The 67,851-nt window shown below is 49.1% G+C and overlaps 2 protein-coding genes across 2 annotated transcripts; both read right to left on the bottom strand.

Annotated features, from left to right (window-relative positions):
• Positions 1 to 2,255: 2,255 nt before the first annotated feature.
• On the bottom strand, positions 2,256 to 41,270 carry LOC115640042 (IgGFc-binding protein-like; the record flags this gene model as incomplete). The annotated part of the gene is made up of 10 exons (XM_030542916.1): positions 41,195 to 41,270; positions 39,889 to 39,942; positions 12,046 to 13,269; positions 11,446 to 11,786; positions 9,959 to 10,532; positions 7,671 to 8,269; positions 5,131 to 5,698; positions 3,806 to 4,395; positions 2,726 to 3,299; positions 2,256 to 2,455 (listed from the first exon to the last, which is right to left on the bottom strand). Coding segments are annotated over exons 1-10 (4,800 nt in total), but the record flags the coding sequence as incomplete, so codon positions are not given.
• A 6,633-nt stretch (positions 41,271 to 47,903) lies between these two features.
• Positions 47,904 to 67,398, bottom strand: LOC115640043 (IgGFc-binding protein-like). The gene is made up of 9 exons (XM_030542917.1): positions 67,284 to 67,398; positions 56,100 to 56,698; positions 54,719 to 55,283; positions 53,676 to 54,271; positions 52,585 to 53,155; positions 51,894 to 52,093; positions 49,314 to 49,694; positions 47,960 to 48,061; positions 47,904 to 47,918 (listed from the first exon to the last, which is right to left on the bottom strand). The coding sequence occupies exons 1-9, from the start codon at positions 67,396 to 67,398 to the stop codon at positions 47,904 to 47,906; spliced, it is 3,144 nt and encodes a 1,047-aa protein (XP_030398777.1).
• Between the last annotated feature and the right edge of the window lie 453 nt (positions 67,399 to 67,851).

Below are 67,851 nucleotides of genomic sequence, written 5' to 3' on the forward strand. Positions count from 1 at the left end.
TTGCTTCTTGTTCTATCATTGGAGGCTAAGGTGAACAAGTTTTCCTCCCTCCTCCTGATGACACCCTTTTAGATACCTGAAAACTGATATCAGGTCCCCTCTCAGTCTTCTCTTTTCCAACTAAATAACCCAGTTCCTTCAGCCTTCCTTCATAGTCATGTTCTCAAGACATTTAATCATTCTTGTTGCTCTTCTCTGGACCCTCTCCAATTTCTCCACATCTTTCTTGAAATGCGGGTGCCCAGACTGGACACAATACTCCAGTTGAGGCCTAACCAGCGCAGAGTAAAGCGGAAGAATGACTTCTCGTGTCTTGTTTACAACACACCTGTTAATGCATCCCAGAATCAGTTTGCTTTTTTTGCAACAGTATCACACTGTTGACTCATATTAAGCTTGTGGTCCACTATGACTCCTAGATCTCTTTCTGCCATACTCCGTCCTAGACAGTCTCTTCCCATTCTGTATGTGTGAAACTGATGTTCCTTCCTAAGTGGAGCACTTTGCATTTATCTTTATTGAACTTCATCCTGTTTACCTCAGACCATTTCTCCAATTTGTCCAGATCATTTTGAATTTTGACCCTGCCTCCAGAGCAGTTGCAATCCCTCCCAGTTTGGTATCATCCGCAAACTTAATAAGGTACTTTCTATGCCAACATCTAAATCGTTGATGAAGCTATTGAACAGAACCTGGTCCCAAAACAGACCCCTGCAGAACCCCACTTGTTATACCTTCCAGCAGGATTGGGAGCCATTAATAACTCACTCTCTGAGTACGGTTATCCAGCCAGTTATGCACCCACCTTATAGTAGCCGCATCTAAATTGTACTTTCCTAGCTTATCTATAAGAATATCATGCGAACTGTATCAATGCCTTACTAAAGTCTAGGTATATCACATCCACCGCTCTCCCTTATCCACAAGGCTCGTATCCTATCAAAGAACGTTATCAGATTAGTTTGACACGATTTGTTCTTTACAAATCCATGCTGGCTATTCCCTATCACCTTACCACCTTCCAGTGTTTGCAGATGATTTCTTGATTACCTGCTCCATTATCTTCCCTGGCACAGAAGTTAAACTAACTGGTCTGTAGTTTCCTGGGTTGTTTTATTTCCCTTTTTATAGATGGGCACTATATTGCCCCCTTCCAGTCTTCCGGAATCTCCCCGTCTCCCATGATTTCCAAAGATAATAGCTAGAGGCTCAGACACCTCCTCTATTAACTCCTTGAGTATTCTAGGATGCATTTCATCAGGCCCTGGTGACTTGCAGGCATCTAACTTTTCTAAGTGATTTTTTACTTGCTCTTTCCTTATTTTCTCTTCTAAACCTACCCTCTTCCATAAGCATTCACTATACTAGACATTCCTTCAGACTTCTCAGTGAAGACCGAAACAAAGAAGTCATTAAGCATCTCTGCCATTTCCAAGTCTCCCGTTACTGTTACCCCCTCCTCATTGAGCAGTGGGCCTACCCTGTCCTTAGTCTTCCTCTTGCTTCTAATGTATTGATAAAAAGTCTTCTTGTTTCCCTTTATTCCCATAGCTAGTTTGAGTTCATTTTGTGCCTTTGCTTTTCTAATCTTGCCTCTGCATTCCTGTGTTATTTGCCTATATTCATCCTTCGTGATCTGACCTAGTTTCCATTTTTTATATGCCGCCTTTTTATTTTGTAGGTCACGCAAGATCTCAAGGGTAAGCCAAGGTGGTCTTTTGCCACATTTTCTATCTTTCCTAACCATCGGAATAACTTGCTTCTGGGCCCTTAATAGCGTCCCTTTGAAAAACTGCCAACTTTCCTCAGTTGTTTTTCCCCTCAGTCTTAATTCCCATGGGACCTTGCCTATCAGCTCTCTGAGCTTACCAAAATTCGCCTTCCTGAAATCCATTGTCTCTATTCTGCTGTACTCCTTTCTACCCTTCCTTAGAATTGCAAATTCTATGATTTCATGATCACTTTCACCCAAGCTTCCTTCTACTTTCAAATTCTCAACAAGTTCCTCCCTATTTGTTAAAATCAAGTCTAGAACAGCTTCCCCCCAGTAGCTTTTTCAACTTTCTGAAATAAAAAGTTGTCTGCAATGCAGTCCAGGAACTTATTGGATAGTCTGTGCCCTGCGGTGTTATTTTCCCAACATATATCTGGGATGATATTGGCAAATGAGTACGGTCTGATCCAACATGGCCGATGAGAGCAGGGCGTGGAGGAAGCGAACGAATAGGAGTTAATACCCCAGCAGGGGGCGGTACCTTGTAATATAGCCCCTTGTTGAAGCACCCACAGCTCTGCAGAGGCACGCAGCCCTGGCCGTCGAAGAGGAAGCCATCGTCGCACTGGCAGCCTTCGGCGCAGGTGTCTGGGCACTTCCTGGCGTCAGTGATCCTGGCACAGGTGGTGGTGCAGAGGTCGGCGCACAGCTCGTAGTGACCGTTGGCCGGGCAGCGCAGAGCTAAAGCAGAGAGAGAAGTAATTGATGGCTGGAGGGATCTCACCCCACAGCTTAGAGGGACAGACATGAAGGAGAGGAGAATCTAACTGGGACGAGAGGGGCAGGTCACCTTTATAATAGAACAAGAACTTGTTGGTTCCCACCCAAAGGAGTCTCTGAAGAAGCCCAGAGGCCTGGTATGAGATACCTAGAATTGCTGTCCCCGCCCCCCCAAGGGAGGCGGAGCGACTGGGACAGGCCCTTGTGCTACACTAGCATCATGGCACTTACGGCAGAAGGAGGCGCTCCTCCAGGGCTGGATGGTGACCCGGGCCTCTTGGCAGGCTGTCACGTAGCTGTAGATGCTCTGGCACAGGACCTGAGAGTCTCCGTTGCCCAGGCACAGATCATACAGGCAGTTGTTGAAATACACAGTTGGGCTGACCGTGCTGTGGCAGGCAGCAAAAGGGCCATCTGGGGCCGTGAGCAGACCACAGTACTTGCGCTGTTTGAAGAAGTCCCTCTTTGTCTCCTTGCAGACCGGGCAGCTGTTCCAGGCGCATCCGTCCTCACAGGCCGCTCCCGGGATTGGGACTTTCCAGGCGGAACCGAACGCTGCCACATCAGGGGCCGCCCTGCCATCGGGGAGCAGGAACTCATCGTCCCGACGCCCGTTGTAGTTCCCACACAGGCCGCATGTCTGGCCCTGGTAGTTCCCTGGGACGGTGACTCTGGCGTGGTAAAGCAGGTCGTAGCTGACGGTGAGGCCGAAGTCCGTTTGCACCAGCACATTCCCGCCGTGCTGATATGCTTGGAGCTGCCCATCGGCCACGACCACAGGGAGGTTGTGAGACACCCCGTCCACCTGGAAGAGACAGATCATTCCCTGTGAGCCGCGGGAGTGGATGCTGTAGGGGTGGCCCATGGGCACAAGACAGGGTTTCGGTGACACCTGGGCAAATCTGTAGTGACTCCACTGAACTCAATTAAGTTATGGCCATTTCTGCTCTCACTGAGCCCAAGGCAAATCCAGGGTCACCTCGTTCAGTACAATGGCATCAGGGCCCGATTCTGATCTCAGTTCCCTGGGCTTACTCTGCAATCACCCTCTGAGCACAATGAGCTGAGGGCTGGATTCCGATCTCACTTGTCCCATAGAAAACCCAGAGCAATTCTGCTTTCTTCAGCGGGACGCCTGTGGATTGGCACTGGTGCCAATAAGGTCAGGATCAGATGCTGGGTATTTGACCCCTCCTGCCTACATGCTCCTAATGAGTGACCCAGGAGACAAGTGCCCCTTGGATTGGTACATTGGTGGGGCTGCCCCATTGCAGGGTTCAGCCCCATGGGAACATGTTGAGCAGGACTTACCATGACGAGCCCCTTCCTGTTCTGCAGCAGGGTGAGCGTGAGCCCGTAGACCTCCACAGACACCAGCTTGGTGACAGACACCTTGCCGTTGCCCCAGGGCTTGTTCTCCACCTTCACGGCAAAGGATGTCAGGTTCCCGGTGTTGGTGCAGCTCTTGGCCAGGATGTAGGTGCAGGTGCCTTGGAAATCGAAGGCGACCCCATCAAAGGAGAGGTAGTGTGGGTCCCCGGCAGCAGAACATATTGCGGATCCAACAGGCTGACATTTCCGGATGCCATTCACCAGCTTGCACTCCTCATTTGGGCGGCAGGACAACCCCTTACACAACACGTCTCCGCTGGCCTGGCACACACATTGCTCCTGACACGTTGGGTGGAAAGTCTCCCCAGCCTTATAATAAAATCCCAGGTAGACACATCCACATTGGGATATAGGGACGCACTCATCACCGCTGAGCACAAAGCCCTCATCACACACGCAGCCTTCCCAGCACTGGGCCGAGCACTGAATTGGTGCGTAGAGGCTGCTGCAGGTCAACTGGCAGCCCCGGGCACAGACCTCGTAGTGGCTGTTTTGGGCACACGAGAGACCTGCCATTTAAACAACAAGACGTTAGCATCCCATAAAAGAAAACTAGATGGATTCTGAACTATGTAACGATGTAAGGGCTGGAGAAGGGAGTCTGATGACAGCCCTGGAGAATGGAGTCTCTTAGGTGCAGTATAGAAAGCCGCCAGGAAAACTTCCGTCATATTGTGCCTTGCCAGTACGTCATTGTTGGACCCCTTTTCAGAGAGTTCAGTCTCCATGGTCTGTTCACCTCTTGACCCCTTCTGACATTGGCAACTCAGGAGTATTTAGTTCCAGTTATTACCATGAGCTCTGTGACAGGCTCATTTGTCCAGTAAGGACCTGCATGAGATTCACATGCTCATGAAATACAGGCCCCATATCCCATTCCCTGGACAACCCACACTGGGTCAACTTCTCCCCCCCAGGCAGTGGGAATTTGCATCCTTCAAGTGACAGGCTCTGAATTCCAATTCCCTTCCCCTGAGCCAGTCAGTTCCCATCTTGGTGTCAGATTAGAGCTTGTGCCCCCTAGAGGGGAAAATCCCCATATCATCTCCCATGCTCACCCTGAGCTGGCCAGTCCCCCAACTCTAGGGCTGGATCAGAGCCCGCACCCCCTAGGACAGAAACATCTCATATCCCCTTCCCTGAACACCAACCAACTTGTCTTTCCCTTGAGCAAACACCCTCTTTTCTTTCCCTCGTGCATTAACTTTTATCCCGGAAGCTGGTCCCAAGCTGCTTCCACTTACTGCAGAAGGAGTTGGTCCTCCAGGCATAGATAGTCACCCCAGCAGCATGGCAGGCTGTGGCATAGCTGGTGATAAGCTGGCATATCACAGCTTGTTGGCCTTTGAAGAAGCAATAGTCGTACACGCAGTCTTGGAAGTAGCCCTCGGGGTCGACTTTGCTGTGACACTCTCGGAAGGGGCCGCTCTTGTCTAGGAGGATCCCACACTCCCCATTCATTCCTCTTTGGCGTCTCTCAACAGCCTCTAGATCTGAGCACTCGTCCTTGATAATCTCCATACAGCCGGGGATTTCCTTCACCTTCCAGCTCTGCCCAAAGACTGTTGGGTTTGGGGCCAATGTACCGCCCCTCGTGGTCAACTCATCACCCTTGTCCCCGTTGAAGTTCCCACAGAGACCGCACACGGCCCCAGCATAGGTGCTTGGAGCAGTGACAGTGATCCGGCCCTGCCAGTCAAAGGCGACGGTGAGACCGAAGTCAGTCTGGACCACTGCTTCCTGTCCCCTCCGGTATATGGAGATCTTGCTGTTGTTGGTGCTGTAAGGTAGGTTGATCAGCACGCTGTTCACCTGGGATCAATGCCAAGGGATCAGTGAGAATGGTCTGACACTGAGCAAGCAACTCTGAACCTGCAGAACCCTGTCCCTAAATAACTTTACAGGTAGAGCTGGTTGAAATCAAAACCCAAATGGTGAATTTTGATTTCATTTTCATTCTCTTCGTTTTTTATTTTCCTTTTTAAAAAACATTTTAAAACTATTTTTCAGTTTCCCATTTGCAGGTTAAGTAGTTTTTGAAAATGAATTTTTATTGATTCCAAAACCAAACATTTTCAATTTGGGAACGTTTTTGAGTCAAAAAAAAATCCTACCCATTTTTTGTTCATGGTGACTCATTAAAATTGCCGATACAAACCTCCCAAATGAACCCAATGCACAATGACTGATGACTGGAGACAGACTGGAGAGAGAGGGGTACAAAGACAAAATGCCAAAGAAAGAAAGGAAATTATAGCAACTAAACACAAAAAGAAAAAAATACATAAGAAGAGTGACAAATGAACACAAAAAAGGAAGAAAGCTAATGAATCTGAGGAGAAATAACTTGCAATTAGAGCTAGTTGGGATTCTCCATCAGAATGATTTCTGCAGCAGAAAATGCAGTTTTTCTGAACATTTGAAATTTACTACCAGAGAAATTTGATTTTGCTGGAAATTTTCTATTTTCCTGACAGGAAAATTAAAATGAAATATTCACTTTGGGTCAATTCAACCTGAACTGGAATATTTCATTTTTTAACTGCACCACAATGTTTCATTTTCAGTCAGTTAAAAAGAAATAAAGCCTCTTTTCCCTATGGCACATTGCTTTATGGGAGTTGTAGTTCCAGTCCCCATTGTCACCAATGGGCTGGGCAGCTCCCTGTAAAAAATTTCTAATACTTAGAGCATCATGGGTATCACATGACTCTGGTTGTATTATGGGAGATATAGTTTCCCAGGAGAAAATGGTGTCAGGAACTACAGCTCCCATCAGGCAATAGGGAAATATGATTTAATCTTGCAATGTGGGTAAAGAAGCTGGATCAGAACATTCCTGGTTGAGTTGCTTGAAATATTTCATTCACTTGAACATATTAAAATGTAATATTTTGACATTTCAACTTTTTACCCCATTTTGGGATGAAAACAAAATTTGGAAAGATCTAAACTTCCTGTGAGGTTCACAGTCCACATTTCACTCAGCTCCACTTGCCATGTGGACATACACGGAGAAGCCTTATTTGTATAGCAACAATGCGGAAAGTAAGGTTCGGCTGATTATCTACATGAAATTACATCTGAGTTGGAGGAATTGAGAAAGAGGCACAAGCAAATGTGGATGCAATTCCAGGCAGTTCCAAAGTAGAGGTTGCTGAATAATGGGTTTTTCGGATCGCTGGCATGTGTGTGTGTACACACATATATATTGGGTGAAACTAAATTTGTCATCTGACCCAAAACAAAATGTTTTGGTTGAATTTTTAGCATTTTTTGTGTTTTGGATAGTTTTGAAAATAAAATTACAGCAAATTTTCAATTAAAAGTCATTTCAAACTGATTTTTTTTAAATGTCAAAATAGAACATTTGATTCTTTTGGATTTTTTTTAAAGGTTTCATTCAAATTGAAACAATGTGATGAAACGAACACAAATTTTCCACATATTTTGGTGTCGCTGAACCTGCATTTTTTTTTAACCAAAAAAGGTTTTGTGTGAAAACTGTCAGCCAGCTAAAGTCCAGTTTTGCATCAGAATTTTCAGTATATTAAGAGAACTGCCTAAGTGTGCTGAAAAGGTGGTTCAATTAAACATCTAGGCACAGAGTCCTGGAGAAAGGAAAGGAAAAAGAAAAGAAAAGGTAAAATGAGCGAGCTCAGGAGAGAGGAAAAGAATGATGATTGACCACAGGAAAGAAAGAAAGGTTCGGTGGCTAAACATGGCAAAGGAAGACAGATCTGTTGACTGACCAGGAAAGGGCAGAAAGGTTTGATAAACTCACCATGACTCTGCCGGGGTTTTCCCTGCTGATCACAACGTCAACCTCATAGACTTTGACCTGCACAACTTTGGTGAAGGACACAACTTGGCTGCCCCGATGGTCGTTCTGAACTAGGACCTGGAAATCCACCAGGTCCTGGCTTTTGATGCACAGCCCAGCGAACTGATACAGGCAGGTTCCCTGGAAGTCAAACTTCTTCCCATCAAAGCTGATGTAGTGAGGATCTCCCGAAGCTAAGCAGGTTCCGTAGCTGCTGGGATAGCAGTTCTGGATGCCATTCTCTACCCGGCACTGCTCCCCAGTCCTGCACCCTGAGGCCTGGCAGCTCACTTGCCTGGTTTGGGGGTCACAGAGGCACCGTCTGGTGCAGGTTCTGTCCCCCCAGAATTGCTCTCCAAGAGCATATAGATTCCCGTTGAACTTGCACCCACAGCTGGCTTTGGGGATGCATTTTCCAGCATCCAGCACGAAGCCCTCATTGCACTGGCAGGTCTCCACGCAGGGTAAGGAGCAGTTGTTAGGGGCCACTTGGTCATTGCAGGTGGCAGGACACGCGGGGCCACAGAGCTGGTACCGGCTATTCTCCGGGCAGGGCAGAGCTGTCAAAAGAACAGGACACTGGAAATATTGCTCCTCTGTAGCATTAAACAGTTTGGCACAGGTCTAAGGAGGCCCAGCTGGAAATTCTGCATAATAGCAGCCCCTAATGATACTCCTGAACCTACAGTGAGCTGTGACCCATAAAACTAGAGATATTGCAGCCCCCATCACCTTCAGTCCATGGCTTTGTCAGTCTAGCTTTAAATGACTGAAGCAATGAGGCTCCCACCCGTCCTAAGTCAGTAGGCTGATAGACCTCACCATTAGGACATTTTTTCCGTGCTCCATCTTGTCCCATTACTGATAGATATACCCACTGGTACTACCATGAACTGGGACTAACATAAACATTTTCCTTACCCACTTCCTCACCTCAGATCAACTTAGAGGGTTGTCTCGTCCACCACTTATGCCTAGTCCACATGAGAAAGGGTATGATGGAATAGTAATACCGCAAACTCCCCTAGTGGGGATACAACTTATACCAGCAAAAGAGTCCTTATGCTGATAGAGCTCACACCATTTCCCCAGGTGAATTAAACTATGATGGCAAAAGGACTTTGCTGGGTCCTGTGTTCAGTTTTGGTCACCCATGTTGAAGAAAGATCAAATCAGAGTGGGGTAGATGCAGAGAAGGGCTAGTAGGATGCTATAGGGAATGGAGGGCTATTTTAAGAGAGTAGACTAAAAGAGCTTCACTTATTTAACCTAGCAAAGAAGGGGATGTGATTTCTCTCCATAAATACATTGAGAGGAATATCAAGGAGGGAAAAGAGATGTTTAAACGAAAGGAAAACATTGGCACAAGAACAAAGGAAGCTAAACTGACCATGAGTCATGAAACAGATTTGCAATAGGAGCAGTTGAGGAAAGAACTTCATGATTTGAGGAGAGAGCCTGATAAAATTCTGAACGGGATTGTATGACAGGATGCATACTGGAGGGACTGGATGCAATGACCCTGGAGGTCCCTTCCAGTACTGTGTTCTTATGTTTGCCAGTATAATTGTGTCAACACGAGGGTTGTTTGCTGGTATAAAACTGTCACACAGAATCACAGCCCTAACTGCCATTCTTATGATGGCAAATGTTTCTAGCCTAGAGATGGCTTGAGTCATCAGTTATCTAAGCTATGCACAATGTTTCCTTCTTATTCAGTCCCCCCATCTCTTTAATTATTTGCATTGGCCATTTTTCAAATTCCCCCAACAGCCAAGGTTGAGGCCGGAACCTCTGCTGAAGTCAAAGAAGTCATGCCAAGTTCCACCAGAGATGGAACTGTCTCATTATTGTTAGTTATAGGTGCCTAACAAGTGTTAAAAGAAGACAGAGCTATTCAACAGAGCCAACGGGGGACCACTGCGGTGTGATACAGAGAGATCAATTCTCATTATGATGTTCCAAAGGCACTTAAACATTTATCTGTGCAGTCCTACCACATCTATGATATCTCAGAGCCTCCAAAATGCTTACATTCAGTTCTACAAATCTCTTTAGGCCTCTTGAGGACCTGTTCCCATTCACATTTCACCGTTAACTTCAAACTCTGATACTAAAACCTGCTGCCTTTAGTATGAGCCAGCATTTGGCTGGGATGATTAGGGGTGAACTAGATGACCTCCTGAGGTCTCTTCTAACCCTAATCTTCTATGATTCTATGATCTCTTTGTCACCCTGAATATACTCACAGCACCCTGTGGGTGTCCTCCAGTCGGAGATGGCCACCCCATCTCTCCGGCAGGCATCAGCGTAGCTTGCCAGTGCCTGGCACAGCATCTCCTTGAGGCCGTTGTTCATGCACAGATCGTACACACAGTTGTCCAGGTAGATTTTGGGGTCAATCATGGAGTGGCATCGGCTGAAGAGGCCACCCGCCTCTTTGGTGATCCAACCACAGAAGGGCTCAGCTTTGTACCTGCCAACCAGCTCTGGGGAGCAGCTCTTGCACACCCCGTGGCAGTCGTCCCAGCAGAACCTGTCCCCATCCTCCACCTTCCAGCTCCTCCCGAACTCCACGGGGCTAGCAGCCAGCGTCCCGGCTGGGGTGGCAAAGTCATCTCTGGCATCCCCATTGTAGTTGCCACATAGGCCGCACACACTCTCCCAGAAGCTGCTGGAGATCTTCACCACCAGGGAGCTGCCCCAGTTGTAGGAGACCCTCAGGGAGAAGTCAGTATCAATGACCACAGAGCCCCCACTCTGATACACCCTCAGCTTCCCCTCGAGCACAGAGATGGGGAGGCGGGAGCGCTGGTCATTCACCTAGAAATTGAGCCACAAGAAACTGTCATTGTTTTGGATGCATTACCCAGAGGAATCTGGCACAGTGAGGGATTGAGGCTGCTATGTGCCACTGATAAATAATAAATAATGATAAGCTGAGATTTGCAAGGTTAGCTAGGGGATTTAGCCACACAACTCCTACTAATTGCCGTGTAGTTATATACCCAAATCAGCCTTGGAAATCTCAGCCACAGATTTTTCTATACAAAGCCACCATTAGCTTGACATGCTCTGCTGAAGACAGAGGTAGAGAGTTACATGAGCAACTTGGGGTGCGGGGGAGGATTCCAGAGCTGGGATAGTAGAGCTATGTGTATGTGGGGACTGGACGGGGCAGCCTAGGGCTCGGATAGTTGTGGGGAGATGGTGGGTCTTGACTGATGGTCACCAGCAGATCTATAAAAGCAGCAAAGAATCCTGTGGCACCTTATAGACTAACAGATGTTTTGAAGCATGAGCTTTCGTGGGTGAATACCCACTTCGTCGGATATATGCATCCCTCTGATACTTAGCAGATCTATGTGTATGTGGGGAGCCCAGGGCTGGACTTGCAAGGGAACTGTCAGACTGAGAGGCACTGGCAGAGCTGGGTGTGAGGTGATCCCAGGTCAGGATTAAGGGGCATTGGCAGAGGTGAGGGGAAAGAGGGGAGCCCAGGGCTGGAATAGCAGGAGGCTGTGGGTTAGGATTAAAGGTCACTGACAGAGTTGAAGGAAGAGGAGGAACCCAGGGCTGGAACAGCAAGCGAGCTGTTGTTCAAATCTGAAGTAAAACTCTGTCGTAAAACTTTCCAGCAGCTGCCATACGTGACTTTATGTTAGTATCACCAAATCTACCCTTAAAACATAAGCAGAAAACAAAGTATCAGAATTTATTCACATTGCGCTCTTACCCTCACAAACCCAGTCTCATATCTGACCACTGAGACAGTGACATTATAGACTTCAACCGTCACATAACCAACATAGGAAACACGCGTGTTGCCCCTGTTGTCGTTCTTGGCCTTGACACTGAATGACGGGAGAGTTGAGTCTGAGCCACAGGTCTTGGCGATGGTGTAGGTGCAGGTGCCCATGAAGTCGAAATTCCGCCCATCGAAGGTGTGATAATGTGGGTCTCCCTGAGCCCAGCAGGTGGATTCTGACTCAGCCACACATTCCGGGCGGCCATCTACAATCTGACACGTCTCTTTCTTCCTGCATTGAACAGTGCTGCAGGACAGGGTTGGGTTACCTAGAAAGATTCAACCGGCCAGTTATACAAGAACTCACTTATGCCATGTAGTGGCAGGCATTGAAACAATCTGTTTGTTTGCTGTGCATTTTTCAGCCACTAGCAGTCTCAGTGCAGGATGAGGGGGCGGTAAACAAAGGTGACAAAGCTTGATTTCAAGCTGTGTGCAGTCTCTTTGTGTATATGTGTTGCCATATCCCATTCTGTGGAGGATTGGGGGAGGGAGGGTGGCTTTTATTTACACCCAAAATTAACTTACTCTGTGCACAAACGCCTGATGAGCCATATCCACTGTGATCGTTCCCTCCAAAGCTCAGCAGACCAAAGGGAGAGGTTGGGTGCTGTATGGAAAGGGCACTAATCCCTGTGCCGAAGCTGTACTCTCCCCAAGAATACTCCGTGCCGGGGATCTGCCTCCACTGGACATTTCTTATGGCTCTCTGATCAGAGGTGATCCTGCCGGACTCTGAGCTCTTGACTACAATCAGCACATGGTTCTCAAACTCCTTCACTCCGTCAATGTGGTAGGATTGGCAGTAGTTTGTGATGGGTGGGATGTTGATGAGGAACGGGTCATACGTGGATTTCCCATTTTTAGCACCAGTGAAGAAGAGAAGAACCTGGATGCCGGTTCTAGCAGAGATGTAAAGTGGGTGAGAGACTCGGACTTCAAATTCAACAACCTGCCCAGCCAATATGTTGCGGGAAGCTCGTGTGGGCCCTGACTGATAGTCAATGCGAGTGTTTTGGGAGGCGACGATGTACGCAATGTCATACTTGTTCTGGAAGGCCAGAGGAGGGATGATGTATGTGCTGCCCCAGCTGGAGACAGGCAGGAGCTGCTCGACAGCATGATCACAAGCGGTGTTTTTTTCAGCACAGCTGTGCCCAGTCAAGACGGCCACATGTTCCCGAGACTCGATCTTGGTGCCAGATAAATCCACAGAGCTTTGCAGTTGCAAGGCTTGGTAGGGAGCGAGGGTAACAGTGAGTTTACGCCCAGCACCATAGATCCACCGTTTGAACATCACAGCCCCTTTCAAATAAATATCAACTGTAGTGGGAGCCTGCCCTGCTACGACAGCAAACTCTTTGTAGCTTCCTAAATGGAAACCAGGTGGACTTACAATGTAATATACAGTACCCAACTTCTCAGTGGGATACACTACAGTGGTAGCAATGGAATTGGGCTTTGAGTTAACAGACAGGACAGAAATGTCTTTGTCAGCCTGAATCAGGATGGTGCTATCAAACATTTTGCTCCCAAACATCTCTACCGAGGCTGGGATCTGCACGGTCACCGTCTGTCCTTCTCCAACAGGCATCACTCTTCGGAACATACCCTTGTTCACCGTCACAGTAACCGTAGTGGAGGCATGGTAACCAGTGATGAACAGCTTGCAATCTGCTCTGATGCTTTCGACATGGTTTTGCATGAAGACCGTAATGAATTCTTTCCCACGGAAACTTGCTCTGCAAAGACCTGAAAGTAACAGATTGTGGGTTAAGAAAGAGGATCAGAAACCCCACACCAAATCACAGCTGGGAAAAGAACCCAAGTGTCCCAACTTCCAGATTCACTGCTCTAACCAAGAGCTACTAGTCACCCACCCATGTAGGGAATAGAATGCTGGAGTCCTGACTCCTAGGCTGTCTTAGTTCAACCCAAAACCCCACTTTCCTTCTGGACTTAAAAATAGAAACCAGAAGTCTTGACTTCCAGACCCCACTGCTCTAACCGTTAGACTGGCATTGTCCTCCCGGAGAAGGGAGAACATGCAAAAGAAGACCTATCATGAAGAAACCAAATATGAGGAAGAATGACTTAATAACAGTAGGAAATAAGGTATGAGGAAGAAGCTTAAATGCGAAAAAGACCAGACATGAAGAAAGCAAATCAACCGTCGCAGAGATCTCTGAACTTGAAAAACAAGGACAACTTCATATGAATACAAAGAAAAAGACTACACACAAAGAAGTCCCACCAAACACAGGGACAAGGAAGACCAAAGGTGAGGAAGACGGAAAACAGAGAAGATGAGAACCAACATGAAGAACAGTAACTCCGCACTTAACGTTGTAGTTATGTTCCTGAAAAATGCAACTTTAAGTGAATCGATGTTAAACGAATCCAATTTTCCCATAAATTGGGGGGTTAGGTTCCAAGCAAATTTTTGAGGGACAGACAAAAGGCATTATATACTGTACAGTACTGTACTGTGGTGGGGAGGTGCCCCTATCTTACCCCCGGGGCTCAGGGCTGGGGGTGCAGGGTCTGGGAGGGAGTTAGGGTGCGGGAAGGTGCTCAGGGTAGAGTGCAGGGTCTGGGAGGGAGCTAGGGTGCGGGAGGGCGCTCAGGGTAGAGTGCAGGGTCTGGGAGGGAGTTAGGGTGCGGGAGGGCGCTTAGGGTGGGGTGAAGGGTCTGGAAGGGAGTTGGGGTGCGGGAGGGCGCTCAGGGTGGAGTGCAGGGGCTGGCAGGGAGTTAGAGTGCGGGAGGGTGCTCAGGGTGGGGTGCAGGGCCTGGGAGGGAGTTAGGGTGCGGGAGGGCGCTCAGGGTGGATTGCAGGGGCTGTCAGGGAGTTAGAGTGCGGGAGGGCGCTCAGGGTAGAGTGCAGGGTCTGGGAGGGAGTTAGGGTGCGGGAAGGTGCTCAGGGTAGAGTGCAGGGTCTGGGAGGGAGTTAGGGTGCGGGAGGGCGCTCAGGGTAGAGTGCAGGGTCTGGGAGGGAGTTAGGGTGCGGGAGGGTGCTCAGGGGAGAGTTCAGGGTCTGGGAGGGAGTTAGGGTGCGGGAGGGTGCTCAGGGTGGGGTGCAGGGTCTGGGAGGGAGTTAGGGTGCGGGAGGGCACTCAGGGTAGAGTGCAGGGTCTGGGAGGGAGTTAGGGTGTGGGAGGGCGCTCAGGGTAGAGTGCAGGGTCTGGGAGGGAGTTAGGGTGCAGGAGGGCGCTCAGGGTAGAGTGCAGGGTCTGGGAGGGAGTTAGGGTGCGGGAGGGTGCTCAGGGTGGGGTGCAGGGTCTGGGAGGGAGTTAGGGTGCGGGAGGGCACTCAGGGTAGAGTGCAGGGTCTGGGAGGGTGTTAGGGTGCGGGAGGGCGCTCAGGGTAGAGTGCAGGGTCTGGGAGGGAGTTAGGGTGCGGGAGGGTGCTCAGGGTGGGGTGCAGGGTCTGGGAGGGAGTTAGGGTGCAGGAGGGTGCTCAGGGTGGGGTGCAGAGCCTGGGAGGGAGTTAGGGTGCGGGAGGGCGCTCAGGGTGGGGTGCAGGGCCTGGGAGGGAGTTAGGGTGCGGGAGGGCGCTCAGGGTGGGGTGAAGGGTCTGGAAGGGAGTTAGGGTGCGGGAGGGTGCTCAGGGTGGGGTGCAGAGCCTGGGAGGGAGTTAGGGTGCGGGAGGGCGCTCAGGGTGGGGTGCAGGGCCTGGGAGGGAGTTAGGGTGCGGGAGGGTGCTCAGGGTGGGGCGCAGGGTCTGGGAGGGAGTTAGGGTGCGGGAGGGCGCTTAGGGTGGGGGTGCGGAAGAAGGTTCAGGACTGGGGCAGGCAGGAGGTGCAGAGCACTTACCTGGGGCAGCTCCTGTTTGGTGCAGGGGGTGTGCAGGTGGCTCTGCACAGCGCGGCACTATCCCCATGGCCACGATTCTGGGAGCTGTGATTCTGGGAGCTGCTTCCCCGCCCCTCGGCAGGCAGGGCCCCCTGAATGCAGGCGCTTTCGGGGCTGCAGGGCCCTGGGCTGCAGCTCTAAAGCCCCTTTCGGAATGCGGCCCTGCGAGCACAGGCCAGAGGATTCAGGAGGAAGAAGGGCAGCTGCGCAGCCAGTGGCCACAGAGAAGCAGCTCTTTCCCTTTCAAAGCCGGCCAGAGAGAAGCCCCTGCTCCTCCTGAGTCCTCTTGCCCGTGCTCGCAGGGCCGGATTCTGAAAGGGGCTTTAGAGCGGCAGACCAGGGCCTCAGGGCCCCCTTAGCCCAGGGCCCTGCAGCCCCTAAAGCCTCTGCGTTCTGGATGGCCCTGCCTGCCGGTGGGGGAAAGGGGGCAGGGCTCGGAGGCAGCTTCCCAGCTTGCTCCCTCCCTCCCAAAAAATCCTAAATACCACCAAACAGCTGGGGGAAGTGCTAGGTGGGAGGGAGGAAGGGAGGAGGCGGAGAAGAGGAACTTGTGCAATGCTCCCTTGTAAAGTCAGCCAAAAACACATTATAAGGGAGCGTTAGACAACTTTAAATGAGTATGTTCCCTAATGGAGCAACAACGTAACTTTGAAACAACGTTAAGCGAGAGGACGGTAACTGAGGAGTTACTGAAACTTGAAAAGGACGGAGAGGAATGACTGAGCACAAGTGAGAGAAAAGATTGAACAAAAAGAAGCCAGAACAAGATGAAGAGTGAGCATAAAGAAATCCAGATGTGAAGAAGATCGAGCATGAAGAGGCCAGAACAAGAAGAATGAGCATGAAGAAATCCAAACTTAAAGAATAATGCTGAGTATGAAGAAGACAAAAGAAGAATGAGCATGAAGACATGCAGACTTGAAGATTGGCCATGAAGACAATTGAACACGAAGAATGAGCATGAAGAAATACAAATTTGTAGAATATTCAGTACAAAGAACAAGAGAGAAAAAGACTGAGTATGAAGACAGAACAAGATGAAGAATGAGTATGAAAAAATCCAGACTTGAAGATTGAGAAAGAACAAAAAAGCATTAAGAATTCCAAACAAAGAAGAAAGTCTAATTAAAATAGAATGAATGAAGAAGACCAAACAGAGAGATAACTGAGCACAAAGAAAGCTAAAAAAAATAAGATGAAAAAAATCAAAGAAAAAAATGAAAAACCAACAGGTTGTTTTCAGTTTCTGTTTAAATTTTTCAAAATCCAAAATTTTCAAGGGGGGAAAAATCCATCAGTTTCACAAAAGTTATTTTAAAAAAGGCCATTTAAAATGAGAATTCTTTCCATTTAAAAAACCTGAAACCAGCTTGACTGTTAAACCTTCTGAAGACAACTGTACAGCTTTGACTGCTACTCAGGGGCAGTATAGTATAGTGGCTAAAACTGACACTTGGTCCCATAAGACATGGGTTCTGTTCACACGTCTGACACTGGTTTTCTGGGTGACTGTAGGCAAAGCATTTCCCCTTTTGTCATAAACAGATAGTTAAGGGTTAATAGAACAGGAGTACTTCATGTCTCTTTTGACTGCAAAGGGTTAACAAGTTCAGTGAGCCTGGCTGTCACCTGACCAGAGGACTAATCAGGGGACAGGATACTTTCAAATCTTGAGGGAGGGAAGTTTTTGTGTGTGCTGTTAATTTTTGGTTGTTGTTCTCTCTGGGTTCTGAGAGTGACCAGATGTGCAACCAGGTTTCTCTCCAATCTCTCTGATACAGGCTTTTATGTGCTCAGAATAGTAAGTACTAGGTAGATAAAGCGAGTGAGGCTTATGTTTGTTTTCTTTATTTGCAAATGTGTATCTGGCTGGAAGGAGTTCAAATTTGTATTTTGCTGAAAGGATTTTAATTTGTACTTGTATACTTAGGCTGGGAGGGTATTCCCAGTGCCTACAGCTGAAAGACCCTGTAACATATTCCATCTTAAATTTATAAAGATAATTTTTACTGTTTTTTCTTTCTTTAATTAAAAGCTTTTCTTGTTTAAGAACCTGATTGTTTTTTTTATTCTAGTGAGACTCCAGGGGACTGGGTCTGGATCCACCAGGGAATTGCTGGGGAGAAAGGAGAGAAGGGGGAGAGAAAGGTTAAATTTCTCTCTGTGTTAGGATTACTTTCTCTCTCAGGGAGAGTCTGGGAGGGGGAAAGAGAAGGAAGGGGGGAAGGTGAATTTTCCTCTCTGTTTTAAGATTCAAGGAGTTTGAATCACAGTGATCTTCCAGGGTAACCCAGGGAGGGGAAGTCTGGGAGAGGCAACGGTGAGGGAAAGGGTTTACTTTCCTTGTGTTAAGATCCAGAGGGTCTGGGTTTCAGGGGTCCCTGGGTAAGGTTTTGGGGGGGACCGGAGTGTAACAGGCACTGGAATTCCTGGTTGGTGGCAGCGCTACAGGTTCTAAGCTGGTAATTGAGCTTAGAGGAATTCATGCTGGTACCCCATCTTTTGGACGCTAAGGTTCAGAGACTGTGTGGAGTGTGTTCTCCAAATTGAGAAGATTATAAGGATTTTGTTGGTTTCCATTGTAAGTAACTGTTGCACACTGGAAGTAATAGGAATTGTCTGGCACAAAGACAATGGTAAGAGATATAAACCAGGGTATAACTGTGGTATATTAACAGAGATTGCTTGAAAGGAGAGGATCCCAACTGATCGAAGGGGACAATTATGAAATACCATCATTGAAATGAATCAAACTCCAATTTTGATCTCTTTTTTTACATAGTTTTAGAATAAATTAATTTACATTTCAAAACAAAAAGTCATTTTGAAATGAAAGAAAGATTTTTTGTTGTGAAATTGTTGAAACAGGATGTGGGGTGGCAGATGTGGGGCTAGCGGAGGGGTACGGCATTTGGTAATGGGCATTTTGATGGGTCAGGGATACCCTGTGAGCTCAGCAAAGTCTGGTGGCACTTTACACAGATCTGAGCACTTTGCTTTCAGTCAGGGTCTTTAGCAAGAGATTCTGCAGTATAAAGATAAGGCCTTTCTCTGCAGCCATAATGTAAGGCCTAAAGCCTACGGCTTTCATCTGCAGCCAGATTAAAAGAGCAGCCAAGCAGCATCCATTAGCTAAGGAGCAGGAAGTCACCTCCTCACATTCCATCTAAATTACATTAAAGAAATGTAGTATCAGGCTGTTAAGAAGGAGGCCCCATCCTAATGGCACCCACTGTCACCAGGTAAAAAACAGATCTTAAGATGGCTAAAGAAAAGTTAGTTTGATAGTGTCACAACCCAGTGGCCCCCTCCCTCGGGGTCCCCTGGGGAGGCAGATCAGCATTGTATGTTGCTAACACTGTTGCAAGCATTGCAAGGCATTTTGGGAAGGGTTAAAGGTATGAATGCAGAACAAAAAGTTTCTTTACAGGTGACAAAAAGCCGGAGGGGGAGGAAAGGAGAAAAGAACAGGGTTAACTTGATGTTCCAACTACACCCAAAGATAAGGCACTGACTCCAGTCCAAGGCCATTGCACACTCTCTGCTACCTGCCAAGAAGGAAGGGGGGGAGTCCACTCCCCACCCCCACCCTCTGACCAGCCGGAAGAAATGAGAGTGGCTGAACAAATTGCAGGGGCCGCAAAAAAAGTAAAACAACAAGGGAAAAATAACCATCTCACAGTTGCCGGTGTGTTTTGGCTGAAAAGGCCACAGAAAGCCAGTTTGGACTGGTACAAAGAGCACCAGGAACAGAGGACCCTGAACAAAAACACCCCCAAAAGAACCCAGGACTTAAAAACCCTCCTGAGAGCCAAAGCAAGTCGGACATCATAGTGGACCCCAAACAACCTGGGCCAAGGACAAGAACTCCCATCCACCCTCCCCCCCACCCCTTTCTTCTTATGTTACACCCAGTCTTGGCAGCCTTGGGTAGTGCAAGTGTGAGTATGAAAGTGGATTAGGGCTTGCGGCACTAACGCTTTCTTCCTTCCTCTGAGTGACGTGTGGAACACACACACACCAGCATTCTCCGGTGTTATTTTATTAATAATGCTTTAAAACTTAGACACTTGGTATGTTTCGTCATCTCCTCCCCCGAGAATTGCGAAGCGGGGGAGCCCTGCGAAGCGCACCAACTGTTTTGCCCTTGGTATTTCATGTTGGCTCTGACACTATTGATTTTACATGTTAAAAATTGTATAATTAAAGGTAAGCCCCACCCTCAGTTGTACATGACTGAGAACCAGAGGGGGGGTTAGCATTCCTCTCTCCACCCTGATCAGCGAGGGTAGGGTGCAGGTGGGTCTACCCCTAGTTGTAGCATTGGAAGGAGAACTTAGAAATTCTCGCATACACCCTCAGTTGTAGTGTAACTAAGTATAAAAAAAGAATGTAAAGTTTCTCGCTCTGCCCAGGATGGGTTTTAAATTTGGTGTATGGACCATGGTGGTAGAGAAGACCGAGTAATACGAAGGAAACCTTAGTGGGGGGGGGTGAGCATTGTACGCTCTGGTGCCGTTTGGTGTGGGCAGTGTAAAATCTCAAGTAATTAAAAGACCTTCAAAGACACACACCCCTTCTTACATTACACCCAGGCTTGGCCAGCCTCGGGTAATGTGGGTATGAGTATAAAAATGGGTTAGGGATTGGGGCACTAACACTTTCTTCCTTCCTCTGAGTGATGTGGGGAACACACACACCCAGCATTCTCCACTGTTATTTTACTAGTAAAGCTTTAAAACTTAGACACTTGGTATGTTTTGTCATCTCCTCCCCCAACAAGCCTGTGGCCTCAGCCTGATCACCTAACACCTCAGCCAGATTGGTAACAGAAATCTGTCACGATAGCATCCTGTCTGTCAAGAAATCACTTATCAATAGCTGTGGCTGTGAAATCTTTATTTCTTTATTGTTTTGTCATTATGGTCCCCACTTCCCTATTGTTTATCTGTATGGTCTCTGTCTGGTTTTTTAATTGTTTCTGTCTGTTACATAATTGATTTTGCTAGGTGTAAATTAATTAAGGTGGTGGGATAGGATTGATTAGAGAATTTTGTTACGCTATGTTAGGAGTGTTTAGTACAATTTTAGTATCATGTTTGGTTAAGGAACAGCTAAAAAGGACTCAAGTTTCACTATATAAACTGGGGTCCAAAAGGAAGTTATTTGGGAACCAACTCCAGGACACAACCCCAAAGATCAGAGCTGCCAGACCGCAACACTCTGCCACTGACACCGGGCAGAAACTCGAGTCCCCCAGATGGACCTGATTCTGACAGGCCTTGAAGAAAAGTTCATCTGTCTTATTGGGAGTTGTGTGTAGTGTGTACGTTCTGGTTTTGGTGATTGTTAATAAATAGAGGTTGTGTAGGATATTACTGTGTGAGGCTCTTTCACTGGTTAAAGACCCCATAAACCTGCTAAAAATTAAGCCCTGAGTCCAAAGAGAAAGGGTGTTTGCTCTGAGTTCACAAAGAAAGGGTGTTTGCTCTGAGCCCATGGAGGAGTAGAGTCCAGAGCCCATGGAGAGGTAAAGTTAGGTGTTTTTTGCCTGGAGCCCTAGGAACTGGGAAAGGGTGGGGGGTGCCTAAATTAAGAGAGTTACGTCTTCAGCCCTAGGAACTGGGTAAAAGCGGGTGCCCTTGAGTGTGTGAGTAACAACAGGAGGGACCAAAACCTCCTAAGTCACGATACATCTATGAGAGCCAGTCGCATTGTTAGTGTCTTTCAAAACCGAAAAAACAGTCCAAAACACACACTATCATCTTAATTTAAAAAAAAAACCCATGATTTGGGGGCTCATGAGCAGGGGGTTGGACTAGCTGACCTCCTGAGGTCCCTTCCAATCCTAATCTTCTATGATCCTAACCCTCTCTTTGTTAAACTAAATAAATTGAGCTCCGTGAGTCTATCACTAGGAAAGAAGCTTTCCAATCCTTTAATCATTCTTGTGGGTCTTCTCTGAACCTTCTCCAGCTGGTCAACATCCTTCTTGAATTGTGGACTCTAGACCTGGACATGGCAGCAGTCATACCAGAGCCAAATGCAGAGGTAATATAACCTCCCTACTCCTATTGGATAGTATCCTGTTTAAAGTATGTGACTACATGGATATAATGAAGAGACTTGAATCAGATCACTCTAGAGTTGCTGAGACCAACACCCTGTTCTGTTGCAGCCTACTGTGACATTCTGCCAACTAGACCATACCATATGGCAGGCCCTGCAGCTGCACCAGCTCATTAGTCCGGACTCCCTAATAAGTCAGCAAGGCTGCCAGATGGCCCACCCTGCCTGACTGGCTGAGGAAGCTAGCAGCCCCCTGGCTGCTCAGTGCACATGCCCGTGGACTCTCTGCCTCGCTGTGCTTGTCTCTTTCCAAGCCCTACTCCTGCTTTGCTCTTCCATGGCTCCAGCCCAGATCCTGCTCTGCACCCAGTCTTGATGCAGTTCTGTCTCAGCCTCGCTCCTGCCTTTCCTGGTAATCTGGTTCCGATCTTCAGTTCTTATTCCTGAATCTGACTTTGTCTCAACCCTTGGCTCTGACATTTGGGTTCTGACTGCAGTTCTGACCTTTCGCTCTGATTCTGTCTTGACCCTTGGTTCTAGCATGCAGACTCTGTCTCTGGTTCTAACATTGGTCCTGATTCTATGTCTTGACTCTTGGTTCTGGCATTGGGATTCTGACCTCGGTTTTGACCTTCAGCCCTGGTTCTGGCTCCCTCGACCACTGGTTCTCACACTCAGACTCGGACCACTAGGCCTGACTGCCTATGATCTGGTCTTCTGACACCACACCACCTGACCTTCATTCTATTGGCATATTGTCTGACCACTAAGTGGCAGTAAAGCTGAAGTAATAGACTGTAAATTCTTGTTCTGCGTACGGTGTAATGGATATATAGACCAGATATGCCTGGAATGATTAATAACTAATGATTCCTTCTGGCCCTCAACCATTAGAAAACCTCTTCACCTCTGTTATCCCAAAATAGGATCCATCTATGAAGACAGTAAGAAAATGCTTCACATCATGTGAGACACTTTGTCTAAGAACCCACGGATCAGCCAAGGTTGAGCATTCCCCTCCCCAGCTATAGAAATTAAATTTGGCGGAGGGATAGCTCCGTGGTTTGAGTACTGGCCTGCTAATTGGCCAGGATAGTGAATTCAGTCCTTGAGGGGGCCACTTAGGGATCTGGGGCAAAAATTGGTACTTGGTCCTGCGAGTGAAGGCAGAGGACTGGACTCGATGACTTTTCAGGGTCCCTTCCAGTTCTATGAGCTAGGATAGGTCTATCTCCATATATTAAAATGGCTGAATTAGAATATTGTTAATCACCTAGGCAAGAATCTCTTAGAATTTGCATAAGTATAAACCTCTGTCTCCCTCCCAACCTAGCTAAAAAACTCTAAGTTATTAAAGAAGAGTCAGACCCTGATTTCCTGCGCAAAGTGGCCCATTGCACATTGAGTGAATCAAGAAGAGGTGGGTGGAGAATCTGCAAGTTAAACAAACTAGAAATGTGGCTTAAGGCTGAAAGGTCCAATTGAGTGAACTGTTACCCCAAGAAATCCAAGCCACGTGTTTTCACCCCAAATTATAACCTATACATTGTTTTCTTCTAAACCAAATATATTGTGAAGAATCTGTTTTTCACCCTAAATTAGAATCTGCACGTTTGTTTGCTTTGCGAATCAGATCTGCATCCTGCTATATGTGGAACACACATCTCATGTTCTGTTGTAAGTCCTAATCCCCAGTATAATCAAAGACTGTGTGGACTGTGTTCTCCAAATTGAGAAGATTATAAGGATTTTGTTGGTTTCCATTGTAAGTAACTGTTGCACGCTGGAAGTAATAGGAATTGTATGGCACAAAGACAATGGTAAGAGATATAAACCAGGGTATAACTGTGGTATTTTAACAGAGATTGCTTGAAAGGAGAGGATCCCAACTGATTGAAGGGGACAATTATGAAATACCATCATTGAAATGAATCAAACTTAAAAAGCCTCCAATCAGAAAAGGATTGAAGACATTTGCTGTTCACTATTGCCATTTATGGGATACCAATGGAAGCCAGAGGGAAAGAGCTGCACCCACATGGCACCTGTCCAATAGGACTTAGAGGGTGGCCTCCTCCAATGAGCCCTGAAACAAAGTTCTATAAACTGGGGTCACCAGGTGTTCAGGAGGGTGAGTTACTGAACCCAACACAAGAAGCTCCAGAATTTTAAGTGCGACCTACGCCTGGACCAGCTATGTGGAAAGGACACTCTCCCATCCCAGGGCTAAGAGGATAACAAGTAGCAATGAGATTTCATTTCATAGATTGTATTTCCCCTTCTAGTCTTTAATATAAATAACTGTAGGTTATCTCAGGGCTGCCCCGGGGGGGGATGTGGGGGAGCAAGTGGGGCAATATCCCCAAGGCCCTGGGCCCCACAGGGGCCCCTACATGAATATAGTATTCTATAGTATTGCGACTTTTTTGATGGAAGGGGCCCCTGAAATTGCTTTGCCCCAGGCCCCCTGAATCCTCTGGGTGGCCCTGGATTATCTTGCTGAGTCTGCACTCTCTCATGAGACCTCAGTAACCGTATTTTAGATTTTTAACTTCTTTATAAGTCCAAGCAAATTGCCCCAAGAGAGAATTGCTTTAAGAAATTGCTTTTAATATTCTAAACTTGTCCTTTTTGCACCAATGTAGGCAAAGAGAAGTGATCACACTCTTCAAAGTGCTTTGGAGACAAGGGAGCCCTGGGCAGTGTGATAAATGTGTTAGGCACTAAAGAATTGAGAACTGTTGTTCATAAGTAAATGGAATCAGAAATCTTGGTCATTTGCATTGTTCTTTGCTATAACTGCTGAGCCTCAACTCCAGATAATTGCCTGCAAGACTGTATTGTGTGTGTAATATGTACAATTGGTTGTGTCTACGTTGGAGTAGTGAATGATTATATCAATGTGGTTCTGGGTGTATTAATAAACAGTTGGTTAAAAATGATCAACTAATTAGGGAAATACGGTCCTGATTTGAGAAATCAGGATTTGAGGAACTCTGTTCAAGTTAAAAGTTGACCTGAAAAGAACCCAGCATTAAACTAGTAATCTAATGCTCCCTAGATCAGTGTTTTTCAAACAGTGAGTCTGCGGTGCACCCCAGCTGCATCACCCACCAGGAGCTGCCGGAGGTAAGGCCATGCCCCAACCCCACACCCTAATCCCTGGCCCTAGCCCTGAGCCCCCCCAAAACCCAGAGCCCCTCCTGTACTCCAAACCCCTCATCCCCAGTCCCAGCCCAGAGTCCTGACCCCCTCCCGCACCCCAACTGTCTGCCCCAGCCCGGAGTCCCTCCAAACCTGGAACCCCTTCCTGCACCCCAAACTCCTCATCCTGGCCCCAGCCCAGAGCCCTGATCCCCTCCTGCACGCCAACCCCCTGCCTCAGCCCAGAGCCCCCTCCCACATCCTGAACCCCTCATTCCTGGCCCCACCCCACAGCCCTCACCCCAACCCTCTGCCCCAGCCCAGAGCCCCTCCCACCCCCAAACTCCTCATCCCCAGCTCTGTTGGGTCGCAGGCATCAACAATTTTCTTCGACTAGGTTCCCAGAAAAAAAGTTTGAAAACCACCGCCCTAGACTCAATAGAAAGGGTTTATCCTATTGGATCCTGTTATAGATTGGCAAACCTAGTTTGTTCGATATCAGCTTTAAAATCTAACTGGCACTCTGGCAAATTCATCAGTTCAACCCCTTTCACACCTACAATGGCCATGGCTCTATCCATCCATCTTGTATTATTAATATTTATCATTTTGCTACTGATGTAAAACCCACAGACATATCTCCACTGGCACAATGATCAACACCCCCCATAACACACATTTCAAGATCCATGGATTCTACACATGCCTGTTTCAACATGTGGGGTACCCCATCCGGTGCACTAAATGCCCCAGTAACAACTCTGTGGGTGAAACCAGACAATCACTACATTCTTGAATGAACAGGAAAATGGTCAAAGACAAAAACAACTTTACCTGTGGGTGAACCCTTTTCACAAAGCGATCACTCTGTATGTGACCTATCAGTCCTCATCCTGAAAGGAAACCTGCACAGTGCATTCAAAAGACCAGCCTGCAAGCTTAAATTCATAACCCTGCTAGACACTAAAAATCATGGCCTAAACAGAGACACTGGATTCAACAATCTGTAACCCACTTTAACCCAGTGGTTCTCAAACTTTTGTACTGGCGACCCCTCTCAGGGTATGGCAACACTTGAAACTTCAAAGCGCTATGTGATTAAGCGAGTGGGCGGGCAGTGGCGGGGTGGGGGGCAGGTGAGCTGGCGGTGGGGGAGGGGGTCTGAGGAGGCGAGCTGTGAGTCGGTGGCTGACCTGTTCTACTGATCTGGTCTGGCTCCCATCCCCTCTCCAAGGGGTGCAGCTGTCTGGAGGTGCTGCCTTCCACGCCTTCCTCAGTCACACCTCATTCATTCAGCAGGGCAACTGATTACACAGTTGGGGGAAGATCTTATTCTACTTCTAGCAAAAAGACATTTTTCTTTTACCTTAATTATACCACCTTCGGGGCCCACTATAACATATTACCAAGGTTAAATACCGCTGTTTTGGCGGGGCAGCACTGGGGAAGGAAGGTTTGTTTCCACGGGATGGGTGGTGCTGGGGGAGGGGGTGGGCAGCACTGGGGGGGGAGTTTTTCAGGGGGGCTGGGTGGTGCTGGGGGGGTGTTGTGTTTTTTTGGGGGGCTTGGTGGCGCTGGGGAGCATCGGTGGGGCCGCGGGGGTTCAGCCCTCAGCTGTTTTCTTTGGAGTAATATGGCCCTCGTCGCTTTACGAGTTGTGCAGGCCTGATCTATGAGGCTGGGAGCACCTTTCCGAGATCTGAAGAAGAGCTCTGTGTGGCTCAAAAGCTTGTGTCTCTCCCACCAGCAGAATTTGGTCCAATAAAAATATTATCTCCCCTACCTTATCTGGCTAATGTCCTGGGACCAACAAGGCTACAACAGCCCTCCCTTACATCTGTTCAGTTATCAGTTAACCCCATCTCCCACTGATGTCAACATGCCAAATGGCTGAGTGCTCAATGCCCCTGATTTCAGCTCATGCTTTAGCTACAAGGAGCCCAAACCCAGAGGCTCCTTGAGTTCAATAGGAATGTGTCCAAATCAGATCGTTGAGTGGGTCAAGAGACAGAAGTTACTGCTGTGCTGAAAGCAGAGTCTATTGTTAGGCTGGGAAGGGTTATCTTTTATTGGTAAATGTCCTTGTCACCATACACGCAACACTGCCAAAAACAGTCATTCCTACGTGACTAATCAAAATGCTGCTTGAGAACTTTACTAGCGTTTGATTGCACTCTATTTACTTCGTATATTTTGACGTGTGAAGTAGACAATTGGAGTTTTAACCATTATACAGCTTTCACACTTTGAATCTGAACCTCTACTGTCATTCATAATTAGTGTCTGAGCCCCCACGCAATGTTAGACATTCCCCATGATTTCCTGCAACTGTGAAAATAAAAGTGAAAAAATGCTTAAAAATCAATATTAATGTAACCCTTCTGCCCCTCTAGTTGGCAGCAACAAGGGCCGGGTTCAGTATCCAGGGGTTCCGTTTCAGTAACACAATGCATAACCGGCTCGAGCCCCCACCCAGTGACCTGGGACACTCACATACCACATCCCCCTGGGCGCCTCTAGGAGGCAATACTTCCCCTCTCGCAAGCACGGAGTCTGAGTGTAGCAAAATCTTTTTTAATAAAGGAAGGAATCAATGCGGCATCCCATTGGAGAAACACCACAAACAGGGTTATAACACAAACCATAAACAAAAACCCACCTCCAAGTACGTTTGCCACTGTCCTTTTTCCGCTTAGGGTTTTAAGTCCAATCACCCCAAAGTCCAACAACCCAAAAGTCTCTGGTCAATGCCACCCCAGAGTTCGAGAGTCTATCTGTAGAGGTTCCCCCCCCAAGCCTGGGTAGAAAGGGGCGCCTTACGTGGTCCAGGGCCAACTGCCCTGCCTCTCCGTGGGTTCTGCTTCCGCCTTCTCCACGAACTGCTCCGCTTTACCAGCCGCTCCACTCTGCTCCTCCAGCCATCCTCAGGAACTGCTCCGCTCCACCAGCTGCTCTGCTCCATGAGCTGCTCTGCAAAACTGCTCGGCTCTGCTCACTCTGTGGGCCGCTCCACCCACCCCACAGCTACTCCGCTCTGCTGCCACCAGCTGTCCCGTGATCCGCTCCAGCCATCCCCGCAACTGCTCCACTCCACCAGCTGCTCTGTTCCACAGCATATCTTCAGGCTCCCCCACTAGTTAGCACAATGCTCTCAGCTCCGTCATTTCAGCTTTTTTGTGATTTCAATTCTTAGTGATCTCAGCTCTTAGTGGGGGAGCCCCAGTGCTAGTGCACCATTAGCCCAAAGGGCATTCAGCTCAGTAACCTGTATTTAGATTCTTGAGAGAATAAAAAAAATCAACTCTGACATTCCACAGTGGAGAGAGGAAGGGGTGCAACTGGTGCTTCTAGCTCCACAAGGAGCCTGCACCATCAGGCACAGATACCTGTTCCCAACCTCTCTCAATTCTCTGGGTTTTGGAACCCATGTCCCATGTCTAGCCAGTACTACCCAACTGAGGGTGAGCAATTTGTCACCAAGCAATCCCACAGCTTGGGAGTCTGGGATGGGGTGGGCGTACCTATGCAGATACACTCTCTGAACTTCTTTCCACCAGATGTCAGGGTAGAGCTTATCCTGACTCTGCTTACATCCTCCCCCCAGCCAAGAATTTGTCGTCCCGACAAATCACATTCCCTACTATACCAACTTATTGGTCCCCTCCAAAAGGCATTAGATAGCCCACTTTAGCTTTCACAAACCTGTGTGCTAAATGTATAGGCTCCTCACTAATCACCCCAGGTGCATCGTAAGTTAACCGTTTCACTGGTCTTATTACCCTGTCTCGCCTATTGAGAATCTCTGTTGCTATGGTAGAGGGGACATCCTCTTGAGTGACGGATGGGGAAGTTTCCTGTGAGTTCCCCTCGGGTACTGGCATAGGCCCCTGCATTTCTAGTTCTAACAGTGGAGGGTCGCAGGTGTTCTGGACATCCTCCATCTGTATGTCACCACTGTCCAATAGTCTGTGTAAGTCATTACACGGGGGTCCCACCAGTGGCTCAGGGATGTCAGGAATGGGCCTAAATACTTCTGCCATAGGGTTTAGGGCGGAAGAGGATGTGCTCTCTTCTGATTCAGCGGATCGAGACTGAAATCTTGTCTTCATCCCAGGATACATCATGGTTGTGTCTTCCTCCTCAGACTCACTCTCAGATGTGCTGAGTAGGGGTAGGTTAGCTGCAGGGAGCCGGCTGTCCACGTTGGAAGGCGGCTTTGGCACAGCACCTTTGTTCTGCCCAGTTGCCCGGTTGTGGCCAATCTCATAAGGGCTGCCTACCAATTCCCCCACAGGGAGCAAAAGGTTTCTGTGCACGGTCTTGGTCTGCCCCGTACCCTCTTCAGGTTTGATCTTGTAGACCGGCAGGTCTCCTAGCTTTTCCATCACTAAGTAAGGTATTGCCTTCCATCTGTCAGCTATCTTGTGCTTGCCAGCAATACCCAAATTTCGCAGTAGGACTCTGTCCCCTGGCTGGAGTTCTTGCAGACGCACCCTAGCATCATATCGCTGTTTGTTGCGGTCTGCGTTCTTCCGAGCTGCAGACGTAGCTAAGTGATAAGCATCCCGTAGCTTTTCTCGTAGTCGGGATACATATTGCTGATGGGTTTCATAGCTATCGCCATCCTCTGATACACCAAAGCACAAATCTATGGGTAGTCTTGGTTCTCGCCCAAACATTAAGAGATATGGGGTGACCCCCGTAGCATCGTTCTTTGTGGCATTGTAGGCGTGCACCAGAAATGCAACATGTTGGCTCCAGGTTGCCTTCTGCTCTGGCCGCAAAGTCCCTAACATATCCAATAGGGTTCGGTTGAACCTCTCTGGCTGAGGGTCGCCTTGTGGGTGGTAAGGCGTTGTCCTCGACTTTTTAATACCTGCTATCCTCAGCACCTCCTTCAGAAGGTGACTCTCAAAATCTCGTCCCTGATCTGAGTGTATCCGGGCTGGGAATCCATAAACTGAGAAATATTTTTCCCACAATACTCGAGCGACGGTAGTGGCCTTCTGATCACGTGTGGGGTATGCCTGTGCATAGCGCGTATAGTGGTCGGTCACTACTAGAATGTTCCCAATATTCCTCTTGTCTACTTCTAAGGACAAGAAATCAATGCAAACCAGCTCCAGAGGTTTGTTGCTGGTGATGTTCTTCAGATATGCGGCCCTTGTGGGCAGAGTTTTCCTTTGAACACATCGAGCGCAGGTATCACATTTTCTGCGAACATCTTCGGCCATCCGAGGCCAATAGAACCTACTGCGGATAAGTTCCAGGGTCCTCTCCATCCCTAAATGTCCAAAGTCATCATGCAGGGCCCTCATGGCCAGGGCTCTGTACTCTTTTGGCAGCACTAGTTGATTCCGTTGCTTTTGTAGAGGGTCTGTGGTCACGCGGTGTAGCACTCCCTGAATCAGTTTCAGTTTGGTCCATTCTCTCAATAGTAGTTTACCCTCTGGGGTAGGTGGGACAACCGCAGCTGGGCCTCGCCCCTCTCTTTTGGCAAGTAGTGTATCACAAATGTCAACATCTTGCAGCTGGGCTTCCTGCCAGTCAGCTGCATTGAGCATGGGCAAGGGAGATTGGTCCAAAGCAATATAGTTCACTGAAGCAGAAGGCACGCATTCAGGGGGCAGGCCCAAAGCTTCAGCAACACATCCATGAAGGCTCTCAGGGGCCTCCGGCTCTCGGCGACTCACACTGCAGATAGCTCTCACGCCATCCGTGGGTATCACAGCGACATCAGGTGCCTGCGGACGTCTGGACAAGGCATCTGCATCTACATTGCTCCTCCCCGATCGGTATTGAATGCTGAACTCATAGCTAGCCAAGGCGGCCACCCATCTCTGGCCTGTAGCATCCAATTTAGCACTTGTTAACACATAGGTCAGTGGGTTGTTGTCTGTCCACACCTGGAACTGAGCACCGTACAAGTAGTCTCGAAATTTCTCAGTGATGGCCCATTTCAAGGCCAAGAACTCCAGCTTGTGGATGGGGTAGCGAGTTTCACTGTCAGACAGTCCTCGGCTGGCAAAGGCTACCGGTTTGCGTTTGCCTTCCACTTCCTGATACAGTACTGCTCCCAGACCCTCCAAACTGGCATCAGTATGCAGGATAAACGGTTTGCTCGGGTCAGCAAAGACTAGGATGGGAGCATGAGTTAAGCGAGTAATGATTTCCCGAAAAGCTCTCTCACATCTTTCATCCCACCGCTGCCCAAATGGTTCGAAGGGGCCATAGTGTCTCTGCAAAGGAGTCTTTGGAGGCCTTCGCTTATTCTGGGTCTTAGATTTGCTCTTGTTGGATTGGTATCCCCTGGTAAGATCATTCAGAGGTTTTACAATCGTAGCATAGTTCTTCACAAATCTGCGGTAGTAGCCACTAAATCCAAGAAACGTCTTGAGTTCTCTGTAGTTAATGGGACGTGGCCAGGTAGTGAGTGCTTCTATTTTATCAGGGTCAGTACTCACACCCTCTTGGGACACGATGTGACCTACATACTTCACTGAGGTTTGGCAGAACTGACATTTATCAATTGAAAGCTTCAAACCGTATGCCTCCAACCTATCGAGCACTTTAAGAAGTCTTTCTTCATGTTCCTCCAGGGTTCTTCCAAACACAATCAGGTCATCCAAGTAAACTAACACCTGCAGTAAATTCATGTCTCCCACAACTTTTTCCATAAGTCGTTGAAATGTGGCAGGGGCCCCAGAAATCCCTTGTGGCATGCGTTCGAACTGGTAGAACCCTAACGGGCAGATGAAGGCTGTCTTCTCCTTATCCTCTTCTCCCAGAGGGATCTGGTAGTATCCACTCCGAAGATCCAACACAGAGAACCACTGACTACCCAGCAAACAGTCCAAGGCATCTTGTACTCGAGGCATGGTGTATTGATCAACTGTAGTGCGCCTGTTTAGGGTGCGGTAGTCAATACACATCCGGATTTTTTCCACTCTTCTTACGAACGACCACAATGGGTGAGGCATAGGGGCTTCGTGACTCTGTGATGATACCATTCGCGATCAGCTCTTGAAGATGATGGCGCACGTCTTCCATCTCAGAGAGGGCAATCCTCCTAGACCTCTCCCTGAAGGGTCGGGGATCTTGTAGCCTGATATGGTGTTCCACTCCCTTTGCACATCCCACGTCCCACTCATGTAGTGAGAACACCTTGGATCTCTCGCAAAGCTTCTTCCTCAGGCGATCCTTCCACTCCTCAGACAGCGGTGAGTCCCCGAAGTCAAACTTCGCAGGATCTATCATTGGAACTTCAGCTTCACACTGGGGTCTCACAACGCTTTCAGGCTCGAAAATGTCTGCAATCTTCTGCCCTGGTTTTACAAACACATCACGGCGTGTTTCATTAGCAACCAATATCGTCACCTCCTCCTGGGCTTCAGCAGGTAGGGTTATGACTCCGCTGAGAACCAGCACTCCTTCTGGGAGCCCTCCCTTGGTTGGCTGCTCTACCACAGCTAATGTTCCCTTACTGCCTTTTAGGCAGGTACTCCTGACAATCACCTCCTTTTCTGACATGGCAGGCACCACTAAAGGGACCGGGCCCGCATACCTCAGTGCTCCGACTGGCAAATCAGGCATCACTTTTCTCGTGTCCTCAATTTTTCTGTAAGCCTCGGCACAGTGTGTGTGTATCACCAAGGTATTCAGATATTGGTCTCCTGCTCGCTGTCTGCAGTAATCGGCCAGTATCCTAAAGAGGCTGGAGTTGGTCCCTATTAGCACAGACACATCAGAGGCTCCTTTGGGGTCAGGGCATATTAAAGCTGCAGTGTCCACCTCCTGTCTTACCCCAGCAATCTCTTCTGGGAATTCCAGGTGTACTATGACATAGCCCTGATAAGGGTATTCATCCATGCTGAGGCCACACAGACCAATGCCAGTCAGTGGCTGTATGGGCAGGTGCCTAAGCATCTGTTGGTAGAATGACTGAAATATAATAGTCACTTGAGATCCAGTGTCAAGCACGGCTTTACACTCCGCCCCTTCAATCCTCACCATGACCTCTGCTCGAGGCCCTATCAGTCCTGCAGGGATCCCAGCTGGTTGGTCTCTTCTGGGGGAATCTTCAAATCCTCTAGGCCTAGGTGGTCTCCGTCCCCGGACCTTCTGGCAGCTACTGGATCTCTCCCAACTGATCCTCAGCTTTTCATACACTAAGGAGGGGTTCTCTTCCTTATGGCAGTTAGCAGCACTGTGCCCATCCTGACCACACCGGTAGCAAAAGAAGTGTCCTTTCTCCATTCGGCGAGGTGGGACGGTGACTCTAGATACTGACTTCTCTATCATCACAGTCTGAGGCTCCTTATTCCTGGAAGTCTTAGCTTGGTCAATGATGCTTTGCAGCTCAGCTATCCGTTCTGTCAGGACCTGCATTTGTTGGGCAAGTTCCTCTGTGGTGCTCACCATCAGTACACTGGCCATTGGCGGTGGCGTCGTGCTGGCTGGTTCCAATGTTTGGGCTTCCCAACACTCGCTGGCCGCCTGCCTTTCTTCTTCTTCCCTGACCTCCTTTATCAGCTGGGAGTAACTTGGGGGATGTTCCTGCCGTTCTCTTAGTCGGAGATGAAGTAGGATCGGGTTCCAATACTGAGTCCCTCTTACAACTTGAGCCAGTCTGGTCTGATCCATCTGCTCAGCAGTCACTGCTCCCCTCATAACAGCTCTCTGAAGTAGTTTCTCCAGCCTCTGTATATAGGCTGAAATTTTCTCACCCCTTTGCTGTCGGGAATTAAGGAATTTACAGTAACTGTCCTCAGGGCCCTCTACGCTCCCAAAGGTATTATCAAGGGCCTCTAGGCAGTCCTTCACACTGACCTCAGGGTCAGTGAGCTTCAGGGTGCGAATTACATCTAATGCTGGGCCACTAAGGCTCTCTATTAGACATCGTCGCTTTTCTACATCGGGTACGGCCCACTCCTGCAGCATTTCAGTAGTATGCTCCGACCAGAGTTCAAACTCCTCTTCCCCATCAAATAACCTTAACTTACGACAAGAGTTCGACATAGCATAGGCCAACACAATCTTTTCCAATATATGCCCCAGTGCTTTTGCCCAATCATAGGCTGAGTCTGCCGCCCCTGAGCTAGAGGCTGCAGGACTGGGGCCCACCAAACCCGACATATTAGCCATTATACAAACAGTAGTTTCCTCAAAATATAAACATAATTATTTCCCAATACAGTGGAACACTCAACAAGTGCTTGCGAGGGGTACTGACCCAGGGATCCCGGACGAGCCCCCAAAAATGTAACCCTTCTGCCCCTCTAGTTGGCAGCAACAAGGGCCGGGTTCAGTATCCAGGGGTTCCGTTTCAGTAACACAATGCATAACCGGCTCGAGCCCCCACCCAGTGACCTGGGACACTCACATACCACATCCCCCTGGGCGCCTCTAGGAGGCAATACTTCCCCTCTCGCAAGCACGGAGTCTGAGTGTAGCAAAATCTTTTTAATAAAGGAAGGAATCAATGCGGCATCCCATTGGAGAAACACCACAAACAGGGTTATAACACAAACCATAAACAAAAACCCACCTCCAAGTACGTTTGCCACTGTCCTTTTTCCGCTTAGGGTTTTAAGTCCAATCACCCCAAAGTCCAACAACCCAAAAGTCTCTGGTCAATGCCACCCCAGAGTTCGAGAGTCTATCTGTAGAGGTTCCCCCCCCCAAGCCTGGGTAGAAAGGGGCGCCTTACGTGGTCCAGGGCCAACTGCCCTGCCTCTCCGTGGGTTCTGCTTCCGCCTTCTCCACGAACTGCTCCGCTTTACCAGCCGCTCCACTCTGCTCCTCCAGCCATCCTCAGGAACTGCTCCGCTCCACCAGCTGCTCTGCTCCATGAGCTGCTCTGCAAAACTGCTCGGCTCTGCTCACTCTGTGGGCCGCTCCACCCACCCCACAGCTACTCCGCTCTGCTGCCACCAGCTGTCCCGTGATCCGCTCCAGCCATCCCCGCAACTGCTCCACTCCACCAGCTGCTCTGTTCCACAGCATATCTTCAGGCTCCCCCACTAGTTAGCACAATGCTCTCAGCTCCGTCATTTCAGCTTTTTTGTGATTTCAATTCTTAGTGATCTCAGCTCTTAGTGGGGGAGCCCCAGTGCTAGTGCACCATTAGCCCAAAGGGCATTCAGCTCAGTAACCTGTATTTAGATTCTTGAGAGAATAAAAAAAATCAACTCTGACATTCCACAGTGGAGAGAGGAAGGGGTGCAACTGGTGCTTCTAGCTCCACAAGGAGCCTGCACCATCAGGCACAGATACCTGTTCCCAACCTCTCTCAATTCTCTGGGTTTTGGAACCCATGTCCCATGTCTAGCCAGTACTACCCAACTGAGGGTGAGCAATTTGTCACCAAGCAATCCCACAGCTTGGGAGTCTGGGATGGGGTGGGCGTACCTATGCAGATACACTCTCTGAACTTCTTTCCACCAGATGTCAGGGTAGAGCTTATCCTGACTCTGCTTACATTAATATTACCTCCCTACCATGCTGACCACAATTGTTTCCTTTTTCACCCCTGTCTGTCTGATCCCCTCTGTTCTCTTATACTCAGGCTGTCAGCTCTTTGGGGTGGGGACCATCTCTTTGCTCTGTTGTTTGTACAGCATCTGGTGCTGTGGAGTCATGGTCTAGGACTGGGGCACCACGGTGCTACCGTAACACCTCATAAAGATCAATAATAATTTATCAGGAGTTGGGACAAAATTTTCAAATCTGCATACCTAAAGTTAGACCCCTAAATAGAACTGGTCCAAACTTAGAAATTTCATTCCATGGGTAATTCTGAGATTTCAAGATTTCCTTTTGTCTCAAATCAGACAGAAACACTGATTTTTTTCCCCTGAAAATGAAATTTCATCTTGAGTCAACTGAAACATTTTGATAAAACTGAAATGTTTCATTTTGATTTTGAATGCTTTTATTTTGTGAAAAAGTATAATAGACAATAAAATACATTTTGCAGTGAAAAACTGTTTTGAAATGAAAAATGAGAAACATTTCATTCTGAAAACATGCACCTGTTCCATTTTGACATCATCGAAATCACAGAGTCACAGACTTTAAGGCCAGAAGGGGGTACCAAATTACTTAGCTGGCCTCCTGAACGTCACAGGACACCAAAACTATTAAGAAGCCTCACACCAAACCCAACAACCAGAATGAGACCAAAGAATAGTGTGGAAAAAAAAGGTCCAGGTAGAGACCGTTGAATCACAGAAGTCAACGAATGGCTATGCAGGTAGTGGAGAGAAGTCTTTGGATTCTTTGACCATGGGATGGTGTTCCAAGACAGAGGAGTGCTAGGCAGAGATGGGCTCCACCTAATGAAGAGAGAGAAGCGCATCTTCGCAAGCAGACTGGCTAACCTAGGGAGAAGGGCTTTAAACTAGGTTCACCGGGGGAAGGAGACCAAAGCCCTGAGGTAGGTGGAGGAAATGGGATACCAGGAGGAAGCATGAGAAGGAGAGTGCAAAAGGGGAGGACTCCTGCCTCATACTGAGAAAGCAGGACTATTAGCAAGTTATCTTAAATGCCTATTGTGACAGACCCAAACCAGTGGAGTACAGGAGTCTGGTAGAGGACAAATATACTGGTCACTGGATGAGTAGTTTTCTGTTCCCTGAGTGACCAGAGCAGGGGCTGCACTAGAGTAATCAGGAACCTGCTGGAACCAATTAAGGCAGACAGGCTGATTAGAACACCTGCAGCCAATCAAGGCAGGCTAATCAGGGCACCTGGGTTTAAACAGGAGTTCACTCCAGTCGGGCTAGCAGCAGGGGAGGGAGCCAGAGGAGAGGACGTGTGTGTGAGGAGCTGGGAGCAAGAGGCACAAGGAGCTGAGAGAGAGGGTGTGCTGCTGGAGGGCTATGGCGTAGAAGTGTTATCAGACACCAGGAGAAAGGTCCTGTGGAGAGGATAAAGAAGGTGTTTGGAGGAGGCCATGGGGAAGTAGCCCAGGGAGTAGTAGCTGTCATCCAGCTGTTACAGGAGGCACTCTAAACAGCTGCAATCCACAGGGCCCTGAGCTGGAACCCGGAGTAGAGGGCGGGCCCAGGTTCCCCCCAAACCTCCCAACTCCTGATCAGACACAGGAGGAGTTAACTCAACTGTGGGGAAGATCACTGAGATGAGCAAATCTGCCAATAAGCGCAGGACCCACCAAGGTATAGGAGGAACTTTGTCACACTGTACACAAATGCAAGAAGCCTAGGGAACAAGCAGGGAGAACTGGAAGTCCTGGCACAGTCAAGGAATTATGATGTAATTGGAATAACAGAGACTTGGTGGGATAACTCACCTGACTGGAGTACTATCATGGATGGATATAAACTGTTCAGAAAGGACAGGCAGGGCAGAAAAGGTGGGGGAGTTGCATTGTATGTAAGAGAGCAGTATGACTGCTCAGAGTATGAAACTGCAGAAAAAGCTGAGAGTCTCAGGATTAAGTTTAGAAGTGTGCGCGATTTTGACTTCCTCAGGGAAGTGATGGGCAGGATCCACTGAGAGAATAACATGAGGGGGAGAGGAGCCCAGGAGAGCTGGCTGTATTTTAGAGAATCCTTATTAAGGTTTCAGGAACAAACCATCCCAATGTGTAGAACAAATAGTAAATATGGCAGGCAACCAGCTTGGCTTAACAGTGAAATCCTTGCTGATCTTAGACACAAAAAAGAAGCTTACAAGAAGTAGATGCTTGGACAAACGACCAGGAAGGAGTATAAAAATATTGCTCAGGCACACAGGAGTGAAATCAGGAAGGTCAAATCACACTTGGAGTTGCAGCTAGCAAGGGATGTTAAGAGTAACAAGAAGGGTACTTTAGCAACAAGATGGTCAAGGAAAGAGTGGGCCCCTTACTGAATGAGGGAGGCAACCTAGTGACAGAGGATGTGGAAAAAAGCTAATGTACTCAATGATTTTTTTGCCTGTCTTCACGAACAAGGTCAGCTCCTAGACTACTGCACTGGGCAGCACAGCATGGGGAGGAGGTGACCAGCCCTCTGTGGAGAAAGAAGTGGTTCGGGACTATTCAGAAAAGCTGGACTAGCACAAGTCCATGGGGCCGGATGCACTGCATCCAAGGGTGCTAAAGGAGTTGGTGAATGTGATTGCAGAGTCATTGGCCATTATCTTTGAAAACTCATGGGGATAGGGGGAGGTCTTGGATGACTGGAAGAAGGCTAATGTAGAGCCCATCTTTTAAAAAGGGAAGGAGGATCCAGGGAACTACAGGCCAGTCAGCCTCACCTCAGTCCCTGGAAAAATCATGGAGCAGGTCCTCAAGAAATCAATTCTGAAGCACTTAGAGGAGAGGAAAGTGATCAGGAACAGTCAGCATGGATTCAGCAAGGGCAAGTCGTGCCTAACTAACCTAATTGCCTTCTGTGAGGAGATAACTGGCTTTGTGGATGAGGGGAAAGCAGTGGACGTGTTATTCCTTGACTTTAGCAAAGCTTTTGATACGGTCTCCCACGGTATTCTTGCCAGCAAGTTAAAGAAGTATGGGCTGGATGAATGGACTATAAGGTGGATAGAAAGCTGGGTAGATCATCGGGCTCAACAGGTAGTGATCAATGACTCCATGTCTAGTTGGCAGCCGGTATCAAGCGGAGTGCCACAAGGGTCGGTCCTGGGGCCAGTTTTGTTCAATAGCTTCATTAATAATCTGAAGGATGACATGGACTGCACCCTCAGCAAGTTTGCAGATGACACAAGTTTGCAGATGACTGATACAGAGGGACCTAGACAAATTAGAGGACTGGGCCAAAAGAAACCTGATGAGGTTCAACAAGGACAAGTGCAGAGTCCTGTACTTAGGATGGAAAATCCCATGCACTGCTACAGACTAGGGACTGAGTGGCTAGGCAGCAGTTCTGCAGAAAAGGATCTAGGGGTTATAGTGGACGAGAAGCTGGATATGAGTCCACAGTGTGCCCTTGTTGCCAAGAAGGCTAACAGCATTTTGGGCTGTATAAGTAGGAGCATTGCCAGCAGATGGAGGGACGTGATCATTCCCCTCTATTCAACATTGGTGAGGCCTCATCTGGAGTACTGTGTCCAGTTTTGAGCCTCACACTACAAGAAGGATGTGGAAAAATTGGAAAGAGACTAATGGAGGCCAACAAAAATGATTAGGGGGCTAGAGCACATGACTTATGAGGAGAGGCTGAGAGAACTGGGATTGTTTAGTCTGCAGAAGAGAAGAATGGTTTTTAAGGCCCGGCTTGACAAAGTCCTAGCTGGGAACATTTAGTTGGGGATTGGTCCTGCTTAAAGCAGGGGGTTGGACTAGATGACCTCCTGAGGTCACTTCCAACCCTGATATTCTATGATTCTATTGCAACCCACAGGAGAAAAACTATTATCTGCCACAGGCAGAGGAGAGGAGGGACTGAGGATCAACAGGCCCAAGGCTCCTGCAATGGCAGGGAAATTATTAAATTAATATATGCAGGTAATCCCGGCAAGTGACCTGCACACACACACTGCAGAGGAAGGTGAAAACCCTTCAATGTTCCTGCCAAACTGATGTGGGGAGGGGAAAATTCCCTCTCACAGTGCCTGTGGCCATGGGAGGTGGCTGAATCACGGGCTCAGGGAGGCTAGCCCCTGGCCCAGCTCACCCCTTCCACCTGAGGCCTGGCCCCTGCCAAAGCCCAGAGGCCTGTGCTCCTCCACGGCTGCCAGGCCCACACCTCAGCCCTGGGCTGCCCAAGCACCTCCAGCCCTGGAGCACAGAGTGATGCATGGCCTCCTGCTCCAGTCCCAGAGCACACACCACCCCCCCAGCGCCAGGCAGACCCAGCCACCCCAAGTCTCAGCTGCCTTAGCTCCAGCCCCAGCTCAGCAGGCTTCCCGGAAGAGGAGGTGCCCAGGTTGAAACTCTGAACATGAGCCTCGGGAACACAAAACATGAATGAAAACTGAGCCCCTTCCCCCCATCATCATGAACAACCCTGGTGCAGAATCCCACTCATAAATCTCTGCAGCTCTCTCTGAAAACTCACAGCTTCATTTCAATTTTTTCTGAAACAATTATATTGAAATTGACACATTCCTGCAGAAAATTCCACAAAGCTGCATTTTCTGACAGAAAATGTTCAATGGGGAAATTACTGAGTAGCTTTATTCTTAGTTCCATATTTAGGCATTTAGGGCGGAAAGTTCAACGGCGTCTAAGTGATTAAGGAGCGCCAGTCCCCCAGGCTTAACCAGTGTAAGTATCCCACCCCAGATGCATAACTTCAGACACCCAGGGTTCAAAACTTTGCTGTGGTATTTTGATCCTTACCGCACAGAAGCACCAGCCAGGCGCAGAGCAGCAGCGTCCTCTTCTTTGCCATTGCTGGAAAACGAGGGGAAATGTGTCAGATTAATGCAGAAAGAAGGCAGGGCTATCAGTGTCTGAGGACACTAGTGGGGATCAGCTGCCAAATTTACCACCTCTTTCACCTGAGAAATGGGGACAGAATGGCCTACCTGGGAGGCAGGTATATATTCTCTCTATGGGGAAAGTGAGGCACAGAGAGTTGAAGTGACATGAACAAAGTTGCAGAGTTAGTGATACAACTGGGGATAGAACCCAGGACTCCTGACTCCCTGTCCTCTCCTGCCCTCACCACTAGACCCCACTCCCCTCCCAAAACTGGGGATAGAACCAAGAGTCCTCACTCCTAACCATTCCTGCTCTAAACCCCACACCGCTCCTGAGTAAATGCAAGAGAAAAATTGGAAACAAAGAAACATTAGATGTATTGCGTCCAAAATCCAGCTCTCACACAAAGCAAAGAACCACATATGACAGGTAATCATCCATTTATCTATCTGAGAGAAACAAGTTGGGTGAGGTAATATCTTTTATTAGAAGAACTTCTGTGGGTGAAAGAGTCAAGCTTCCCAGCTACACAACCTGAAGAAGGGCTCTGTGTAGGACTTGTCCCTTCCGCCAACAGGTGTTGGTCAAATAAAAGACCCACCTTGTCTCTCTAATATCCTGGGACCAACATGCCTACAACAACCCTGTAAACAATATCTATCTAATCTATCTATCTATCTATCCCCATACAAATTGTCTATCTATCCATCCCTGTTTGCATCTCTGTCTAACTAGTTAGCTATCCCACCCCATCTATCCAGCTATAGCATTTTTAATGTTCCTATCGCTCTGTGATCTAAGCAGTTTTGCCTCAGTAGGGAAAGGACAAGATTGTGCTCACCTGCCCCATGCACCTGGCTAGCCCAGTGCCTGAGCATACTGGTGCTATATAGCCGGGAACGCCTTGGGGAAGTAGCCAATGTTCCACAGTGACACCCATGGGTGGGGTGGGGGCAAGCAGTAAGTGTCAGATTTAATCACAACTTCCTGAATGAGAAACTTGTTCATACATTATACAAGCCTATAATGCTGATCTATATTTACCTATCTATCCCCATACACACCCATATCATTGTACTGGAAAGAATAACAGCTACCTCGCTGTGTGCCATAGGCTCTTCACTGCTACATCTAATGGTGATTCTCTAACATGATTTAAGGTATTAGGAACATGAACAAGAGAAGTAAATGGTGCAGCCATCTGAAGACCTCAAGGAGGCACCTGCATCCTTGGCTGCGTTGTTCAACGCTGTTGAATGCATGTGATGTTGTGCTACAAATTCCTGCCATTTGATCATGTTAGACCTTTCTCTGCTAGGCTGAAGAGGCCATTACTAAATATTTGCTTCCCTTGTAGATACTCATAGACTGTAATCAAGTCACCCCTTAACCCTGTCTTTGTTAAGCTAAATAGAGTGATCTCCTTGGGTCCGTCACTATAAGGCAAGGTTTCTAATCCTTTAACCCTTCTCATGGCTCTTCTCTGAACTCTCTCCAATCAACGTCCTTCTGGAATTGTGGGCACCAGATCTGGACACAGGCATGCAGCAGCAGTCACACTGGTGCCAAATACAGAGGTAAAATAACCTCTCTGCTCCTATTCGAGATTGCCCAGTTTTGCATCGCAGGATCACAATAAGTGATTTATTCTGTAATTCTTATTTCCTGTAACCTAAACCATGTGGTTCTTTCCTCAAGGAGAAGGTGGGCGGAGTGAGAACTAGATCTACTGCTGTATCTCAATATACCCCATCTATCTAGCTATAGAATCATAGAATACCAGGGTTGGAAGAGACCTCAGGAGGTATCTAGTCCAACCCCCTGATCAAAGCAGGACCAACACCGACTAAATCATCCCAGCCAGGGCTTTATCAAGCCGGGCCTTAAAAACCTCTAAGGATGGAGATTCCACCACCTCCCTAGGTAACCCATTTCAGTGCTTCACCACTCTCCTAGGGAAAAAGTTTTTCCTAATATCCAACCTAAACCTCCCCCACTGCAACTTGAGACCATTACTCCTTGTTCTGTCATTTGCCACCACTGAGAACAGCCGAGCTCCATCCTCTATGGAACCTCCCTTCAGGTATTTGAAAGCTGCTATCAAATCCCACCTCTCTTCTCTTCTGCAGACTAAACAAGTCCAGTTCCATCAGCCTCTCCTCACAACTCATGTGCCCCATCCCCCTAATCATTTTTGTTGTCCTCCGCTGGACTCTCCCCAATTTGTCCACATCCTTTCTGTAGTGTGGGGCCCAAAACTGGACACAGTACTCCAGATGAAGCCTATCTATCTAATCTATCTACCTATCTATTGTGCCAATTTCCGTAGTGCTTGACAAAGAGTTTATTCTACATAATTATTCAATTTTCCTGTTAATTGAGACAGGTTTCAGAGTGGTAGCTGTGTTAGTCTGTATCAGCAAAAAGAATGAGGCATACTTATGGCACCTTAGAGACTAATAAATTTATTTGGACATAAGCTTTCATGGGCTAGAAGTGCGTTTTAGCCCACAAAAGCTTATGCCAAAATACATTTGTTAGTTTCTAAGATGCCACACGTTCTCCTCATTTTTTCCTGTTAATGGAGTTAGTCCTGATTTACACCGGCCTGAGCGAGAGGGGAATCGTCCCCATGGACCCCAGTGGAGTTACTCCTGATTTGCACTTGGGCCTGATCAGAACCAATCCCATTTTCTGACTTTTTATAAGGGTTATATGGCATTCCTTTTCAAATCAGAACCAGAGTATCTCTGTGTACTGATGCTGTGTCTACAGAACCTCTGAGCCAACCCAGCCCCATGGCAGTAAAAGCCCATGTATGCCAAGCAATCTGAAACGATTGCTAATTGGGGCCATAAACAAAGTGAGGTGTGGCCAGCTCTTCACATGCAAAGGCTGTAGGTGATGGAGCATCTCATCTGGAAATCCCTTCCAGTAGCTTTCTGCCTGCTAGCTGGGCAAACAAGAGGGGAATTTTAACAAGGCAGCTGGGCTGGGGTTACAAGGCAATAGGGGAATGGGTCATCTGAGAGCTTGTACTAGCGATGACTCATGTACACTGCTGGGGCATAGGTGTCAGCACTGGCTCTGAGGGGAACATGCCCCCTGCCTTGTTCCCCGCAGCGCAGAGTCTCCTAGTCCCAAGCTGGGGCATTAGAATCAGCACGGATTAGAAGGGGAATGCGCCCCCTTTCTAAGCCACCATCTCACTTCCTACAACACAGAACCCCTTGGTGCCATGCTGGGGCATTGGGGTGAACACCTGCTCTGTCGGGAGAGCATCCCTCCCATGATCCCTACAGCTCAGCGCACCCTAAAGCCAGGCTGTGATCAGTCAGATAGAAGACAATCACCGTTTGTGTCCACTCCAGCACGTCTTGCCCCAGCTGATTGCTCGTGGAGGTTTATGATCCATTCCACTAACCAGTGTGGCGCTGGGAGACCAGGTACCCGTTCATGCCAAGGACTCCATGCCTCACTTGACCACTCAGAGCAAGTCTACACTTAAAAGCCTGCTCTGATGCAGCTGCACCGCTGTAGCTCTTTAATGAAAATGAACACATAGAGCTCTCCCATTGACGCTGTTAGTCCACCTCCCCGAGAAGCGGTAGCTATGTTGGCGGAAGAAGCTCTCTCGCCGACATAGTACTGTCTACACAGAGGGAGGGGGTTAGGTCACTATAACTATGGCACTGCAGTTTACATCGACCTAACCATGTAAGTGTCTACACCAAAATTTCACTCCAGCCGATGTAACTCACCCACTATGCCAGCTTAATAACTCCAACTCCATGAGAGGCATTGAGTTCAGGTTGACATAGTTAGGTCAATCCAGTGTCAATGCAGACACTGTGTTACTTACATCGACTTTAGTGGCCTCCAGGAGATGTCCCACAATGCCCCACCTTGACCACCTTGGTCACAGTTTTGAACTCTGCCGCCCAGAGGCCAGGTACACAGATACATGCCCCTCCCCTTTAAAGCCCTGTGAATTTTTGAGATTCAGTTCCTGGTTGCCCAGTGTGGAGAGCACATGTAACAACTCTTGAGCACATGTAACAACTCCTACGGTTGGAGCGCAGCTGGGACTGCACAGCTTCCTCCCCCCAAACACTGATGAGGTCCAGCAACTCGCCGTTGCTCCATGCTGGGGCTCGTTTGGCGCGTGGAGCCATGGTCGCCTGGAAAGATTCACTGACTGCACTCCACACCTGGCTGAGCAAACAGGAAGGGGATTTTTAAAATTCCCGGGGCATTTAAAGGGCGGGTCACCTGAGGCCAGGGCAGTAGAGTGTGAACTGATGAGCAGAGTGGCTGAACAGGCATTCTGGGATACCTCCGAATACCTCTGGAGGCCAATAACAGCGCTTTTGATGGCCACACTGGTGGAGCAGCACTGCATCACCAGCGCTGCAGTCGTTATTCCGCAGGCCGAGGTGGAGTACAGCCAGCGCTGTAGCCAGGGAGATACAGCGCTGTATGTGCCTTGCAAGTGTGGACGGTGAGTGAGTTACAGCGCTGTAAGGCCACCACCAGCGCTGCAACTCTCCAGTGTAGCCAAGCCCTGATGCAAAGAATTCATTCAGCTTCTCTGCCTTGTCTTCCTTGAGTGCTCCTTTAGTATCTCAATCATTCAATGGCCCCCACGGATTGTTTGGCAGGCTTCCTGCTTCTGATGTACTTAACAATTTTTGGCAGTTAGTTTTTGAGTCGTTTGTTAGCTGTTCTTTAAATTCTTTTTTGGCCTGGCTAATTATAGTTTTACACTTGACTTGCCAGAGTTTACGCTCCTTTCTATTTTTCCTCAGTAGATTTGACTTCCAATTTTTAAAGGGTGTCTTTTTGCCTCTAACATTCTGTTGTTTAGCCATGGTGGCATTTTTTGGTCCTCTTACTATTTCTTTTTTAATTGGAGGGATACATTGACTTTGAGCCTCCATTATGGAGTTTTAAAAAAACGTCCATGCAGTTTGCAGGCATTTCACTCTTGTGACTGTAATTGTAATTTCAATTAATAGCTTCCTAATTTTTTTGTAGTTCTCCTTTTTGAAGTTAAATGCTGCTGTGGTGGGTTTCTTTGGTATTGTTCTCCCCACAAGGATGTTAAATTTAATTATATTATGGTTGCTATTATTGAGCAGTTCAGCTATGTTCACCACTTGGACCAGATCCTGTGTGCTACTGAAAACTAAATCAAGAATTGCCTTTTCCCTTGTGGGTTCCAGGCCTAGCGGCTTCAAGAAGCAGCCATTAATAGTTAATTTGTGCTTTGTGGCTTTTAACTTTCAGCTATTAGAGCTCATTCTGCCTTTGTTTGCTAGATCCAAGAGCCCTCTATTCTCCGCGTCCTACTTAGAACAGAGCTGGGTGAAACTTTTCCAATAAAGCTTTTTTCAGTGAAAAATTCAGATTTGGCGACACTGCCATGTTTTGCAAATTTGTGTGGTTTCGCTGAATTGTTCATGTTGGAAAAAAGTAAAAACCTCCCAACATCTCAACATTTTGTGTTCACAATTTCTAAATGAAACATTCTGATCTTTTGGGTTAAAAATGACTTTTTAGTTCAAAATATCCTTGAAATGTAGATATATTTTTTAAAAATAAACAATGTTAAGAAACTCAATTTTTTTTTAATTTCTCATAATTTACAGCAAAAATGAAAAGAAAATTGCTCTGCTCTAGTTTACAGCTGCTAGTCAAGACATTTCTTAGATTCATAAATTCCAAGGCGTCAAAGACCGTTGTGACAATGAAGTCTGACCTCCTCTAACAGAGCCCAAGGATCTTCCCCAAAATAATTCCTGGAGCAGATCTGTTAGAAAAACATCCAATCTTGATTTAAAAATTGCCGGTGATGGAAAATCCACTGTGACCCTTGATAAATTGTTCCAATGGCTAATTACTCTCACTATTAAAACTTATTTCCAGTATAAAATTGTCTAGCTTCAGCTTCATGGTATTGGATGGTGTTGGACCTTTCTCTGCTAGATCGAAGAGCCCATTATTTAACATTTGTTCCCCATGTAGGTACTGTGACAAAGTTCCTCCTCTAACTTGGTGGGTCCTGCGCTTATTGGCAGATTTGCTCACCTCAGAGATCTTCCCCTCTGGTGGAACCCACAGTCTGGGTCAACTCCTCCTGTGTCTGATCAGGAGTTGGGAGGTTTGGGGGGAGCCCAGGCCCGCCCTCTACTCCGGGTTCCAGCCCAGGACCCTGTGGATTGCAGTTATCTATAGTGCTTCCTGTAACAGCTGCATGACAGCTATAACTCCCTGGGTTACTCCCCCCATGGCCTCCTCCAAACACCTTCTTTATCCTCACCACAGGACCTTCCTCCTGGTGTCTGATAACGCTTTTACTCCTTAGTCCTCCAGCAGCACAGCCTCTCACTCTCAGCTCCTTGCACCCCTTGCTCCCAGCTCCTCACATGCACATCAAAAAGTGAAGTGAGCTCCTTTTTAAACCCAGGTGCCCTGATAAGCCTGCCTTGATTGGCTGCAGGTGTTCTAATCAGCCTGTCTGCCTTAATTGGTTCCAGCAGGTTCCTGATTACTCTAGTGCAGCCCCTGCTCTGGTCACTCAGGGAGCAGAAAACTACTCATCCAGTGACCAGTATATTTGCCCTCTACCAGACTCCTGTACCCCACTGGTCTTGGTCTGTCACAGTACTTTTAGACTTGGATCAAATCACCTTTTAATCTTCTCTTTGTTCTACTAAATAGACGGCTGCTGGAATCTCTCATTATAAAAGCGTGTTTTCTATTCCTTTCATTCTCAAATGTCTCTTCTGAACGCCTCTCCAATTTATCAACATCCTTCTTGAACTGTAGACACCAGAACTGGAGACAGGATTCCAGCTGTGGTTCCATCAGTGCCACATAAAGAGGTAAAATAATCTCTTAACATTTTTTATGAAGACTGAGCTCCTTAAATCTTGCTTTATTGGCCCTGTTCTTCAGGCATCCTTGTATCTCTTTGCTGAAGCCTCTCCAGCTCTGGCCCCAATGATGTAGCCAGCTTGTTGACTCCCGCACACCTGTTATCTTTTTCCCCCCAAAGCCAATGTAACACAAACACAGACACAGCAGCTACCATGGGGAATACAACTCAGGACCGTCTATTCGAGAGACACGGACTTCTCTAACTCGTGGGATAAAGCTTCATCCTTACTAACAAGTTTTAGTAGCAGGATGCACTATTATTATTGTTAACTATTTGTATGGTGATTTCACTCTATTGTGCTCAGCACTGTACAGACACGGAACCAAAAGACTGTCGTGTTCTCTTCCTCTGAGTCAGGAAATTACCTTAAGATAGAAAGAAACAGGCTGCTATAATAAAATCATTGGATGACATTTGCAAAAATGAGTTTATTGCTTCACAATCATATCTGCAGGTTTATTTGCTTTAAATGACAATCAGAACAAAGTCTTTTTCCTCATTAAATATCCTAGAGGACACAGAAAGTCACGAGGGCTACAGTTATGGCCCTATGAGCAATTCCTAGCTAAGATGGCAGCGGGGTTCACTCCAGGGAGGGAAGATACTTCAGCAGCCAGGATTTTGTTTAGACGTCACTAAAAGACAAAAACAGGAGAGGAGTTAGTCAGCCTCCTTCAGGACTAGGAAGATGTCTCAGTAAGATTCCTTTGCAATTGAGTCATAGATTTTAAGGCCAGAAGAGACCAGATCATCTAGTCAGCACAAGCTAGGGAATTTCAACCCCTTTCCTCCCCAGGGAGGTACCTATAGACCATTATAGAAAGATCATGGAAAGGGCAGCATCTGCAGAGCCACTCACCACCCAGAGAAGTCTCTTGCCTTCCAGTAATCGATAACCTCAGCGATGTTTCCTGCGACCTTCCCGCTGGGCAACTGCAGATCATCGGAGACGTCGCCATTGAAGTTCCCGCAAGATGCGCACAGCTTGTTAGCCAGGCTCTCGCTGACTCTCACCGTCACCCCCCCACTGGGGCTAAACAGAACCTGCATTCCCGAGGCCTGGACCACGGCCACGCCGCCCTGAGACCTGCTCACAGACACGGCATCGGAGACGTTCGCCGGCAGCTGCAGCAGGCGCCCGTTCACCTGGAACACACAGACATAAGTCACAGGAGAACTGGGGAATGTGGAGGTGAATGAAATAGAAGGCCAGGAGCTGAAATAGAGTCCATAGGCCACATTACATGGCAACAGGATCTAGACTCTATAGAACCCATCATAAGGCTATGAGTCCATGGGCCCCAATACCAGGTAATGGGATCTAGAGTCTATGAGTAACAATAAAAAGCAATGGCGTCTAGTGACCATGGGCCCCATTATATGGCAATGGGGACTAGAGCGTATGGGGCACGACAAAAGCCAATAGTCTTAGACTGAGAGGTGCAGAAAACACTATGACTTACTGAGAAGCCAATCAATAAACAGTGCTCTGGAGAGCAAATTGTTCCAATCTGTCAATACCCAATCAAGGTGCACTGATTTGCATAGGCAACTTGATTGGCTAAAGTCCTGATTTCAGTGTTATTGATCTCTGAGCAACAGTGTTTCTTAGTGCAAAAAGAACTGTAGAGATTTTATGCAATTGTTTAATACCTTAATTTACATATTTGATTAATGATACCTGCACTTATTTGCATCAATGACAGCAGGCAATCAAGAGAGAGACAAGGTGGGTGAGCTCATATCTTTTATGGGATCAACTTCTGTTGGTAGCAGCACAAGCTTTCAAGCTACACAGAGCTCTTCTTCAGTTGTGTACAGCTCGCAAGCTCCTTCCTTCCACCGACAAATGTTGGTACAACAAAAGGTATCTCACCCCCCCAATGGACAGGTCCCCCCATGAAGAGGGGGGTCTGTTCCCCAATGGACAGGTGCCCCAGTGAAAGGAGAGATCTCTCCCAGGGAACCTACTGGGTCAGAGAGACCCTTCCTAGAGCAGTTCCCTGCCTCTCCTCCAACTTTCAAGGTGGGACACAGCAGGGGTGAGGGGGGCTGGGAGTCAGGACTCCTGGATTGCAGCCCCAGCTCTGGGAAGGGAGTGGGCTCTAGTGGGTTAGAACAGGGGGAAGTCAGGACTCCTGGGTTCTAGTTCAGTCTTTGCTACTGAATAATTGTTCATCAATAACTCATGTCATCCCCCCACCCCAGCCTGTACACCATGTCCTGTCAACACCGGGGGTCTATGTGGCTGAATGAATTGAGCTTTGAGATGCCCAGATCAGCCCTAGTGAAGAGGATCAACATCACTGTAATTTCTAGTCTTTTCATCATTTCAGTGGCAGCTGAATGAACTTTCTGCCCCTTCGACTCAGGCTGTTCTAACGTGGCCCCCTCTTACCCAGGTCTCCTTGTTCCTTTTCACAGCTATGAAAGCATCTCGGAAGAAAATGTAGACGGTTGTCCCAGCCATTGTTGCCCCGTCACTGCATGCCCTGATGTCCACCACCACCCTAAACCAGGAGGGGGCGCTGTTGTTGCAGAGAGAGACCAGCTCGTAAGCTCCACTGTGGAGATCTCCTCCAGAGGCGCCGTCGAAGGAGGTGAGCTGGGCTCCGGGGAGCAGTGTGCACCGGCCTTCCTGCTTCACACAGCCACGCACTCCATCCTGGAGCGCACAGATTTCTTCGTTGGAGCAGCTGTGTGGCTCACAGACAAGCCCGCCTGAGGCCTGGCAGGTGCACTTCTCGGAGCAAGCACTGGAGATGATGCTCTCCCCAGCCTACAGGGAAATTCCCAAACAACTTTGTTACGGAAAAGCAGCAGGAGAAAATTCCCAGGATGGGATCAACTCAAAGCTCCCTTTGATTATTTAAATTACAGTAGCCTGCCAAGGTCAGGGTCCCATTGCGCTGGGTGCTGTATGTATAAATAGTGAGAGACAGTCCCTGCCCCAAAAGGTATGTCTTTACTGCAGAGTTATCTCGAGAGATATTTCTTTCTCTGGGGTAGCCTAGCCCAGGTCTGAGCAGTCACACCGCAAACCCCTACCCCAATTACTCTGTCCCCCTTGGTGTTGAGCTCTACCGTGTGTGCTGCTGGGACTTCTGGGGGCATATCCCGTGGTGCTTTCTGCTGCAATAAATGTGGGAATTTTGGTAATATTTTATCAGGTCTGTGTGCACCTCAGTTTCCTCGGCGCTTTGTACTGTATAAAGGGAAGAAGTGAGGTGTTGGACTCATGCAACCACCTGGTTGGAGGCCAGAGTCATTAACAAATGGAATAAAGTCTAGGATCCTGAATGGAGGGTCTGGAAGAGACAATGGGAACCCAATGGAAACCTGCACTGACCAACTACCAAAGACGGGAATTTAGCTGCAAGGAAGCAGAGCAAAGGCCCTGAGCTGGAGAATGAAGGGGAAAGGTGCCAGGTGGCTGAGTGAAGAACTTAGCTCACAGGGGCTCTCTCCTGGGATGGAGACAAAAGGACAGAGCAAAAGAAAGGAAGTGACATGGTTCCTCCGGCAGCATGACTGAAGGGAGCCCAGCCGTTAGCCAGTCTGAACTCTGCTGTGACCTTTGCTTCTCTGTGCTAACCCAAGGCCTTTCAGATGCTGTAGCCAGGGGACTAACAAGCTGTTACCTTGAAAAGGCCATCTGGTGTCGCTGCAAATTCTCACTGAGGGCTTTGCACTCTGAATAGGTAGGAACAAAACTCCCACAGGAGTCCAGGCTTGGCTGGACTCACTGCAGGGAGCCATGGAGAGACAAAGGATCACTGGTGCCCAAAGGGCCAGTTGTGGACTCACAGGGCCATAGACCTGCCCCTGTGGAGCTGTGTGGGTCCTTGGGGCCCGGCACACTAAAAGGGTCACCCCAAGGGACTAGTTACAAGCTGGCACATAGACCAGTCCCTCTGAGTCCATGACATTGGAATTCTTCCCCAGTGAATTGTGGCACAGGAGGGCTATCAGTGATTTAGCCTGTGTCTTCATGGTAAAGTGCCTGTTACCATCCTGAGAGTGAACAGCACCCAAGGTCCAACCACACCCCCACTCCACTCCCACCCCACCCCCACCCCGGATGGGCTGGCCAACCTGGGCTGAAAGAACCACTGAACTCGAGTGAGAACATCAGAATGGCCATAGTGGGTCAGACCAATGTCCATCTAGCCCAATATTCTGTCTCTGGCAGAACAGAACAGGGCAATTAGTCTGTGATCCATCCCCTGTCATCCACTCCCAGCTTCTGGCAGTCAAAAGGTTGGAGACAACCAGGAGCATGGGGTTAAAACCCTGAAAACCTTGGCAAATAGCTGTTGGTGACCCTATCCTCCTTGAATTTATCTAATTCTCTGTTGAACTCAGGTATAGTTTTGGCCTGCACAACATCTTCTGGCAATGACTTCAACAGGTTGCCTGTGTGTGGTGTGAAATGCTTCCTGACTGGGTTCAAGATGGAGCATGATAAGTTTAGGAAATTCCTAGACAGGAAAGGACCTGTCTCATTCCCCATCCTCCAAGCCAGCCACTTACCCTAACTGGGGTCAGGGTTAGACCTGCAGCCCACTAGAGGGGAAAGGCAACATGTCCCTTTCCCTGCCCCCCTAAGCCAGCCAGTGTCTCGTTCTGGGCCGGATCAGACCCAGCGCCCTCTAGTGGGGAAAGGCTCCATATCCCATTTTCCACCCAGTCCCATGGTTTTCCTGTGATGAATTCCTAGCGCATGGCATAGTTTCATTTCCACATGCAAGGATCACACAGGGTAGGTGTTTGGATGCTCATCTAACCCAATGTCACTGACTGCAGCGGAAGTCACATGGCTGACTGAAGGCAGGACGTAGCTGTAGGTTTTATGTGTCTCTGCACTGAAGGGCACAGACACCCAGTCGCTGTAACTCCCAGTGGGAAGCTGGGACAATCCCACACCTACAAGTACATGTGATGCAGGATGACAGCTGATTCCTATCCCAGCACCCACCTTGATGTAGCGTCCGTCACGCACGCAGCCGCATCCTTCCATGGACGTGCACGTTTCCCCATTGAATGCGTAGCCTGCGTCACACTGGCAGCCTTCAAAGCATTTTGCAGTGCATTGGGCAGGGGAGAACAAGCCAGCACATGTGAAATCGCAGGATCTAGTGCACAGCTCGTAGTGGCTGTTGGCCGGGCAGGTGAAAGCTGGAGAGACAGAAGTGAATGAGAAACAGATGAAAAACTGAGGCTGTGTCTGCACTACAGCAGCTACAGCGGCACAGCTACAGCACTGCAGCTATTCTGCTGTAGCACGTTGGTGTAAATGCTTCCTACATCAGCCGATGGGGCTCTCCCATCCATGTAGTTAATCTACCTCTTTGAGATATGATATCTGGGTCAATGGAAGAATTCTTCCATCAACACAGCTGTGTCTACAGTGGAGTTAGGTCAACCTAGCTATGTCACACAGGGTGTGTAATTTTCACAGCCCTGAGCGATGTGGCTAGGTCAATCTAATTTTTAGGTGTAGTGTAGACTAGGCCTACCTCAGCCGTCCCACCCCCTGCAGCATGCTCCCAACCAGCTACTCACTTCTCCCAAAGGTATCTGACAAGAAGAGAGATTGTGATACCACATCACTAGCTGCAAATACAGCTGAAGATAAGAGCAGGCTGTACATTGTTCTGTAAACTTACGGCAGAAGGAGGCTGTTCTCCAGGCACTGACTGTGGCTCCAGCTGCCTGGCACGCGGCAGTGTAGGCCTGGACACTCTGGCAGAGGATTTCTCTTGCTCCATTGGCAGCACACATGTCATAGAGACAATGGTTGAAATACTCGGTAGGGCTGACCAGTGAGTGACAGTATTTAAAGGGACCTGATGTCGCTCTGATCAACCCACAGGAGCTATCGACCTTGTATGGCGCTGTTTTAGCTGCATCACAGACCGGGCATCTTTCCCCACAGCCATTGGTGCATGTGGCACCATCAATGGGCACCTTCCAGGAGGCCCCAAACTCATCCGCGTTCTGGGCGCTCTTTCCACTGGGCAGCAGGAAGTCGTCGTTCTTGTCACCGTTGAAGTTGCCGCACAAGCCGCACACGTGTCCCTTGTAGGAGCTAGGGATGGAGACTAGGACATAATAGGAGGTGTCGTAAAGGACTTTGAGGCCAGAGGCAGACTGGACAATGATGTTGTTCCCCTCCTGGTTGATCTGAAGTTTCCCGTCGTTCATAGCCAGCGGGAGAGTGTAGAGCTCCCCGTCCACCTGTGCCAATGAGAGGGAAATTCACCTGTCACTTGTGCGGACTCAGCAGCTGTGTCTTGGTTACAACACACAGTGTTAGTCACTCTAGGCTAGTGGTTCTCAACCAGGGGTAAGCAGAGGTCTTCCACCGGGTACATTAACTTATCTAGATATTCGCCTAGTTTTACAACAGCCTAGATAAAAAAACACTAGGGAAGTCAGTATAACCTACAACTTCAGACAGACAATGACTTGTTTATATTGCTCTCTATACTATACACTGAAATGTACAGATGATATTTACATTCCAAATAATTTATTTTATAATTTTACGGTAAAAATGGGAGAGATTTTTCAGTACTAGTGTGTCTGTGACATTTTTGTATTTTTATGTCTGAGTTTGCAAGCAAGTAGTTCTTAAGTGAGTGAAACCTGGGGGTACACAAGACAAATCAGTCTCCTGAAAGTGGTACAGTAGTCTGGAAAGGCTGGGAGCCACTGCTCTAGGCTACAATGAGAATAATGTCAAACAGGGACTTACCATGACTTTCCACTTCCTTCCCCTCTCCATGGTGATGGTGTAACAATGAACGGAGACCACCACCAGCCGTGCCACTGACACTTGCCCATTACCATAGCTCTCATTTTCTACCATCACAGAGAAATTTGCCAGCCCAGCGTCACTGCTGCAGACTCTGGCTAAGCTGTAAGTGCAAGTGCCCTGGAAATCAAAGGCCCGTCCGTCAAAGGTCAGATAATGAGGGTCACCAGACGCTACACATTTGCTGCAGCCCACGGCGTGGCAGCCTAGGATTCCATTCTTCACCCTGCACTGCTCGTTGGCTCTGCAGGAGGCCTCCCGGCACTCGACGACCCCGTTGTCTTGGCACCGGCACCGTTCCTGGCAGGAGGTGCTGGTGTAGAACTCCTCTCCCTTCCTGTAGTACCTGCCCTGGTGCACACAGCCGCACTGCGCGATGGGGACGCACCGGTCTCCACTCAGGAGGAACCCGGAATCACAGAAACAACCTTCAGCACAGGGAGTGTCGCACCCATTTGGCGCCGAGAGGCCATGGCAGGTGGCAGGGCAGCCGCTCCCACAGAGCTCGTAGTGGGAGTTACGAGGGCAGGTGGCACCTGCAGGAGAATATCAGAGCGAACGTGCAGATAGGGATGAGAGAAAGAAGAAATGCAAAGGTAAGTTGAAGGAAATCTCTCTCAATTCACATCACTTAGAATAGGATTGTTCTGGTGGGGTTGGGAGCCAGGACTCCTGGGTTCTATTCCTAGCTCTGGGAGGGGAGTGGGGTCTAGTAGTTAGAGCAGGGAGGCTGGGAGTCAGGTCTCCTGGGTTGTATCCTAGATGTGAAAGGGCGGTCAAGGCTAGAGGGTTAAAGCAGTGTGGGCTGGGAGTCAGGTCTCCTAGGTTGTATCCCAGATGTGAAAGGGTGGTCAGGTCTAGAGGGTTAAAGCAGTGTGGGCTTGGAGTCAGGACACATGGCTGGGCCATTCTGAGCCCACCCTGTAGAGGGTGCTGCACATGCACACTGTGCACACAAAGAGAAGTCAATTAGCAGTACTTACTGCAGAATAAGGCCGATCTCCACTGCCCTATCTGGATGCCCCTGGCCTGGCAGGCTGTCACGTAGGCGCTGATTGCGCTGCAGAGAGCATCCCGGTGACCCTTGTACTGGCATGCGTCAAAGACGCAGTCGTCGAAGAAGGGGGCTGGGTTGATGATCTCATGGCACTCTCTGAATGGCCCGTCCCCTCTGGTGATGACCCCACAGTACCGATCTCCCTTGTAGGGTTGTCTCTGAGCCTCACTGCAGACTGGGCAGTCCGTGGTGCAACTGGGCAAGCATCCAGGGACCTCCCCCACCTTCCAGCTCTGTGCGAACTGGACGGCGTTCGCTGCCCGGCTCCCATTCCTCATGGTCAGGTCGTCACTGGCAGTTTGGTTGTTGTCACCACACAGTCCGCAGAGGGCGCTGGCGTAGGTGTTGGGCACAGTGACCCGGACCAGGCTGCTCCCGTCGAAGGTCACTCTCAGGCCAAAGGCAGTCTTGATGACAATGTGGGATCCACTGACATAGGCCTGTAGCTTCTCCTCATGGTAGAATGGCAGGTTCGTGAAGACTCCATCCACCTGGAACAGATGTGGCAGGACCGGGGCTTAATTTTGAATGAACACTGCAAGCAGACAGTGGGGATCCAGAACTCCTGGGTTCTATTCCTGGATCTGCAAGAGGTGTGGGGTCTAGTCTTGAGAGAATATAGAAGGATAAAATCATAGGAAGGGACCTCAGGAGGTATGTAGTCCAACCCCCTGCTCAAAGCAGAACCAATCCGCAGATAGATTTTTGCCCCAGATCCCTAAATGGCCCCCTCAAGGACTGAACTCTCAACCCTGAGCTATCACTCCCCCAGTCCACAAAGATGCTATCTATGTAGAAAAGACATGTCAGGAGTGGTCAAGGTCTGAATTCCCAGTTACACTAAGTCCCTTTCACACCTCTTGGGCAGTATAAGTGCAATTTATTTCAACTTTGGCTGGCAGAGCAGCGTAAAGGACCTTAGCACAACAGAAATCAGTGTCAAGCACCTTAGCAGAGGAAGTTTTTAGAGCTGTTGATTCCCCTGGAGTCAATGGGGCCAGATATCAAAGTGGCATGAATCGGCCATAGCTCCACCGGAGTCAATTGGGCCCAATCCCCAGCTAAATGAGTAAGTTGTTTGAGTGCAGAGGAGTTACAATGGCATAACTGCACTTACAGGGAAAAGAAAATGATCCATTATATATTTACAAAGGAGCATTCAGTTACTTCCCATACACTCACCAGCTCAGTATACAATGGACACAAGACGTGGTTCTACAGTGGTGACTGAAATCAGGGGCAACTTATCAACAGGAAGAGTTCCTGCTCACAGCTCCCTGAGTAGTCCTGTGGCTCTCCGTTCCTACCTTGATCTTGCGGGGATATTGCTGGCTGACAGTGATGTTTCTGCCGTACACCTCCAAGGTCACCGTTTTGGTGTAGGACACGGCCTTGCTGCCACGGTTGTTATTCTCCACCTTGATGTTGAACGGGGTGAGCGTGGGGTCCTTGGAGCAGACCCCAGCCAGCTGGTAGATGCAGGTGCCCATGAAATCATACTTTTTCCCATCAAAGGTGGTGTAGTGAGGGTCCCCGGAGGCCATGCACGTGGAGTAGCTGATTGCGTGGCAGTCACGGACCCCGTTGATCACGGCGCATCTCTCGCTGGCCTTGCAGCTGGTCTCCTGGCAAACCACCATGCCCAGGCTGGGATCACACCTGCACCGAGAGCGGCAGTTCTCATCGGCCCAGAACTCCTCACTGGGTTTGTAGTAGCGGCCATTGTAGTCACAGCCACAGCTCCCCACGGGGACACATTGGCCGGCACTCAGGACGTAACCGTTGTCACACTGGCAGGTCTCCACGCAGGGCTCCCGGCAGGAGGAGGGGGCAGTTCGGTCAGAGCAACTGGCTGGGCAGGCGTTCCCACAGGCCTCGTAGTGGCTGTTCTCTGGGCAGGGCAGGACTGGGAGGAGGTCAAAGAGGGGGAGATTTAACATCACAGGAAATGAACTAAAAACACCTTCTTAGATGCAGCAAGAGCCAGAGATAAATTCTAATGTGCAATCAGCGTCCTCTATATCACAGGCCCGATGTACAAGCAGCCACACTAAGGCCACCTCAGAAGCCCAGCACAGGGATCAGCCCAGTTAGGGAAGGGTGTTTGCTAGCTGGGAGAGCAGGGAAATACTCTCTGCTTATAGAAAACCCAAGAAGATCTGCAATGTGCACCCAGAGCAGATAAGATCTCACTTGTCAAGGCCTCATCTGGAAGCCCCACCCATGCCAGATGGCCTAGGACCCAGCACCTGTGCCACTGAAGTCGAGCGGTTAAGTAGATCCTGTATTTCCAGGTAGTATTTGGATGGATCTCACCTTTCCATCTCTTTCTGATTCATCCCTCTCTTCCATCCAATCCACCCACCAAATCCATCCCTCTCTTCTCTTCCTCAGTTACATCTCTCTCACACAATATTGACGACCCCTTATTTGATGTCATTCATTTTCACAACCTCCTTACATTTACTGGTAAGAGGAAAAAATATATTGATGAATACAATGATCCAGCTACATAACTGGAATGTGGATGTGTTTCCAAAGGATGGCCGAGCATACTTGACCTCGAAGCATTAGGATGCACAGGGAGAGGAGAAAGTGAGATTGTCTTTACTTTTGATTGTAATAAAATGCTCAATGCCTCCCAACACCCCTTAATTGTCTTTTGCGACTTCTGCTGAGGGATAGGGAGGTGTTGTTACTCATTGGTTGAGGAACACTTCTCTAAAGCATTCAATCCATCCATTAAAATAAATCCATTTATCTAATCCAGCCATATAACCAATAAATCAGTAAATCGACTGCATCAGAGACTATCTGCCTATCTTAGGTAATTATATAGCACACATTGCTATACTCTCTGAGCAGCTCACGATATGTAATATATTTACCCTCCCTCCGCCTTGTAAGAGAGAGCGGTACTGTTATCTCCATTGTACACATGGAAACAGAAGTGACTTGTCAAAAGTCACACAGGAAGCAGCTGGAAGAACAGAGATTGGAATCATGGTCTTCTAAGCATAGGCTACAGTTACAAAGTCTAATACCAGAAGGCACCATTGTGATCATCTACAGGCTAGAGAACATTCCCCAAATAAACCCAACAGCAAATCTGTTAAAAAAAGTCCAATCTTGATTTAAAAATTGTCAGTGATGTTGCATCCACCATGCGCCTTATCAAATTGTTCCAATGGTCAATTACTCTCGCTGTTAAAAATTTACTCCTTATTTCCGGTCTGAATTTGTCTAGCTTCACCTTCCAGCTATCAGGGTGTGTTATAACTTCATCTCCTAGACTGAAGTGCCCATTATTAAATATTAGTTCCCCATTTAGATACTTATAGACTGTAAAAGATGGCTACTCACCTTTGTAACTGTTGTTCTTCAAGATGTGTTGCTCATATCCATTCCAGTTAGATGTGCGCGCGCACCGCGTGCACGTTCGTCGGAGATTTTACCCTAGCAACACTCGGTGGGCTGGCAGGGCGCCCCCTGGAGTGGGGCTGCTATGGTGACGGATATATACCCCAGCCGGCCCCTCAGCTCCTCAGTTCCTTCTTGCCGGCTACTCCGACAGTGGGGAAGGAGGGCGGGTTTGGAATGGATATGAGCAACACATCTCGAAGAACAACAGTTACAAAGGTGAGTAACCGTCTTTTCTTCTTCGAGTGCTTGCTCATATCTATTCCAGTTAGGTGATTCCCAAGCCTTACCTAGGCGGTGGGGTCGGAGCGAGACGTTGCGGAATGTAAGACCACTGAGGCAAAGGCGGCATCATCTCTGGACTGCTGGACCAATGCGTAGTGTGATACAAAGGTGTGGATGGAAAACCACGTAGCCGCACGACATATTTCCTGGATGGGAACATGGGCCAGGAAAGCGGCAGATGAGGCTTGAGCCAGAGTAGAGTGGGCGGTGAGATGGCCAATTAGAATGTGGGCCAAGTCGTAGCATGCCCGGATACAGGACATCACCCAAGATGAGATCCGTTGGGAAGAGATTGGCATGCCCTTCACGCGCTCTGCGACCGCTACGAATAGCTGAGGTGAACGTCTGAAAGGTTTGGTCCTCTGGATGTAAAAGGCGACGGCCCGGCGGACATCCAGGGTATGCAGCTGTTGTTCCCGGTGCGATGAGTGCGACTTCGGGAAAAAGACTGGTAGAAAGATGTCTTGATTAATGTGGAAGGCAGAGACCACCTTAGGGAGGAATGCCGGGTGCGGTCGCAGCTGTACCTTGTCCTTGTGGAATACCGTATACGGAGGATCCACCATCAAAGCGCAAAGTTCCAATACTCATCTAGCCGAGGTGATAGTGACGAGGAATGCTGTCTTCCAGGAGAGGTACAGCAGCGAGCTTGTGGCTAAAGGCTCAAAGGGTGGGCCCATGAGCCTGGCTAATATGAGGTTGAGATCCCATGTAGGGGATGGGCGCTTGATCTGAGGGTAGAGCCGCTCCAAGCCCTTGAGGAATCTGGAAACTATGGGGTGAGAGAAGATTGAACTGCCAGTTTCCCCAGGATAGAAGGTGGAAATAGCTGCAAGATGCACCCTTATAAAAGAGATCGTCAGGCCCTGCTCCTTGAGGGACCATAAGTAGTCCAAGATAATGGGGACTGATACACCTTCAGGAATAAAGACATGCTGGGCGCACCAGTGGGAGAAGCGCTTCCACTTGGTGAGATATATTGCCCGTGTGAAAGGCTTTCTGCTTCCCAGTAGCACCTCTTGCACAGAGGTGGAACAACGTAATTCAGATTGGTTCAACCAGACAGCAGCCATGCTGTCAGATGGAGGGACTGCAGGTCCGGGTGGTGAAGCCTGCTGAAGTCCTGCGTTATGAGGTCCAGGCAGAGTGGCAGAGATATTGGGTCTGCCAGAGAAAGGTCGAGCAGCAGGGTGTACCAGTGCTGTCTCGGCCATGCCGGAGCGATCAGTATTAGCTGGGCTCTGTCCCTGCGGAGTTTGAGTAGAACTCTGTGGATGAGGGGAAAAGGTGGGAAGGCATAAAATAGGTGACCTTTCCAGGGAATTAGGAACGCGTCCGAGAAGGAGCGTGGGGAGCAACCCTGCAGGACGCAGAACACCTGGTATTTCCTGTTCTCTCGGGAGGCAAAGAGGTCTATCTGGGGAAAGCCCCACTTCCGGAATACAGAATGGAGAATGTCCGGACGGATGGACCACTCGTGGGACAGGAAGGACCTGCTCAGGTGATCCACGAGAGAGTTCCGGACTCCCGGGAGAAAGGAGGCTACCAGGTCTATTGAGTGGGCTATGCAGAAGTCCCACAGTTGCATCGCCTCTTGACAAAGGGGGCAAGATCGCGTCCCTCCCAACCTGTTTATGTAATACATGGCCATTGTGTTGTCTGTGAACACTGCAACACAACAGCCCTGTAGATGACGCTGGAAGGCTTGGCACACCAGTCGGACCGCTCTTAGTTAGTGGACATTGACGTGAAGCGCCAATTCCCGAGAGGACAAAAGGCCTTGAGTGCGAAGGTGCCCTAGGTGAGCACCCCAGCCGAGAGATGAGGCGTTCATTGTTAGGGACGCGGAGGACTGCAGTGGATGGAACGGTCGACCCGTACACACCAGGGATAGCATCAGCCGCCAGTCGAGGGAGCCAAGAATGCTCGATGGAACTGTGAGTATCATGTCTATGGCGTCCCTGCGCGGACGATAGATTGAGGCGAGCCAAGTTTGAAGAGGACGCATGCACAGTCTGGCGTGCTTTGTGACGAAAGTGCACACAGCCATGTGACCAAGGAGGCCAAGGCAAGTGCGGGCAGAGGTTGTTGGGAAGCTTTGTAGTCTTTGTACAAGGGAGACTATAGCCTGAAACCGAAGTGGAGGCAAGCTGGCTGTTGCAAGATTGGAGTCCAGCATGGCCCCTATGAATTCTATTCTCTGCGTAGGCACCAAAGTGGATTTTTCCAAATTGATTATCAGGCCTAGACGGGTGAATAGGTCCTTGATGACGCTCACATGAGCGGTGACCTGTGCCTCGGAGGTCCCTCAAATAAGCCAGTCGTTGAGGTATGGAAAGACATGTATTCTACGATGGCGGAGGGAGGCGGCGACTACAGCCATACACTTCATGAATACCTGAGGGGCCAAGGAGAGGCCAAAGGGAAGGACCGTAAACTGGTAATGTTGATGATTCACCACAAAGCGTAGATACTGTCTGTGCGGGGGGTAAATAGCGATGTGGAAATATGCGTCCCTCATGTCGAGAGCGGTGTACCAATCTCCGGGATCCAGGGAAGGGATGATGGTTCCCAGGGATACCACACGGAACTTGAACTTTTTCATGAATTTGTTCAGTCCTCGCAGGTCCAGGATAGGCCAGAGGCCCCCTTTGCCTTGGGAATTAGGAAATATCTGGAATAGAACCCCTTGCCTCTTAACTCCTCCGGAACCTCCTCTATAGCTCCCATTGCAAGGAGCCTCAAAACCTCCAGCAGAAGGAGTTGCTCGTGAGAGGGATCCCTGAAGAGGGACGAGGAAGAGGGTTGGGGGGGGGGGGTTGAAATAAACTGAAGACAGTATCTAAACTCCACCGTGCGTAGGACCCAATGGTCCGAGGTTAGTTGGGACCATGCAGGGGAGAAATGGGACAAGGCAGCTGTAGAACTGAAAAGGATCCTGGGAGGCCATTGGTACACTGCTCTCGGGGGGCACCCTCCAAAGTTTGGTTTTGGTCCCACTGGTGGCTTGGTGGGACTGGAATTGTTACCTCATTGAGGCCCAGACAGGGCTGGCGCTACCATTTAGGCAGCCTAGGCAATTGCCTAGGGTGCCAGAATAAATGGTGGGCGCCATTTTGCCGGAGGGGGCGGCAGGCGGCTCTGGTGGAGCTGCCGAAGTGGTGCCTGTGGAGGATCCGGTGCTCCCGCGGCTCCGGTGGAGCTGCCGCAGTTGTGCCTACGGACGGTCGGCTGCTCGCGCAGCTCCGGTGGACCGCCCTCAGGCATCACTGAGGCAGCTCCACCGGAGCCATGGAGCACCAGACCCACCGCAGGCACCACTGCGGCAGCTCCAGTGGAGCCGTGGGACCAGCGCGCGGGGCAGCGAAATTGCCGTCCGCCTAGGGCACTCAAACCCCTAGCGCCATTCCTGGGCCAGACTAATGTCTGCGATTGGTACGACCTCGCCTTCTGGTGAAGTCTTGCCTTGGCCGAAGTGGGGGGTAGGGGCGCTGAGTTTGGGGCCGCAAAGACCGTCTTTGAGTTTGTGGCGTATGCATTCCCAGCGAATGCATAATTACGCAATTGCCTTTTAAACTCTGTAGCCTAGAGTCCATCTTCTGCGAGAACAGGCCCTGGCCATCAAAAGGTAAGTCTTGTATAGTCTGCTGAAGTTCAGGGTGGCAGGCCTGACTCTTGCAGCCATGATATACGTCCGCATGGCGATTCCAGAGGCGAACCGTTCTAGCTGTCGAATCGGCGGCATCCAGCGAGGCCTGGAGGGAGGTCTGCGCAACTTTCTTCCCTTCCTCCAGGAGTGCTGAGAATTCCTGGCGGGAGTCCCTGTGGGACGAGCTCTGTAAACTTCCCTACCACCTCCCAGGTGTTATAGCTGTAGCAACTCAGGAGGACTTCTTGGTTCACCACCCTGAGTTGGAGGCCTCCCGCGGAATAGATTTTTCTTCCTAATAGATCCATTCGCCTGGCCTCCCTTGATTTAGGTGCAGGGGCTTGCTGGCCATGGCACTCCCGTTCATGGACAGACCGTACAACCAATGAACAGGGAGGGGGGTGTACATAAAGGTACTCATACCCTTTGGAGGGCACCATGTATTTCCATTCGACCCCTCTGGCTGTGGACGGTATGGATGCCGGGGATTGTCAGATGGTATCCACTCTAGCCTGGATCGGACAAATGAAGGTGAGGGCCACCCTAGTTGGCATCTCTGCCGACAGTATACTGATTACCGGGTCCTCCACCTCAGGAACTTCCTCTACGGGTAAGTTGATATTAAGGGGAACATGCCGCAAAAGGTCCTTGTGTGACCTGAGGTCGATTGGAGGTGGTCCCGATGTTGATGTCCCCGCCACCCGCTTCATCCGGGGAGGAGGAGGATGAAACCCCGGGGACAAGCGAGTTCTGGACTGAACCCTGATCCTGAGGTATGTCTGGAGCCAGTAGATCTTGTGGGTCCGGTATGTGGGCAAGAGATTCCTCTGTACCAGCTGGGGGAGGTCTGCTAACGGTGGCCTCTGGCGCTCGGTGTTTGGAAGGGCCAAAGCGGGATGATAAAGGGGGTTCACCCTGGGCTTGGTGATAAGCCCAAGTTGTCCAAAAAGACCAATGATGAGGTCCTTGGTCCCGGCCAAGGGTTCCTTGGGTGAACCTGTTGTGAATATCCGAATCTCCATAGGATGCACTGTCTGCATGGGAGGAGGTAGATGGATGACGAGAAGGCCACGGAGGGGCGGAGACCGTTTGATGCGGGTCCCTGCGTTCACTCGATCTGTCCCAAGCGGTGCCGGAGAACGGTACTGGGAGTGGTATCGGTGCCGGGAATGAGACCGGGACCTGCGACCAGTGCGGTGCCGGGAGGTTGACTGGTGCCTTGAATCGCCGTGCCGAGATCGGCTGCGAGAGGTACGGTGCCGCAAGTGGTGTCGGGACCTAGGGCGGTGCCGAGAGTATTTGGTCGGTGACCGGGACCTCGAACGGTGCCGCAAGTATGACCGGTACCTCGATGGGGAGAGGTACCGGCACTGAGAGCGGCGCCGGGACCAGGATCGATGACGGGACCCGAGAGTGCCTGTGGGACCTGGATCGGGACCGGCGACATTCAGTGGTACTGGGTGAAGATGGTCTTATGAGGGCCGGCTTGCCTATTGACTGAAGAACCCGCACCGGCGGTGCCGGGGGTTGAGGCAGCTCAGGCTCGTCAAGGCAATCAAGTCCTGTGCCGTGGAGAACATCTCCGGAATGGAGGGCACGATATGCTCAACCACATCGCGTTCTGGGGAGCTGGTAGGCACCGGACCTCGATGGCTCTTGCGAGGCCGGAATCAATGGTGCGGAGGATGTCGGTGCCATGGCAGTTGTCAGTGCCGGGCGGTCCGACTTAGCTAAGCGCTCAGACTGCGGCGTAGTGCTTCTTGCTCCTTGGTGAGAGAGAGCAGTGCCGGGCAGGAGCTTGGGCCGGTAATGGCTGATGTCGAGGAGCCTTCACTGTCGGTGCGCGCTCCGGTGCAGAAGAGGCACTTACTTGTTCCCAGTGCCACAGGTGGTGCCGAAGACGGAGGAGTCAGTGCTGCCTCCATCAAGAGTTGCTTCAGGCGAATGTCCCGCTCTTTTTTAGTCCGGGGCTTGAAAGCCTTACAGATGCGGCACTTGTCCATGAGATGGGATTCACCCCAAACACTTGAGACAGGAGTTGTGAGGGTCTCCTGTAGGCATTGGCCTATGACAGGCCGAGCATGGTTTGAAGCCCGATGAACCGGGCATAGGCCCCGGTACCGGGTGAGGGGAAGGGGCTAACCCCTGATCCCTCTTAACTATATACAATAAGTACTACAGAACTAATAACTAAACACTAACTATACTTGTAGGAAATCGAACTATATACACAATATAATAGAAACGAGCGAATCGCTAGGGAGGTGGAGGTCAGCTAAGCTGCGCTCCACTGTTCCAACGACCGACACGGCGCCACAGCGGCGCCACTCCAGGGGGCGCCCTGCCAGCCCACCGAGTGTTGCTAGGGTAAAAATCTCCGACGAACGTGCACACGGTGCGCGCACACCTAACTGGAATGGATATGAGCAAGCACTCGAAGAAGAATCAAGTCAACCCTTAACCACTGTTAAGCTTAATCAGTGGCACTCTTTGAGTCTCTCACTATAAAGCACTATAAATGATCTTTTAATCATTCTCCTAGCTCTTCTCTGACCCTCTCCAATTTATCATCTTTCTTGAACTGTGGGCACCAGAACTGGACACAGGAGTCCAGTAGCAATCACACCAATGCCAAATCTAGAGATGAAATTACTTCTCTGCTCCCACTCACGATTCCCTGCTTTTTGTATCCCGGGGTTGCATTAGTTCTTCTGGTCACAGCGTCACACTGGGAGCTCATGTTCAGCTGATTATCCACTGTGACCCCCAAATCTTTTCGACCGTCACTGCTTCCCAGGATCAAGTGCTCCTCCTGTAAGTCTGGCCTACATTTTTTGTTCCTAGATTTACATATTTACATTTAGCTGTATTAAAACTTGTATAATTTGCTTGCACCGAGTTTGCCAAGCAATCCAGATTGCTCTGAATCGGTGACCTGTCCTCTTCTTTATTTACCACTCCCCCAAGTTTTGTGTCATCTGCAAACTTGATCAGTGATGATTTAATGTTTTCTGCTGGGCAGGGGCGTGCATAGGAATTTAGATTCCAGCATTTTTGGAGGGGCAAGTTCTGTGCCCCTGCTGGGTCCCAGGGACAGAGGAACTGTCAGCTCCCGTCAGGGTTCCAGCACTGGAGGAGAGCATGCTCACCCTGCCAGGGCCCTAGGCCTGGAGGAGCTCGCGTGCTGACCCTGCCAGGGCCCGGAGGCTGGAGGGGCTTGCGCTCTTCCTGCTGGGGCCCCCAAGAATCCAAGGAGCTCTGTGCCCTCTGCCAATTATTGGGGGGCCCATGCCCCTGGTTGCCCTCCCTTTTGCACGCTCCTGCATCTAGGTCATTGATAACATGGTAATTAGCAATCCCTCTGGAAACACACCTGCTCAGGAGTGTTTCCTCTAATTTTTCCCACCATATGTGGAACGCATCACCTCCACATTGGTGCACACAACAAAATTCATGTTGCGGGGGTGGGCCCGAGGGATTTGGAGTGTGGGAGGGGGCTCAGTGCTGGGGCAGAGGTTGGGTTGTAGGGGGATGAGGGCTCTGGCTGGGGGTGCAGGCTCTAGGGTGGAGCTGGGGATGAGGGGATTGGGGTACAGGAGGGGGCTCAGGGCTGGGGCAGAGGTTTGGGTTGTAGGGGGATGAGGGCTCTGGCTGGGGGTGCAGGCTCTAGGGTGGAGCTGGGGATGAGGGATTGGGGTACAGGAGGGGGCTCAGGGCTGGGGCAGAGGTTTTGGGTTGTAGGGGGATGAGGGCTCTGGCTGGGGGTGAGGGCTCTGGAGTGGGGCCAGGGATGAGGGGTTTGGGGTGCAGGCTGCCCCAGGGCTGCAGTGGGGATAGAGGACTTCCCCAAGCCCTCTCTCATTGCAGCAGCTCAGGGTCAAGTTAGAGGCGCCTCTCCCCAGCCATGGCAGCTTCAGTGGGGCTGAGCCAGGCTGGACGGGGGAGGGGCACCTCTCCCCGCCTGCGTGGCCGTTGCTAGCCTACTTTGCGGCCGTGCAGCTGCGCAGCTTACAGGGAACTTAGCTGCTCAGGGATGATTCCTTAACCATGCTCCAAACCAGCTTGTCCATGCTGATTCCTGCCTTGAGTGTGGAGGACCGGACTAGATGACCTCTCAAGGTCCCTTCTAGTTGTATGATTTTATGCAATTATCTAATAGTGCTGGCTGAAAAAGCTTGAAAAAAAATTTTTTCCATCAGACAATGTCAAAATTAAATTTTCTGTCGGAAATTTAAAAAAGAAGTGGCCAGAATTCTTGTGGCCATAATGGGGCAGGGAGAGACCATGGTGCATCATGAGAGATGGACAGGGAGCAATGCCCATAGGAGAGAATCAGAAGTACAAGGAGTCCAGAACTACAGCTCCCATGTGGCTGCTCAGGCAGGTGCAGAGATTAATGTTGATGTGAAATAAAATGTTCCTTTCAGAACTCCAGTCTGAAAGTTCAATTTGAGAATATCATAATGTTTGTTTCTCTCTAAATATTTCATTTGGACATTTTTGAATTTATTTTTTTTTCAGAACTCAATGTTGTGACATTTGGGCCCATTTGGGGACAAATGGATATATTAAAACATCAGAATTTCCCATGGGATGGAAATTCACCTTACTGATGAGTCAGTCATTTTCTGTCTCTCATGCCTCCATCTAATGTGTATACCTGATGTTTACATCCATGAGTGTGTACACCACCCATGATGTGTACATCCATGAGTATCTATATCTGTCTCATCTGGAACCTAATCCATTTAATTATCCATCCATCTGTCTACTGTCTAATCTATCAATCTTTACCTCAAATCGATTTAATCTCCCTGTGCATCAAATCCATCCCAGCCATTAAATCAATTTAATCTCCCTATCCATGCAATCTATCTATTTCTCCCTACAATATACTGAGTTTCTCTTTCTCTGATCTAATCTACCAAACCCATGTGTCTATCCATTGTCAATCTATCTAGTCTGTTCTCGGGATTTCTAATGCACTATCCCCATAGTGCCTAGTTGCCAAGGTGCAGTATCTAACATTATCTGCCTGATGCTAAGCCCCCTCAACATCTCCTCAAGCAGTAGAGTAAGTAGATTGGCTTGTCTATTGCTGCTTTTGTCAGTAAAGAAACCAAAGCACAGAGCTCACCACAGCCGGATGGTGTCCTCCAGTCATAGACGGTGATGCCCTGTTTCTTGCAGATGGCTGCGTAGGCCTCCAGTGCCTGGCACAGGATGTTCTTGGCTCCCCCGTTCAGACACATCATAGATGCAGCTGTCAAAATGTCCTCCGGGCTCACTTTGGGGTGACACTCTCTGAAGGGCCCTCCTGGTGCTTTGCTGATCAAACCACAGTATTCGTTGCCCCATAGGTCTCCTTCTTGCTCTCATCGCACGTTGGGCATTTCCCTTTGCAAACATCCCAGCAGAAAGGGTCCTGGTTTGACTTTCCAGCCCTTGGCCCATTCCACGATGGAGGAGACTCTGGTGCCGTTGGGTGACGTCATGTCATCTCCACTGTTTTGGTTGAAATCCCCACAAAGGCCGCACATGGCCCATAATAGCTGGGGGAGGGTGATGATCAGGTGCCAATTCCAGTCATACGATACTGCAGACCAAAGTCTGTCTGCAGGATAGCATTGAGACTCTGGTAGAGCTTGATTTTACCGTCTTCAAGGGTCACGGCAAGCTGGTGGTCACGTCATTGATCTGAGATA

The sequence above is a fragment of the Gopherus evgoodei genome, unplaced genomic scaffold (genome assembly GCF_007399415.2).
Source record: "Gopherus evgoodei ecotype Sinaloan lineage unplaced genomic scaffold, rGopEvg1_v1.p scaffold_181_arrow_ctg1, whole genome shotgun sequence".
Classification (NCBI taxonomy): Eukaryota; Metazoa; Chordata; order Testudines; family Testudinidae; genus Gopherus; species Gopherus evgoodei.

Bases quoted from the DNA above. Each gene is read 5' to 3' on its own strand.
- LOC115640043 (XM_030542917.1), bottom strand. From the start codon at position 67,398: ATGTGTCTGAACGGGGGAGCCAAGAACATCCTGTGCCAGGCACTGGAG. The intron at 55,284-56,099 runs GTAGGAACGGAG...CATCTGTTCCAG, and splicing joins AATATCCCCGCAAGATCAAG to GTGGATGGAGTCTTCACGAA. The intron at 49,695-51,893 runs GTGGGTGCTGGG...ATTTCCCTGTAG, and splicing joins GTGACGGACGCTACATCAAG to GCTGGGGAGAGCATCATCTC.